The sequence below is a fragment of the Cynocephalus volans genome, chromosome 3 (assembly GCF_027409185.1).
Source record: "Cynocephalus volans isolate mCynVol1 chromosome 3, mCynVol1.pri, whole genome shotgun sequence".
NCBI classification, from domain to species: Eukaryota; Metazoa; Chordata; class Mammalia; order Dermoptera; family Cynocephalidae; genus Cynocephalus; species Cynocephalus volans.
Genome location: NC_084462.1, coordinates 123446548 through 123518636, shown reverse-complemented (window position 1 = coordinate 123518636; position 72089 = coordinate 123446548). Strand labels below are relative to the sequence as shown.

The window sequence follows — 72089 nt, the reverse complement described above, 5'->3', positions numbered from 1 at the left end:
TCAAGAAATATTGGCATAAACATATTATTTAAAATTATAGAAACACCTACAAGACAAAAAGAAATAATTAAAATTAACTTGCAGCACTCCAGATAGAGTAATTAGTATAACAGTTAAAAATATAAACTCTAGGGCAGGCCGGTTAGCTCTTTTGGTTAGAGCACAGTGTTACAACACCAGAGTCAAAGGTCTGGATTCCCATACCAGCCAGCCACCAGAAAAAAGATTTTAAAAAACATTTATATAAGCTTGGATCAAAACTTTCTGGGATGAAACCCTACTTCTCCACTTAGTATTACCAGCTCTATCAAAGAAAGTTATTCAACCTCTTTTCCTCAACTTTCTTATCTGAAAATGGCTAGAATATGCAAATGGCTATGGATGTTAAGAGGATTAAAAGGTAATACATGTAAAGCATTAGAACTGTGACAGGCCCATAGTAAGTAAGCCTTAAATAAATGTTAGCTATTAACTATGAATTAGAGGGAAGAGAAAACACACACACACACACACACACACACACACACAAGGGAAGAGAAAACACACACACACACACACACACACACACACACACACACACAGTTTACATTTAGTTCCCGACTGAGCCAGGGATCCAAAATCTCATTAGGAGTGAGGGCCACTCACAGCAGAAACAGAGGTAGCATGTCTCAGCGCAGGTTCCACTGGCCTCCAGTCACACGACTGTTCAGAGGGCAAGATAGGGTTTTCCCACATTTGATAAGCTCAATTGTTATAATGCCACTTTTCTTTTATGCTCAGGGTTTACATCACAGTTTTGGAAAGAACAAACACTAAAGTTTGCCCTTTAATGGGCATAAATTACAAACATCTGGGTTTCTGCTGGTTCTTGAGCCAAACCTGGTACCAATAAGGCCACAACTTTACTTAAGGGCAAAAAGGAGAATCAATGTCTAGACATTCCTGAACAGCTTTGCTTCCTCCAGCTTTCTAGTGTTTGCAAAGACTGTTTCACCACAGATTGCCTCTCATAAATACAATGGGGTTCTGATCACTATGGAAGACAAAGTATTAAAAATCATGGTCCCTCTCATACATCTCATTAGCTCATTAAGAAAAAAGGACATATATAAAAATATGATGAACTTTACAATACAGCAATACAGACAAGTTTAGGAGGAATGGAATAAAGATGCAGAATTTTGCAAAATGAAATAGATCAACTGGTGTTTAAAAAGAAATAGATTACTGTGTGGTGATAAGGTAAAACTGCTTGGAGAAAACTGGATTTAAATTCGGTAGAAAGCATTATAAGTAAAAGGAATAAAAATGAGCATAGGAAAGCAGCAATGTAAAAGGAAAGCTTAGGCAACATAAGTATTCCAGTTTGACTGAAGTAAGAGATCTATATGAAACTACACTATAAAAGGACATGGAAAACCTGGAGCTTTTGGAAGTATATACTAAGCAGGAATATGAAGGGGTGAAGTATTTCAGAAGTTTAATCTCCTTTCTTTCTACACTTCTTTTCTAGATGACTCAATCAGTTGCATAGTTTTAAATATTATTTCTATGCTGACAACGCCCAGACCTTCCTGAACTTCACTCTAGTACATTCACATGAACCTAGGCAGTCTCGTTCCCCGTGGATATCAAGTAGGCATGGCAACCTTAGCACATCCAAAGCTGAACTCCTAAAAACGCCCTGCCAAACATGCTCCTTTTAGAGCTATCCCATCTCAGTTAAGAGCAACGCCATTCTTCCAGCTGCTCAATCCAAAGATCTTCAATTAATCCTAGACTCTACTTTTTGCCTCATACCTCACACCCAATCCATCGAAAAATTCTGCTGGATCTACTTCAGATACATCCCAAACAAGGCCCTCTCTCACTACTCCCACTGCTATCACTGAGAGCTAAGCCACCATCACCTCTCACCTGGATTTGTGTCAAAGCTCCTAAGTGATCACCCTACCTCTTCTCTCATCACAATACAGTTATCAGAGTGATTCTGCTAACATGTAAGTCAGATCATGTCACTTGTATGTTTAAATTCCTCCAAAGGTTAGCCATCTCATTCAAAGTAAAAACCACTCTCCTAATTATGACCTTTGAAGCCCTATTCAATCTGTATCTCCCCATCTCATATCTTTCCCCCTAACATACACCCTTGCCTCCTACCACTCATCTTTCAGCTCACTCTGCTCCTCCCCAATATTCAAACCTGCCATGCAGCTTGCACCTGCTGCTCCCTTTGCCTGGAATCCTCTTCCCCCCAGATATTCATTGTCTTTCTCACTCACTCACTTTCAGTTTTTTCTCAAAAGCCACCTTTACGGAATGGCCTATCTGGCCACCTTATCCAAAATGCCAGTCTCTTCCTCAATACTCTCTATCTCCCTCCTTCATTCATTTTTCTCTCCTTTGCAGTTATCACCACCTTACACAGTATGTATTTTGCTAATTTATCATTCCTCTATTTCACTAGAATGTAAGCCACCAAAGGCCATCAGTTTTTGTTTGTTGATTACTATACCCTTAGTACCTATCCTTGGCACATAGTAAGCACTCAATAAATATGTGTTTAATGAATGAAAGAACCTGGCAATGATATACGAAATACATTAAAAGGAGAAGAGATTATAGTTAGAATAGCATATTCTCAAAAACATTCGTTGAGTATCAACTATGAAGCAAGGCTCATGGAGGATACAAAGATGAAAAAGATAATGGTGAGAGAGAGAGAGACAATTAATTATAATCTAAAACAAATATTCATAACTCTCATGTGAGAATTACAAAGAAAGAGCTATAAGTACTTGAGAGAAAACTCTACTAGTGGAGGGCTATTGCAGTAACCTAGGCATCAGGTTATCAGGCCCTACATTGGATAGAGTGCAGAAAAAATAGAAAAGATGTGATGATCATAACAATAGAAACAGTTGGTAGGACTTGGTGACTACTTGAATAGGGAAAGAAATCCACCAAGTGTCAAGCTTAGATAATGACAAGAATGGTAGTGCCATTTAAAAAAGGAGGGAGGGGGCTCAAAGTGGATAGAAAAAAGATGAGTCCAACATTAAACATGTTTTGTTTGAGGTAAGACCATATAAGAGAAAATTTCAGGTCATAGTTCTAGATTCAGAACTGTTACTCAAGGTTAAGAAATATGGACTTAGGAGGTTTTTTTCCCCACAGAGAGATAATTGAAACTGAAAAAGGTGAGATTTCCAGGCAAAAGACTAAAGAAGAAAGACATGGGAAATAGGTGAACTTACAGGTCAGGGGAAAGAAGAGGTGCAAATGAATACAACAGAGAAAAGAAGTCTGAGAGGAAAAAATAAAACCAGGACACCTCAAAATATATACAGCTATAAAAAATGCATCCAGGTTTTAAAAAATAACCAAGCTACCATCCACTTTCATATTTAATAATTTTGCAAATATGTTCTTTTAGGTAATCAAAATCTCAGATGAAATCAAAGCAATATTTCAGTTCAATCATCATTTTAAATTGTCAGATTGGTGTAATTAGTTATTTTCCTGGTAATCTCTGAAACAAAAACACAGCTTGTGTACTTTCACACATTTAATTGGACTGGAGTTTGGATGTAAGAAAAAGAATATGACTCAATAAGACTCTGTCACCCAGGAAACCACTTAATATCATGGCAAATTATGCAGTCTTCTTTATAAATGTAATTCAACCCTGCTCAGCATTTGGCCTATTTTCATATATATGGAGTATTCAATATATATATTCACTTGTAATGGCAGCAAACAGGAAAATACAGAAATAGGTAAACTTAAAATAACTAGTTCGGGAGAGAGAGGGGAACCAGGAGTTATTGTTTAATAGGTACGGAGTTTCAGTTTGGGAAGATGAAAAGTTCTAGAGCAGGATGGTAGTGATGGTTGTTTAACAATGTGAATATACTTAATGCCACTAAACCATACTCCTAAAATGGTAAATTTCATGTTATGTACATTTTATCACAATAAAAAAAAATAACTAGTTCATATATAAGCTAAATGTTAATTCTCCAGCAGCAATGATTATTTCAATATTCTTTTCCCAGGGCTCTGAATTCATGACTGTAATTCAGTAATGAGTAGGAAAAGCTTTGATCCAAGAAGAAATTGATGAAAGAAAATAGAAAACAAAATGAAAACAGGTTTTTTATTTAAAATAATTTTTACCAATTATGCCTCTTCCATCTCTGCCCCCAGCAAATATAAGAAGCCTAGTATTTACTGTCAGCCAAAAATAATAATAAAAGGAGAACCATTCTTTTGGGGCAAAGACAGCCAACTGTCAACCAAAATTCATGCATTCCTTTCCATAGTACAGAGTTGTCCTTAAGAAGTAACTGCTTAGCTAAAATCTTCATTTCTCAGACCCTTTTGTAGCTAGGCAGGACCACGTGTCTAGTTTTAATCAACATACTGTAAATAGAAGTTCCTGCCAAGGCAATTAAGAAGTGCCTTCTCCATTCTCTCTTCCCCTTCCACTAGCAGGAGAAAGAATCACAAAGATTTTTAAGGATGGCAGAACCATAAGACAGAGGAATTCAGGTCACTAAATCATCATATAAAGGAAAGCTGCCTACTGAGACAAACGCCCTTTCCAAACTGTTAAAGAAGTAAAAAAATAAACTGCTATTTTGTTAAGTAATTGAAACTTTCACGTTTACTTGTCACAGCAACTAGCATCCTCATTAACTAGACCCCTTCTCTTAAAGAAGAAAGGGAAAAAGAGAAACATATCACCAGAAAAATTAACTTTAATTTAATTTAGTGACCCAGAGACAAGCCTTCCTTTGTGGCATTTGGGAAACTAGCATCCTGATAGTCAGCTTCCTGTACACCACACTAAAGGAAAGCCTGACAGCTGGCATGTTCCATCACACATACATATTATGTTGAAGAAATAGGTAGTTGGAATAGGAGGGATATGGATAATTATGACCAAGACATCAGATGTGGTAGATTGAATTATTCTTATAGTATCATGTTATGTGCAGCTGTTATGCTTTCAAGATTCCGCCTTGAAATTTCTTTGCCCAATACTACAACAAGCTTCATTATTTACACTTTCTGTCTTCCATGTTACCACAGACACCAGTTTTATCAAACGTTTTGTTACCATATAACACATTCACCCTTTTTTTCCAACCTCCTGTAATGGTTTTCTTGCCAACCACCACTCAGTCCCAAAGCCAATGCCATGTATTTTAGGTTTTTGTTACATCAGCACCCCACTTCTAGGTACCCATTTTTATATTAGTCAACTTTTTTGGCATAGCAACCAACCACAAAATCTCAGTAGCATACAAAAATTAAACATATTTCTCACTTAGCAATAAATTCTTTAGGTCAACTGGGGCAGCTCTGCTTCAGGCTATATAGGTCAAGTTGACAACTATTTCATGTTCCTCCTTCTAGGACTGGGATGGTTGGCAACAGATGCCTGGCACATGTCTTGCTTATGAAAAGGTTGGAAGCTCCCAGAAGGGCAATGGAACCATCTGACACCTCTTCAGGCTACGCTCAAAACTGGTGTGGGCCGACCCCGTGGCTCGCTCAGGAGAGCGCTGCGCTGGGAGAGCCGAGGCCGCAGGTTCAGATCCTATATAGGGATGGCCGGTGCACTCACTGGCTGAGCGTGGTATGGGCGACACCAAGCCAAGGGTTACGATCCCCTTACCAGTCACCAAAAAAAAAAAAAAACTGGTGCACTGTTACTTCTGCCCACGTTCCTCTGGCCGAAGCAAGTCACAAGACTAAGCTCAACATCAATAATTACGGAGGAAAGGATACTCTTTCCACGGAGGTGGGTGAGAAGAGAAAAAGTGAGCATTTGCTGAACGGTTATCTAATATACTGTAACCCACTCTCTTGTAGACAAAAGATTGTGACTGCTATGCAGCAAATGCTGATTTATATAAGGACCAAGAGAAAAACTAAAAATTAGAATTAATATAAAATATTGGTAGGAAGATGGGAGACGGAAGGGGAGTAATATAATTGCATAAAATCTTCATCATTTATAAAAGGGAGTAAACAGATGTTTAATCAATCAAAAAGTATAGGTAAAATCTATAATTTAAAGTTACCTAAGAACAAAACACTAAAATGATTCAAAATATTTGTTTCTGGGTATAGGCCTAACAATTGGAAGCAAGGGATGAGAAATTGTTGTTTTTCATCAAAAGTACTTTCAGACTACATTGTTTGTGTGTGATCATGTTCATGTATTACTCTAATTAAGAAAAAATGTAATTAATTTCTACTAGAAACTTTTTGCTTAAGGGCTAGATTTTAGAGATGTGAGAATATCCCTATACAAACTGAATTCTATGGGAGAAACTCTGTAACTTTCAAGTAAATGGAACATTTGTCACTTTTTCCTTGTGGTATGAAAGTATGATTCCTCCCTTAACAGTCAATTTAAATAAAGAAATGATTCACATTCCCAGAGAATCCAGGTAAGAGCTGATAAATTTCTAAATTTAGAAATTTACTTAACATCATTGTGGCTTATAAGAATTCCTAATTTAAAAAAAATTATTTATAAAATATAATACTTAAGTGATCTGCTACTATTCACAATATAAGGAACTGGCATGAATACAATCCACTGAAGAATGTATACATACAACCAAAAGAAAGTAATATATTGTCACATTAGACAATAATTACCCCAGACTAGGGATAGAACATTCAGGTCACCAATTCTTTTTGACCATGGTAGACATCGCCAATCAAACATGATACTCTTTCCAGTACAGCAACGATACAACCTCAAGATCCTTCTCAACACAGTAAAGTCAGCCCCCAGTATCTGTGGGTTCCACATCTGTGGATTTGACCAACTGCAGATCTAATAGATTAGGGAAAAAAAGATTTAAAAAAAATACATTAAAAAAACACAAATAAAAAATAAGAAGTATAACAACTACATTGTATTAGGTATTATAAGTAATCTAGAGATGATTTTAAAGTTTATGAGAGGACAAGCAAAGGTAATATGCGCATGCCATACCATTTCTTACAAGGGACTTGAGGATCCGTAGACGTTGGCATCCTCAGGAGGTCCTGGAACCAATACCCCACAGATAACAAGGAATGACTGTACTCCTCAGCCTCCAAAACTGATTAGAGGTGGTATATCAACCCTTTGCCCTAGTGCAAAGCAACACTCCAGTTAATGTTTATTGTATGAAAATACTCACTTCATTTATTCTTTTCAGCACCTAATGTGCTAAAAAGATTTTTCCAAGGAATTAAATATTAAATTCTACAATGAGAATATTGCAGTAATTAACCATGAAGAATACATTTCTTCATGACAAAGTCTTACGGTTATTCAGCCAGTATGACCTGGAAAAGCTTAATGGATATTCCAAGAGTAAGGGAAGCCAAAGAAACTATCTGAAAACTATTCAACAACTATCTAAAAGGTCAGTTGTCAGCACAGGTCATTTTTGTTCAATATAGAGTTCTAGGCATCTCTGGATAAAAAGTAACTGACCCATGGCATCTTATGTACCAGAGAGATTTCAGAGTGGTTGCTGGCCTACACCCTGTTCTGAAGAAAGCTCCCTCTTTTCACGCTAATCCCCACACCCATCTGTCCAAAGTATTCAGCACATTACCCCATCCCTCTAAGTTAAGCTAAGTGGACAGGAACACTTGGCCTTAAAGCAACCAGTCAATAGGAATGTCATAACTAATGATTTGCAGCATACCTTCCAAAGATAAGCCAATCAGATTCTCTCAGAAATTTCAACTGGAGACAGAGCACAAATGTGCAAATAGTGGATACTGGAGCTAAAAGGTCATGTAGATAAGGAGTTCGGACCAGCAATTTGGGGCCCTACGCAAAATGAATAAGCAATGGAAGACTGTTGAGAAAAAGGAAAGAGAGACTATGGTACTCAGAGATGAAGACAGTAACCTTAGCTCCTGCTTTTAGTTTCCCACTCTGGTCCCCGTGAGGCTCAGGTATGCTTTGATGCATGTGTGTGAATGTCCTTGAAAGTCCTTATAATATCTGGGAGGGAAGAAAGGTGAGAGGGAGGGAAGGAGGGAGGAAAAGAGAAGAAAAGAAAATCCCCTCATTGCTTAAGCTAGTTAAATTAGCAACCAAAGGAACCCAATCAAAATGATTACTTAGAGACTGTGCCCCTTGAGTAATAGTCCTGTGAGCCCCATTATAGGATACTGCCTATAATGCAAGCTGTACAACTTCAACCAAGATAATTAATATCAGCCAATTACTGACTTTAACTAGAAGTCAAGGAACTCTATTGGTTGAACCAATTGCATTAAAGATAGCAATACTTAATTTTTAATATATTTTCAAGCAACAAAAGCTACCTCTAAAAACACCCATACTCAGGCCGGCCCGTGGCTCACTCGGTAGAGTGTGGTGCTGATAAAAACACCCATACTCTTGAATAAAAGGCAAGAAATCAGTAATGCTATAAAACAGGCATTCAAGTTAAATCATTTTTTTTCTTTTTTCTTTCAACTCTGAAAGGGATAGATGAAAATAAAAAAAAATTTTAAAAAGCTCTGGAATTGGATTTAAAATGAAAGGATTAGCTAGCAGCCCTAGCTATAAGAACAAAAAGTGGCCCTCACCCACAAGTGTGAGACCTCCAGTAAAGAATATGTAATCTGACTGCCCCCCCCCCAAAAAAAGAGAGAGAGAGATTTAAAAAAAAAAAAAAAAGAATTTGTAATCTGGCCGCCTGAAGACTACATCCGGTTTTTTTATGTCCACAGAATATTTTTAACGTGAGTAAGTTGGCAACCCGGAAATTTCACCTTTTAAAAAATCAGGACTTTAGCTTCTCTTGAAAAAACTCTGAAATCTGGAAACATAGAGCCCACCTTCCCACTTGGGAGAAGCATTCTCTGGTAAGTCACAGTCTTTCCCACTCCCCATCATACTGCACAGGAAGCAATTCTCTCACTGCTCCTGTCGCATTCTTTTGGGATACGAACGATCAATCCCTGCTATATCAATACAGTTTTCCCAATTTACAAACTTGCACAATCAACTTGGCAGTGGCTTGGTTAGGGTAAATTATGATATTAGCAAATGTTGCACCCAGATCAAAAAACCAATGACCTGGTTCTTTGCCCGGTATCCAGCTCACTAATGCACTTTCTCCTCCCTAAACACAAGTTCCCTTCAATCTCTCATTTCTCTTTCCTGTGATATGATCCCACTACGAACCACTCCAATCCATCAGACAAGGGTGGAGAGAAGGAAATCAGGTTCCCAGATCTACTCTCCCAGAAGGCTCCTATGCCTCTAGGCAAATTTATAGATGCATGCTAACAAAAGTTATGTCATCTCTACCTGCCAAAAGTGTCTGAAGCCCAGACCTTGCTCAGAAAAAAAACATTATTTCAAGAAATGTTTTAATTTAGGTGATTTTCATGCTTATTGGTAGCTTTAAACATCTTTTCATGATATAGCTAAAATGTGTCACTGTTTTTTTTTCTCTTATAAAACTGCAAGTGATTCAGTATAATAAAAGTTGTATTTAACCCAATGCAATTTTCCAAACTTAAGCAATAATGGAGAAAAAGCTATAGTAAAGATATATTTAATATACTAATTAACTAACTAGAAAAAGCACTAAAGTTGGCATGTTAGAAAAGGAGGACTATAAGAATACTGAATGCTTAATTTCTCTCCCAGAAAAAATACATTAACAAAAATTTTAAAAATATAAAAGAATCAATCATAATAAATACAAGAAAAATAAAACCATTGACTATCAACAGGCAGTCATATCAACCCACCAGAACACATATCCACCTTGATGTTATAGTCCTATTTACTATTCGTTGCTGGTTTTCAAATCCAAATAAGCACAGTGGTTGCTATAGTGACAATATGCCACTTTTGGAACCTAAAGCTTAGCACTGCTAAGTATTTAGGAGCTTTATAACGTCAGTACTTCCTCCCACACTCTGAATCATAGCTCAGACTTTATAACTTCGCAAAACATGATTTCATTCTGTCCTTTATAGGTCAATTTTGTTACTTTCGCAATATAATGTATAGAAATGTAAAAAGAATCTAACTCACCAAACATGCTAAATATACTCAATAAACATCTTATTAATATTAAAGATTTTGGTTTGATAAGATGGGCAAATTTTTTGCTACCAGTGGAACTTACTGTTTTATTATTGTAACTGGGCAAGACCTTATCTTATTAATTCATGTCTTAGCTCATGGTAGCAATATTCCTACCATCCTTCATTTAACAGGAAAGTAAAAAATTCAAAAATAACAGCATGAAGCAAAATTTTATTTATTTTATTATGGAAGACTGATATACTTTTATTTTCTCTAGGAACTATTCCTAATAAAGACTAATTATTAATGGTGTCCAAAGAGAAGGTAGCTTGTTGCTAATAAAATGCTAAAGAAAAAATACCAATCTCAAATCAGAGTGTATTTCCAGATCACCAAAAAGCCAGAAAAATGGAAACCCTCATGCATTGCTAGTGGGAATGAAAAATGGTGTGACCACTTTGGAAAACAATTTGGCAGTTTCTCAAAAAGATACATAGGAATGCCACACAACCTATCACTTTCATTCCTAGGTATCTACCCAAGAGAAATTAAAACATATGTCCACACAAAGACTTGCACATGAATGTTTACAGAAATATGATTCATGATAGTCCATAACAGTAAACAACCTAAATGTCTGTCACCTGGTGAACAGGTAAACCCCTCCAAAAAAAGAAAAGAAATCCATATAATGGAATACTATTCAGCAACAAAAAGGTATGAATTATTGAACATGCTATATCATTGATGAGCCTCGAAAACATTATGCTAAGTAAAAGAATCAAGACACAAGAGATCATATATTATATGATCCCATTTATATGAAATGACCGGAAAAGGTAAATTTATACAGACATAAAGTCCGTTAGTAGTTGCCAGGAGGTGGGAATGGGGATTGGCTGTAAATGAGCATGAGGAATTTTATTACAGGGATGAAAATGTTCTAAAACTGATTTATGCTAATGGTTGTATCATTTTATAAATTTACCCAAAATCACTGAATTGTATACATGAAATGGGCGAATTTTATGACATGTAAAGTATCTCTCAACAGAACAGTGAAAAAAATTTTTTAAGAGCCAAGGAACACTAGAGCTGCAGGAATCCTTTCCAAAACTCTACTTACATATAAGAAATAAGGACCAAACAGGTTAAGCAACTTGTTTAAAGATCGCCTGGCTAGATCATGACAAAACCAAAAAAGAAAAAAAGATTAAAATCCAGTCTCATTCTGCCATCCAATCCGGTGTTATTTCTACCAAAACTGCTCAAGGAGTTTTAGAAAACTATAATAATAACTACATAAGAAAGAATTATTTAAGAGGTGTTCTAGAAGCATCAAAATTTGAGAACTAAAAAGAACGACTGATTAAAATCAACATAAAATTCATGAATACATAATAGAATACAGAAAAAGTAAAAGCTAGAAAAATCTGTCACCCTCTGAGGCCATATTACTTTCAAAATCAGTAACAAAACAAAAAGAACTACGCATTTTTTTCTGCCTTTCCAATTAAGAGCTGTATTTCAGGGTAACTAAATGTCCCCAGTTTATGAAAGAAAGCATCTACTCTACAGAAGAATGCAAACTAATAAGTGTACACGGAATGAAAGAATTAGAAATTATCATTTTACAACCCTTAATAAAATTATGATTCAGGCAAGAATTACCAATTTTTGTTAAAACCATTAAGTGACTAGTTGATGGTAGGGAAGTTGGACATATGTAGGAAACCAAACTAACACCTCACAGATTACTTTGTTTTAAAGAGGAAAAACACAAAATAAAGCACAACACAGAACTTTGCATGGAGGGAAAACAAGCTGTCACCAACCTACAAGTCATTTTTTTAAAACTACTGGTGGTAGTTCAAGCAGATTTTGTGTGTAATTCAATGTAAAGTAGTCAACATCACCTACGGTAAAATCTTGTTAAAATCTTGTAACTTTAACCCAATCAATCCTTTAGCATTAATGTCCACGTTTATAAGAAACACAGGGACTAAAACTGTAAGCTAAACACAAGAGAAAAAAGTCAAACAAATATTCATGCAAAGGGTGAGATATTCTACAGAACAATTAGCTTGGTCTCTTTGGAAAATGAGAATGTAAGAAAAAATTGTGAAGAGAGTGACTATTAAAGATTAAAAGATTAGTCTTTTCAATTTTTAGATAAAGAAAGTTGAGATACAAAACCAAATATAAGTGTGGTATTTAACTTGATCCTGGTTTGGACAAAGCAGCTGTAAAGGACATTTGGGAGATAACTGGATAAATCTGAATACAGAATATAATATTCAAGGAATTATTTTGTTAGGTGTGATAATATTATTTTTGTTATGTAGGAATATGCTTTTATAGATATACCTACAAGTAGAAGATCTAGATGTCTACGGCTCACTTCAAAATATTTCAATAAGTTTAAGAAATAAAAAATTAAAATCTAAGTCTCAGTTTCCTAATTCACTGCTGTTACCACTAAATACTGATTAAATATTAATAAAATATAATAATCACACAGAACTCTTGCAAACAGGGGTTCAGAAATGTGACCTACCATGAATGACAGCCTTTTTTTTTTTTTTTTTTTTTTTTTTACAGGTACTGACCTGAAGAGAACCCAGAAGTAACAACATAATATTGTTGGCAACCTGGTCTGTGCAAGGAACCAAAAGGCATTAAAGAAACATAAACGAAGAACTTTACCCTCAAAGAACTAAAAACATCTATAACAGCTTCTTGGTGTTTACCACAAGAGAACAAGGCTATTCCAAAACCACAGTTACGGCTTTGAAGCGGCAGCCTCTCGAAAACAATCCTCTATTATCACATAAAATCACCTAATCCTTTCTGACTTCATCGTCCCTTACAACCAGAGTTTACTTCGCAGGCTGTGGTGAAGTTAAGGGACACTGTTTCGAAAATCCCTCTCAAGTTAGGGGAGCCAAACTAAAGAAAACTTCTGTCATCACCACCAGCTTCTTCTCAACGAGGGCCTTTAAATCTCGGTACCGAGAACTGAAACCCTTCCCCAAGCCTGAAGAAGAGGCTGATAAGCAACCTGCGGATCTCGGACTCGTTTGCCAATTCTTTTTCAATCCCTCTAAAATCCAAAGGGTGGCGCTGTCCTCACTCCTTCCCCAACACCAGTGTGTGTGTGCGGAAATCAATTTGCATGGTCCCACCAGGAGGACGGTCCCCGTGCAGCCTCCGACCGGCCTCTTGGCCGCCCCGCCCCACGCCTCTCTTCCCTCGACACGTCCCGTCAGGGTTAGTCCGCGAGTCCGCACGCTTCCCCGCTTAGTGGCGCAGTCTCAGAAATTGCTACCACCACTCAGAGCGGATGGGACGGCTGCGAAGGATCCTGCATGCTAGCACGTCGGCTCACAGTCTCCAGCCCAACCACTAGAAACTTTCACAGAGAAGCGTCACGACTTCTGGCACTGAGCCGGAGTTGCGCCACTTCTACCAACCGAACGCCCAAGTTGGCCGACTCACAGACCTGAGGGGACACAGCGGTGGCCGTGAGGCGTGGGGAGTCGCCCGTGGCGGGTCCCGCTCCGCCCCACCGGCCTGCATGCGTCAGGGGTCACGTGCCGCGTCTCCCTTCCCTACCGGCAACCAGGAGCTCCCCTTTTCCGGAAGTCGCGCGAATCCGCGCCGGCTCCTCCCACCCCCGATGACGTCAAAGTCAGTTCCTACCACTGCTCTGCCTCCGCCTCCAGGTGCGGGGAGGGCTGCCGTTTCCTTAAGGTAAGCGCTGCCGCTTCCGGCCCCTTAAATGGTACAAGCGAGGGTTTTGAAGTTATTGATGGTTCAGGCCTCGGACGCTCGTGAGTAGAGTTTGAGAGGCCACAGGCTGATTATATGTAGGCTGTCCCCGCAGAGGCCTTTCCCCCTCTCCGCAACTTGTGCTCCACTTGGTTCCGCCGAGACCCACGACGGTTCCGCCCACTTCTTCCTTGTCATTGATGTTGTTGTTCTTGTCAGTGCCGCAGCCCCGTCCGCCGGGAGCTCGAACCCGAGCCGGGGCCCCCCGGGTGGCGCGGTGGCGGCGGCAGCGGCTGCAGCAGCTGCGACGGCTGCGGGGGCTGCTCCGAGGACTGCGGGGGCGGCCGGCGGCCGGCAGCTGGCGGCGGGACCGGATGGCTCTGTGCGGACAGGCGGCGGGCGCCGCATCGCTGCCCAGCGAGCTGATCGTGCACATCTTCTCCTTCCTGTCCGCCCCCGACCGGCTGCGGGCCTCAGCCTCCTGCTCGCACTGGCGCGAGTGCCTCTTCTACCCGGCTCTTTGGCCCCAGCTCCGCATCTGCCTCCGCGTCTCTCCCGCGGAGCAGCCTCGGCTCGAATTCCTCATGCGCAAGTGCGGCTGGTTCGTGCGAGAGCTGCGCGTTGAGTTCGCCGCCGAGAACTACCTGAGCGGCGGCGGCGGCCCAGGCGACGGAGGCCGCGCGGACACCGGGACTGGAGGGGAAGAAGTCGAGGCCCTGCAGCTCTCAACTCGTTGGCTGGAAGTGCTGCGCACCTACTTGGAGCTGGTGCTGTGCGTGCTGGTCAGCATCCGGAACAACAGGTAGGCTTGCGTGGGCCCCGTGCTGCCTTACCCTTACTCGCAAAGAGATTCCCTGCGGACGCGCCCGGTCCACTTCTGCGTCGACTTTAGTGACTGGGGTGTCAGTTCTAACCGGGCGGTTTTCTTGAGGCGGAAGAGCACAACCGGACTCATCATGACACTTTATAAACAGTTATGGACTCGGGTGTTTATCAGTTGTCACTCCTGGCGCCTTCCAGGCACTGTCCCATTCATTCTCTCGGGTGTCCTTGGGATGGAGCTGACATGTGTCGTCATTCTTCATTTTATAACGGTAGAGTTGAGGCTTGGAGGGTAAGGCCTGTGGGTGGGTCTTGGGAGAAACAAAACATCACTCGGGTTTTCTGTCTCAGAACCTGTCCATTAGAAATATAAAATTCATGATGTGGGAAGGGGTAGGTGTGCTACTCAAGTCTCATAGTTACAAGAATCTCCCTCAGGAAGTCTTTAACAGCCATTTTCTTATCCGGAAATAGTTTTTGATTAACTGGGCCAGGCCCTAAGAGTAGGAGTGTTTGTTAAAGGGATTGAGGAAGAGGTTGATCTTCAGTTGGGAGTCCTTCTCCATGCACCTCAAGACTCCACTTGTCTCCAGTAATTCACCTAAAAGTAACACAGTACAGCTTGTGGGGAAGAAGGAGTGCTGGCCAGTGTCTGCAAAGTAACCATCCTGGTTTTGCGTCAGGACTTGAGAGTAATGCTAGAACTAATTCCCTATGTTCTGACCTAGTATCCTGATCATCATTTTTCTTTATTTCTCTATCGCCTTCTCCAAAACCCTATTAATTTAGATTTTCTGTGTCTGGATATTCTAGCTAACCTTTCAAAAAAACTCTTGAGTTGGAAGAAAGTTCAAACGTTCAAAAAAGGAGTTCCTCACAGTCATAATAGTTTAGCTGTTTTTGAGTATCTTCACATTCACTACCTTATTTGAGCTTCTCAGTGACCCTGTGAATCAGACAGGGCAGTGATTATTATTCCTATTTTATAGAAAAGAAACTGACGCCGAATAGGGTCAAGTGATACACACATTGTCATACAGCATTGTTTTTCTCCAAGAGCAGTGTCCTTACTTTTGCAGTAAATACACTGCCAACGTTATGTCGGACAAGGTTGAGATCAGGCCTTGTTCTAAAATTCTGTGTCTCAATCAAAACATCAAGATATAAGCACATAGCTCCAAGTTGTATCTGGAGCGTGGGTTTATTATTCCAGTGACCTATGTATTCACGCAGCTTTTCACATCAAACCATTCCATTTCCTTACTTTGATTTTATTTGGCAAGGGAGGCTGTTGAGGCTAAAAGTTGGTCTTGATCAGGTTGGAGACTCCCAGAGTTGAACATATAGCTACAGGACCAATTGACTCAAAAGATGAAAAGATTCAGAGTCAGTGAACACTTACTAATGAGACCAAGATTTGGGGTGAATTCAGTGAGTACCAATTAGATTTTTCTGACCTGAGATCAGATAGTACTTCTGTGCAGCTATCCAAAAAATGTGTGCCTTTGGTCCAAGTAAGAACAAACCTCAAGCAATGCCTAGTTCCTTTTAGGTATTTTAATAATGTTTGGATACATGGATGGATGGATGGATGGATGGATGGATGGATGGATGGATGGATGGATGGATGGCAGGCAGGCATTATATAGGCACTTTTATTTACCACTTTATATCTACTTATCTGTAAGATCACATGTACCTGCCCTTCTGGGTCAGCTATCATTTCTGTTACAAAAACAGCAGACTGTCATCCCTGATTTTAAGGATTGCTTGTCTTCTACTGTAGGGATGGTGTTACCTGTTGTGGTGCTTTAGTAGCACATTCATTGTATATGCCTGAAATTAAAGTGTAATTGCATGATTATTTGTACTAATGATATTTCAAAGGGTTTTTTGAAATAATATAAATTATCTTTATATGTTTGGAAATAAGTTGATCTCACCTTTACTTCTGAAAATGTTTTAAAATACTCTAGTAATATTAGAAGTATTAATATGAGTGTTAAAAATGGGACTAGTTTCTTTTAAATTTTAACAAATTTGGAAATGGTTTAAACCAAGTTGCTTATTCGGAAACTCTGATAAAGCCTATTATTTCTTTCCATAATCATTTAAACTACAGAATTCAGTTCAGTGAAGACCCAGACCGTAGTGAATAAACAACTTCATTTGTGTTTTTGGTTTGGTTTGGTTTGGTTTTTCAAACCATAACTTGTAATAACTAATGAAAAGAATGAACATTTGACATTGTTCTTTACATTTCCAAGTTAACCTAAAGTGGTATTGCTTTCTGATTTCTGCCATTCTGTAAGTAAAAAAGGGTTAGGGGGTATGAATCACATCAGATCATATACATTCTGCTTCCACGTTTTATGCTGAATTTCTTTATACAATTCATAGAATTCAGGCTGTTATTTTGCTTTATTACAGTTATTTTTATGCCCCTCAGGAAAAGAACTAAAACTATAACCTTGAATTGTGGGAGCTTTTCAAGAGTACTGATCTCAGAGAGAGGATAATTGGCATTTTGTTTTGCTTGATTCCTGGGTTATGTATGCATATGTACTCTCAGTTGATTATAGCTGCCATACTGATATCCTAGGTGTTAGGAACAACTAATGAGGATCAAGGAAGTACAGAAGTGCCTCTCGGAGGGTAAAACATAGTCCTTCAGGTTTCAGACATCCCTCTCTACAGGTGGTGAGGATACCTGCCTTCTTGATGAATAGTAAGAACAGAAATACGGTAAGTACTCATTCAACTGTATTATAGGTTCAATAGGCTGAAATTCTTCTGCAGCTGTTTTGCAAGAAATTGTACCTAGAAGCTGAAAACAAATTTAGAAATGCATTTTTAACATTTAATCTAGTGAAGTTGAGTGCTGTCTGTTGAAATGCCATATTTCAGAATACTTAGGAAAAAAGAGCTCGTAATCAATAAGATTTATTATAATAGACTCAGTTGCTAAAAATACTTATTCTTAAACAATAGCCATAGGTACACTGCCATTATCTGCTTTATGATTTTCTGGACTATATAAACACTTTACATAAGCTTTTCTTGGATGAAATGCTAAATTGGGGGCATTACCTTTTTTAAAAATGTGTATTGTGCAATTACTTGAAGTTGATACAACAAGCAAACAGAAAGGACATTGTTGGGGGGGAGGGGGGAGGGAGGAGGGAGAGAGGTTTTGGTGATGGGGAGCAATAATCAGCCACAATGTATATCGACAAAATAAAATTTTTTTAAAAAAATGAGTATTGTAAAAAAGTAGAGAGATTTTGTATAAGGTCGATTTTCTTGTTAAAATTCTGGGTTACGGCTCTAACTGCATGTATATAGATTGACCATTTAATGACTATGTTTGCTTATATACCCTCTTAGTAGTAAAGGGCCTATTAATAATTCTTAGGTTTGTTCTTGTTGATTTGATATGTACAATGAACGAAAGTCTTACCTTTATATTGACTGTCTCCTCAACATCAGTCTGCCGAGACACTATAACTAGTAAGGCCATTTAAAAATACATCTTAAATAAGATTAAAAATTCTTTTGAACATTGAACATTTCAGGTTACTATCTAAGATGGGAAGAAATGCCTTGGAGGTGTTATTGCCAACAGTCCTCAGCTTTATTTTTCTTGAAATATTTTCCCCACCATAGTGTAATAAATACATGTAATAGCATTTCATTATTGAGAGTTTATTTTGTTATTGTTATTATTATTTGCTTAAAGAAGCCCATTTACAGAAAAAATATTTTAAAATATATTGGGACTCTGACCAGTCTACAGTGCCCAAGAGGTAGTTGCCTCTAGAAAAAAGCGTGAGACAATGTATGCCCAACAGATACTTTACCTTAAAAGTAACAAATTAAAGTGGTTGCCTAGGGATATCCTCAAAGTCATTGAGAAAGGAGGCTAAAGAAATTAATCTCCTGATAGGACTGCTGTTAGAGGGATCAGGGCTCTGTCTAGACCATGGGTACATTCTTACAATTATTGAAAACTGGTAGATGGAGAACAGGAAGTAAAACTCAAAAAATAAATAAAGTAAAATATTATTTTTTCTGACTATGTTAAATGAAGCTGTTGAGCATCTTTTGAGTGAAGTGATTACATTATTTCCATTTTAATGTGTTCATTCTTGGGCAGCCTTAGAAGAGTGCATCCAACTTGACCAATTTATATAAGACCTAAGATGATAGTCACATAAAATCGGTTTCTTTCTTCCAAATATTAAGAGCCTACTGTGTGCCAAGCAGTGAAGACAAGCTCCCAGTTCTCATGGAGTCAACATTCTAGAGGTGGAAGACAGACAGAAACAAGTAAACAAATAAGAGAAAGATTATTTCAGGTTGTGAAAATAATGAAAAGAGGACTGTGTAATAAGTGACTACGTGGCAACATTAGATAGAGTGGTCAGGGAAGACCTCTTTTGAGAAGAACATCTGAGCTGTAACATGAATGACAGAAGTCGCTCATCTGAAGATGTTAGCAATTAACATTCCAAGCACAAGAAACAGTAAGCATCAAGGCCTTAAACCAGACAAATTTTTTGTCTGTTGGAGCAGTAGGAAAGAAAGTGTGACAGGACCATAGCAAGTGAGGCTAACAGTGGTGTCATGATGAGCACTGAGAGGCAAAGAGAGGAAGGAATGGGGTTGTGGGGGCTTGTGGAATGAAGGTTTAGATTATGTTCTAAGAATAGAAGAAATCATTGAAGAAATTTTAAGGACAAGAATAATGTGATCTAATTTGCATTTTGAGACTATCACTCTGCTGCTATATAATGAATGAATTATAAGAGGGAGCAAGACAGGAAGCAAAGAGACCAGTAGTGAAGCTGTTGCAGTAACCTAAGCAAGAGATGATAGTAGCTTGGACTATGGTGGAAACAGTGGAGATGGAAAAAAGTGGATGGATTTGGAATATATTTTGGAAGGAGAGTCGAGAGGACTTGCTGGCTGGATGTTGGTAGTAAGAGAAAAGGAAGAAGGAAATATTTTTTATCACTCAATTGTCTTGTCCTTACTACTGCTAAAATTATCTTTTAATAGCATGTTAAGTAGCAATTTTAAGTGTTAATTTTATTTAAATATACCTTTTGTGTATAACCTTTGGGATTTGGAGGTGATGGTAATTATTAGATGGAACTTTTAAATTCTGGGAAATAACTTCCAGTTAATGGGTCTTAATAAAGGTAATAAGGAGTACTGTTGTAGGCCAGTGACTTGTTTATGGGCTTTAATGTTGTGTTGTCCAATGTGGTAGCCACTAGCTACATACAGCTATTTAAATTTTATCTTATTTTTTTTTTCTTCTTTTTATTTATTTTTTCTTTTGGGAGAACATCTCAGATAATATTTAAATTTTAAATTAACTAAATAAAAGATTCAGTTGGTCACACTAGCTACATTTCAAGTGCTACATAGTCGTATGTGGCTAGTGGCTACTATGTTGTACAGCATAAAATAGAACATTTCCATCCATGGAAGAAAGTTCTATTGGACAGCATTTCTCTAAAGTGTTTTTGTTTGTTTGATTTGGCTGTGGCTGTTCATCACCATTTTGTAAGAAGGGGAAATAATGTTATTAAAGTGCATTATGTGGGTGTAGAAATACTTGATATTGAACATGGACTAAGAAGAATAGAACTGATCTAAGAGAATTTCCTGCAATGATGTGGAATATTTTAGCTCTTATCAATTTAAAAAAGGAAAAAATATATATATATCTTATGATCTCCTTTATGGCATTGGAACAGTTTTAACCTTTTTAAGAGCGTCTTTTTAAAGAACATAGTTATTTTGTATACCGTTTCCATAGCTGATTAGACTTAGCTGTATTAACTCTAATTTACGCTGCATTTTTTATTTTTCACTTTTCCTCTGGTCCTATTTATTACATCAAAGAAATAATTTTGGATTCTCTGGAATGAAAGGAAACTACCTTTCATCTCCCCAGATTTAATTCCCCAATTCTCATCCATTTAAGAGAGAACAAGGTCATCGTGCCTGAAATTTCAGAAGCTTTGGGTCTAAGTTGTGTTAACCAGTTCAAAGGAATCTGAGAAAAAGACTAAGCATTTTCAGCACTCTACAGTTTGACCTTGAGGGATATTTCTTGAGCTCATAGGCATTTAATACTGTTTTATAAGAATTGCCCAAACTAAGACACTGAATCTATATTTGTAGCTTCTTATAAAACTATCAAAAATTGTGGTGATTGCCTAGGTTTGAATCCTAGGTACCCACCTTACTGACTCTGTGAGGTCTGGAATTTGATTTTACCCTGCTTCCAAGCTAATAAAGTAGCTGTTACTGAGACATGAGATTCCTGGGTTAGAGACAAACATCTTTATTATTCACAGCACAGAAAGTAGCATTAGTTTCAGCATGTTTGCATTGATTCCACAGGGTAACGCAATAGACCCCACTGGATGCTACATAAGCAGCAGGTTTGTATCACAAATGAGGAACACTGAGGTTGGGGGATTCACTGCATTTATAGCAATAAGTAAGCAAGCCTGATCTTTGTCCAAGTAAGGGAAGAGATAGCACATCATCTCTCAACCCTGAGAAACATGCCTGAGAAATAGTTTTAGTTGTCAGGAACTTAAAGTCTGGCACAAGCAATATATGTAAGAGTGCAAGATACCCAAAGAATATTGTCTCTACAAACACAATCTTGCATTTTTATTAATGACTTCATTCATATTCTCTTCTTTTTAACCTGTTTTATTTTTCTCCATGGCACTTCTCAACTTTTTTTTATTGTCTTTTCCTCACACCAGAATAAGCTCTAAGAAGTCAGACTTTGTTTCATTCACTGCTACATCTGTAGAATTATAATATATATATTTATTTTGTAAAGTATATGTTTGTTTTATGAAATGATTTTGTTGCATTTAAACATTCATCAGTGTCCTCAAAGCTAGTTACTTTCCTAGATATCAAGGATTTAGCAATTAACAAGATGAAGGAAGTCTCTGCTCTAACCTTCCAAATCTATATCAGTAAAAAGTGACCTGTAATAGTGCCTACCTCATATGGTTATTGAGATAATTTAATGAATAAGACAAGTAAAATGTTTAGTAAAGTTCTTGTCATATAGTAAATGCTCATGAATTTTAGCAATTATTAATTCAAACATAGAGCTGCTGCCATGGATAGTTTTTGCATTATACACAGTTTATAGTTTGAAATGTTTTACTACATATTTAAGTTCTTTATTTTTAAAATAAAATGTTCAAACACAAAGCCTTCTATGTAAAATAATACAACCCAGGATTAACTGATGTAAATATTTTACCATTTTTTCATCAGAATATTATGAAAAAAAAAGTTACATGTACAACCAATATACAATCTATCCTTTTTCTTCTTTCCCTCTCCAGAGTTAAATAAATCATTTTCATTCATCTTTCTTGCAACCTGGAATTCTTTTTGTATTTTTACATAAAAGGCTTCTTCTGGATGTACTATTTTGCAGCTTTCAAAACCTTAAATCCAAACAGTATTTCTTTCAAGACATTTGTTAGATCTTGTTGATGCTTCCCAAATCATCCCAACAGCATATTTGTGAGAAGTGAAAGAGTGTCGAATGATACCTGAATCTGTTATAATAAAAGTACTTCATCAAATCCTGTAAAAAAAAAAAAAAAAAAAAAAAAAAAAAAAAAATTGTGGTGATTGTTTAATTCATGAAGAAATTCTTATGCTAAAAAGAAAACAATTTGTCTCTTTTCAGTGGAATTTTAATGTACATATTTAAGTTGTATGTTTTTCAATAACTGTGGTTGAAAAGATAGATGCAAATCAGAGGTTTTGAGAAAAGAATTTTGTTTTTTGAACAAGTATTGTATTCATCTGTATTCTATTACTTATAACAGAATACCTGAAACTGGGCAGTTTAAAAAGAAAAGAAATATATTTCTTACATTTTGGGAGGCTGGGAAGTCCAAGGTTCAGAGGGCACATCCAGACATCTGGTGAGGGTTTCTTTTTGGTGGGAACTCTCTGCAACGTCCTCAGACAGCACAGTAAATCACATGGCAAGAGGGCTGCGCGAGAGCTCCTACTAATGTGCATCTTCGTCTTCTTATAAAGTTGCAAGTGCTACTCCCGTGATAACCCATTCATCCGTTAACCCATTAATCCATGAATGGATTAATCAGTCCCTTCACTGAGTACAGCCCTCATGGTCTAATCTTCTCTTAAAGGCTCCACCTTTCAAATACTATATTGGGGATTAAGTTCCAACATGAGCTTAGGGGGACATTTAAACCATAGCAAATATGTTATTTTAGACAATTTCCTAGTGTATAATGTAACTGAAAACTGCTCTGCAGCCTAAATTTGTGATGTGTGAGGTATAGCTAAATAGACTTTAGTTTTTGCCATGAACTAAGGTAAATACACTGTTAAATATTTATTGATGCCAGGCGCTGTTCTAGCAGCTGGGGATACAGCAGTAATCAAAAAATCCCTGCCATCACAGAGCTTATTCTAACAGAAAAAGAAGACAAAAGCAAATAAGTAAAATATATTAGTATGGTGTCTCAGTTAGAAATACAAGTATATGCTATGAATAAAAATAAGCAGTGAAGGGAGAAGGGAGTGGTGGAGGTAGAAGGAGGATTGCTATTTAAAACAGGAAAGTTAAAGAAGGACTCAACTGCTAAAATGGTATTTGAAGGAAGGGAAAGGAGCAAGCCATATATCTCTCTGGGGGAGGTGATTCCAGACAGAAGTAGCGGTAAGTAGAGTGGCTCTGCGGTGGGAGTAAGACTGGCCTGTTTAAGAGAGATAGCACCAAAAGCAATGAGATGTAGAGGAGGAGATCACCAGGTAAGGAGGAAGGTGATGTGGAAATCTGTAAGCCTTTATTTAGCTCTTGTAAGAACTTCAACTTTTACTCTGAGATGAGGAGCAATGAAAGGGTTTTGAGCTGGAGAGTGACAATGATTTGATACTTCAAAAGTATCAGTCTGGCTGCTGTGTTGAGAATAGCTTGTAGCAGAGCAAAAGTAGAAGCAATGAGCAGAGCCAGGAGGCTTTTGCAGTACTCTAGGCAAGAGGTGATGGTGGCTTGGGATCAGAGAAAGACATGTAGTCTGATTCTGTATTTATTTTTAACTGGAGGTATTATGGAAGTGGAATATAACTATAAAAAATTAGATGCAATTGTTTGCTAACATTACAATGCCCTTTTAATTGCTCTAAATGTATCTAAAATAATTTTTTCTTTTTGGTTGTTTTTACTCATTTTATTTTTGTGGGTGCTTATTAATTTATTTATTCCTGGTCTTCCTTACTGTAGTCACTTGGAATTTTCCTTTTCCTCCTTTCTCCCGCACTTTTCTGCTTTATGTAACCTCATTACTCCTTGGAATTTGGCTAGGTCTGATAACCCTCATAGGAGCTATGGATTGAAGATGGTAGGATTAAGTGAAAAGGAAGAAGCAGGTGGTATCCTGCACAAGGATTCTTCTCTCCTCTTGCCACCTCACTGGTCTCATCACCTGAAACACTGGGCCCAGGTCAATCTGTTTTTGTACCTGAACATTCATCATTTGTACTCTTCTATTGTATCTCTTAAGTGGACCACGAAAAGGGAGGAAATGGGGGCTAGAGTTAGGCTACCTTTTCACCTATTTTGTAATTCAGATGTTTCTAGTTACTTCAAAAAAGAATCCCACTCTTAGAAACCTCAAAAGGACAATTTTAGTTCAGAGCAAAAAAGAAAGAGAGTTATCTGAGGGAAGAGTCTTTGATCTTAGTCCCATCTTCTCAAACCACACACCCTCCATACCAAAGTCCTGTTAGAATCTACACACCCATCACATGAGATACCACTGGGGTCATGGGACTGTAAGGCCCATGTACTCTGTGAGGTAGGCTCCTTTATTATTCCTATTTTACAGATGGTGAACTTGAAGCACAGAGTAGTTAAGTGAACTTGCCAACATTATACAATCAGAGAAATGACTTCCTTGTTTTCTAATTTTCCTTATGAAATTTTGAACACACACAGAAACTAGACACATGAACCCCTATTATTCCTATCACCCAGATTCTGTAATTTAAAGGTTTGCCACATTTACTTCCTTTATTTACTAAAGTATTTTAAATTAAATCCCAGATATCGGTGTCTTTTTATCCTACACACTAAAGTATGCAGCTCTGAAAATTATGGACATTTTTGTATATAACTACAATGCCATTAATACACTTAACAAGGTTATCAATAATTCCTTGGTATAACCTTACTTAAAAGAAAAAAAAAAAACTATTACTTTTAAAAACTTTATTTCCACTCCAGGAATCAAGTAAGCTCATGGACATTTGGAACTTAACCACCACAACTTTTCACATCATTGGCACAAAAATACATATCTTAGTAGATGAACAAGCAAAGAGTAGTAGAGCAGTCTGTAGACCAGTTTTCTAAGTCGTAAATGCTTAATGATGTGATTTAGCCTAGATTTGGAACTGATGACTTTTTAAAATACAGTCGAAGAAGGACGCAATTAAGTTGAAGAAATTCATTTTCTTTTGGTGACAGTGTGACCTTTTTGCATGCTTTAGAAAGAACATCAAGCACTGTTTATGATTTTGTGCTATTTCACAGCATATCTTAGGATTTACGAAGGGTCTAGTAAATAGGTTATATACTATTAATATTACCATAGGAACCAAACTACATTAATTTGAAGAATTAAGATGAAAGAAAAAACATCCTAACCATCTGTAATGTTTTCCCAATGTGTTTTTGTTACATGCTTTTTGAGCAAGTCTGTTTTGTGGACGTTCTGCAGGAAAGAACCCTGTTTACTTCCTTGGTTCACTTGCTATTCAACAATAAAAAATGAATGAATAAACTAAATAAATAAAACTCTGGTCACAGATTTCATCTTTAATTAAAAGGATTATGTGGCACAATTCCCTTGTTACTGATATAGTCTCCTGGCCTCAAAATGAGGCATCTATTTATTGCCATAGTTAATAGGTTCTATCGTAGTGTTGTTACCTAGATGTTCTTTTCAGTCCTTTTTTAACGATCTGAAAAATGAGTCAACTGGAGGCTATATGCAGTTTCCCTGGCTTTACCATATTGTCTATAATCTAATTCCAACATGATAAAAAAAAAAAAAAGCTGCCCTTCAGTTACCAATTTTTTTTGTTTTTCTAAGTTTTAAACCTAATAATTGTTTTCCATATCAATTAATAAATAAATTTTCATTTTGAATGGAAAAATAAGTACCTAAAAACTTTTTTCCACAATTGCCATCATACACTTCTCTAAAATATGCCAGTTATAATTTTTCCTATTACTTTCAATGAGACCATTGTATTCAAGCACACAGTTTAATTATAAGAAACAGCATGAACTAAGTGGAAGTCAAAACCTGGATTCTCTACCTCGCTTTGCCTTAACTACCATTGTGGTCTTAGACAAATCACTTTAATTTCTTCATCTATGAAGAGAGAAGATTGAATTGGATAATCCCACAAATCTTTCCAGCTTCAAAAGTATATCTGCCATTACATTTGTAAGGAAAGTTTGGGCATGTATTGTTGGTTCTACTGTAACAAGATTATTACCATTTTATAGCTGTATTAGAAAGAATTTTTGGTTGATTGCCCTAGAGTGGTATGTTTCTAACATTGCTAGCACATTTAAAAATATTGTATAGCTGAAACTAAAAATGGAAATCCTCCAGAGTCTTCTTATATTGTTAAATTTTACTGTGATATAGTTAAATTTTTAATGATTTTGAAGTAAATTAAGTTCTTGCAAAGGTGAAAGCTGTGTAACACTAATTTAATTTTTTTTTCTGATTTCCAAAGTAATATGTGTTTATAATAATAGGAAATTTGGAAAATGCAGGAAAAAAAAGTAAAAAATTTACTAGAGATCATTAGTAAAATGTGATGCATACTTCTGCGATATTGGTATAATAACCTATATGTAGTTTTGTACCTTTTTCCATTAATTCATCATTTGCATTTTTTCACATCATCAAAATCTTACCATGAGAGCGGGATGGTAGAATAGGAGGTACTAGTCCTTGTTCTCTCATAGAAACATCAAGATAGCAATATTCAGACAAAAATACCTTTATGAGAAATGCAGAACCCAGTTAAGCAGTTATAGCTCCCCAGACAAGCACACAGCTGAGAAAATCTGCACCATTGCAGGTAAGAAGAGCAAATTCACTTTGCCCATGTCAGCCTTTCCCCCAGCTTAGCTCAGTGCCAAGACAATCACCTGTGACTCCTCCCACAGTGGGGAATGAGAGAGTAGAGCATGTGCCTGGCCATCTGGCCTCCTGGCCTTTCAGTTTGCGCCACAAGGAGCCAATTTCTGTCTTGCCTCATACCCAGCACTGAAGACTGGTAGAGGCCAGATGCCTAGGCTAACTAAGAACAAAAGAAAAGAGGTGAAGGTTTTCCTACAGCTGGAACTTTTCTGCAAGATTAGGAAAAGGCTCAGAACTGAGGCTTTTTCTCCAGGAGGTAGGAAGAGAGATGAGGTGAGCCTTGTCCTCAGCCTTTCAGTATGGTCCCCAAGGGTCTAGCTTTCATCTCACTTCATACTAAGTACTGAAGAACTGGCAGAACCTGGATGCCTGGACTGCTAGGAACAAAGGAAAAGGGATGGGTGCCCTCTACCACTGATGTTACTTTGCAAGATTGGGGAAAAGTACTGTTTCTTCAAATGCACAGACACAAATGCAACCATATAAGGAACATGAAAAATCAAGAAAACATGACACAAAGGAAAAAAGTAATTCCCTAGTAACCAACCCAAAAGAAATGGAGATTTATGAATTGCCTGAAAATAATTCAAATTAATCATCTTAAAGAAGCTCATTAAGTTACAAGAAAACACTGATATACAACTAAATGAAATCAGGAAAACAATAAATGAACAAAGTGAGAATATTTACAAAGAGAAATGGTAGAAAAGAAACAAATACCAGAGCTGAATAATACAATAACTGAACTGAAAAATTCACTTCAAGGGGTTCAGTAACAGACTTTATCAAGCAGAAGAACCAACAAGCTTGAAGACAGGTCATTTGAAATTATCAAGTCAGAGGAGCAAGAGAAAAAAAGAATGAAAACAAGTGAAGAAAGCCTAAGAAAATTATGTGATTCAGTCAAGTGAACCAGCATAAGTGATGGAAGTCCTAGAAGAAGAGAGATAGAAAGGAATAGAAAACCTGTTTCAAGAAGTAATGGTTGAAAATTTCCCAAATCTGGAGAAGAAAATGGACATCCAGGTTCATGAAGGCTGAAGAATACCAAATAGGATGAGCCCAAAGTCTCCATCAACACGTATTATAATCAAATTGTCAAAATTCAGAGACAAAGAGAATTTTGAAAACAGCAAGAGGAAAGCAAGTTATCACATATGAAAGAGCCTCCATAAGCCTATGAACAGATTTCTCAGCAGAAACTTTGCAGGCCAAGAGAGTGGGATGATATATTCCAAATGCTGAAAGAGAAAAAAAAAATTTCAAAAACAGTTTAACAAGAATGTTATACCCAGCAAAGCTGTCCTTCAGAAATAAAGGAGAGATAAAGTCTTTCATAGATAAACAAAAGCTAAGAGAGTTCACCAACACTAGACCTTCCTTACAAGAAATGTTAAGGGGAGCTCTTTAAATGAAGACAAGAGAACAACAAATAGCAACAGAAAGCACTTGAAAGTATAAAACTCACTAGCAAAAGGGAATATATAGACAAGTGAAGAATGCTTTGCTATTGTAATAGTGGTGCATAAATAACTTTAACTCTAGTATAAATGTTAAAAGACAAAGTATTAAGAATAACTATAATTACAGTTTTGTTATTGGATATACTATAAAAATATGTAAACTAGAAAATCAGTAACAAAGTGTGTGGGAGTAAATGTGTACAGTTTTTGTATGCAAGTAAAGTTAAATTGTTATCTTCTCAAAATATGCTATTTATAACATGATTTATGTAAGCCCCATAGTAATTTAAAAGCAGAAACATGTAGTAGATACACAAAAGATAAAGAAATTAAAGCATAACATTACAAAAAATTATCAAATCACAAAGGAAGGCAGCAAGAGAAGAAAGAAATGAAAGAGCTACAGAACAGAAAACAACAAAATGGCAATAGTAAATCTTTACCTATCAATAATTACTTTAAGTGTAAATGGATTCAATTCTCCCATCAAAAGACATAGAATGACTGAATGAATTTAAAAAATCAAGATCCAATGTGTGCTGTCTACAAGAGACTCACTTTAGTTTTAAGTACACATATAGACTGAAAGTGAAGGAATGAAAAAAGATATTCTGTGCAAATGGTAATCACAAAAAGTATAGGGGTAGCTATAGTTATATCAGACAAAGTAGTCTTTAAGTCAAAAACTGACACAAGAGACAAAGAAGGTCATAGAATGATAAAGGGATCAATTGATCAGGAGGACATAACATTTATATATGCATCCACTACTGAATCACCCTTAGTATGTAAAGCAAGTATTAACATAGCTAGAGGAGGAGAAAGACAACAATACAATAATAGTAGGAGATTTCAATACCCTGCTTTAAACAATTGATAGATCATTCAGACAGAAAATCAATAAGGAAACAGTGGACTTGAACCACACTGTGGACTAAACAGACCTAACTGACATATACAGAACATTCCATCTAACAACAGCAGAATACATTCTCAAGCACATATGGAACATTCTTCAGAATAGATCACGTTAGACCACAGAACAAGTCTTAAATTTAAGAAGATTGAAATCACGTCAAATAGATTTTCTGACCACAATGATGTAAAACTAGAAATCAGTAAATTTTACAAATACATAGAAATTAAACAACACATTCTGAACAACCAGTGGGTCAACTAAGAAATCAAAAGGGAAGTCAAGTGATATCTTGAGATAAATAAAAATGAAAACACAACATACCAAAACTTACAGCAAAAATAATACAAAGAGAAAAATTTATTGTAATACCTTCATTAAGAAAGAAGAAAGATTTCAAACAACTTAACTTCATACCCCAAGGAATTACATAAAGAATAAACGAAGCACAAAGTTAGAAGAAGGAAAGAAGTAATAAATATTCAAGCAGAAATAAATAAGGACTAGGAAAAGAAAAAGATCAACAAACCTGAGTTGCTTTTTGAAAAGATTTTTTAAAAACTGACAGACTTTAGGTAGAATAATAAAAAAGATGTAAATAAAAGTAGAAATAAAAGAGACATTACAACTGAAACCACATAAAGTATCATAAGAGTCTACTATGAACATTCATACTCAAAAAAATTGGATAACCTAGAAGAAATGAGTAAATCCTAGGACCATATAACCTACCAAAACTGAATCATGAAGAAATAGAAAATATGAGAAAGTAAGGAATTGAATCAGTGAACCAAAATCTCACACCAAAGAAAAGCCCGGGACTAGCTAGCTTCTCAGGTGAATTCTACCAAACATTTAAGGAAGAATTAATGCCAATCCTTCTCAAATTCTTCCTAAAAAACTAAAGAGGAAGGAACACTTCCAAACTCATTTTAGAAGCTAGCATTACCCTTACACCAAAGCCAGACAAAAGCCAACTACAAAAAAAGAAAATTACAGCCCAATATCCCTAATTCTCAGCAAAATTCTAGCAAACCAAATTCAGTGGCACGTTAAAAGGATCATGGATCATGTCAAATGGGATTTATACCTAGGGTGCAAGGATGGTTCACCATGTGCAAATCAATAGGTATGATATACCACATTAACAGAATGAAGGATAAAAATTATATGATCACCTCAATAAATGCAGAAAAAGCATTTGACAGAATTTAACATCCTATCATAATAAGAAACACTCAAAAAATTAGGTATATAAATATTGTACCTCAACATAATAGAGACCATGTATGACTAGCCCACAGCTAACCTCATACTCAACAATGAAAAACTGAAAACTTTTTCTCTAAGATCAGGAACAAGACATGGATGTCCACTTTTGCCACTTCTGTTCAACTTAGTACTGGAAGTCCTAGCTGGAGCAGTTAGGTGATTAAAATGAATGAAAGGCATCCAAATCCAAAAGGAAGAAGTAAAATTGTCTCTGTATGCAGATGACATGATGTTATGTATAGGAAATGCTAAAGACTCTACAAAAAACTGTTAGCACTAATAAGCAAAATTAGTGGATACAAAATTAACATACAAAAATTAGTTGCTTTTCTATGTACTAACAGCAAGCTATTCAAAAAGGAAATTAAGAAAATAATCCCATTTACAGTAGCATCAAAAGGAATAAAATACCAAGGAATAAATTTAATCAAAGAGATGAAAAACATTATTATACACTGAAAACAATAAAATATTGATGAAAGAAATTAAAGCAGACGCAAGTAAATGGAAAGACAGTCCCAGTTCATGGTTGAAAGAATTGATATTGTTAAAATGTCCATACTATGCAAAGCAGTGTCTAGATTCAATACAATCTCTGTCAAAATCCTAATGGCATTTTTTACAAGAATAGGAAAACAATCTAAAATTCATGTGGAACCACAAAGGATCCTGATTTGCCAAAGCAGTCTTGAGAAAGAGCAAAGCCGGAGGCATCACACTTCCTTATTTCAAATAGATTACAAAGCTACAGTAATTAAAACAATATTGTATTAGCATAAAGACAAACATATAGACCAATGGAACATAGAGCCCAGAAATAAACCCACTCATTCATGATCAGCTGATCTTTACCAAGGGTACCAAGAACACACAATGGAGAAAGGATAATCTCTTCAACAAATGGTAATGGGAAAACTGTACATCCACATGCAAAAGATATTCAGTCCTATCTTACACCATAGAAAAAAATCAATTCAAAATGGATTAAAGACATAAATGTAAGACTTGAAACTGTAAAACTCCTCAAAGAAAATATAGGGGGAAAACTTGGCATTGGTCTTGGTAATGATTTCTTGGTTTTACACCAAAAACACGGGCAACAAAACCAAAAATAGACAAGTGGGACTACATCAAACTAAAAAGCTTCTGCACAGCAAAGAATCAGCAAGATGAAAAGGCAAGCTATGGAGATGGGAAGAGATATTTTCAAACTATTTATTAGATAAGAGGTTAATGTCCAAAATGTATAAGGAACTCATATAACTCAAAAGCAAAAAAAAAAAAAAAAATCCATTTGAAAACAGGCAAAAGGTTTGAGTAGACATTTCTCCAAAGATATACAAATGGCTGGCAAGTATATACAAAGGTGCTCAACATCACTAATCATCAGGTAAATGGAGATCAAAACCACAGTGAAATCAAAACTTCTCACCTGCTATTATGGCTGTTACCAAAACAAACAAAAGATAAGTGTTTGCAAGGACATGGAGAAATTAGAGCCCTTATAGACTGAGAGAGTTTGGATGTGTTGTCCCCACCAAAAGTCATGTGCAAATATGATCCCCAATTTGGCAGTGTTGGAAACTGATTGAGTCATGAGGACAGATCCCTCATGAATGGATTAATGCTCTCCCTAGGTGGGAGGATTAATGCTCTCCCTAGGTGGGGGGATTAATGAGTGAGTTCTCGCTCTGTTAGTTCCCATGAGAGCTGGTTATTTAAAAAATCCTGGCACCTCCTCTCTCTCTCTCTCTTGCTTCCTCTCACCATGTGATCTGCTTGTACCCACCTGCTGCTACCACTTTCCACCATGAGTAGAAGCAGTCTGAAGCCCGTGCCAGATACAGCTGTCCCAGAATCGTAAGCCAAATAAACCTCTGTTCTTTATAAATTACCCAGTCTCGGGTATTTCTGTTATAGCAACACAAATGGACTAATACATATGCTATTTGTGGGAATATAGAATGATGCAGCCACTATGGAAAGCAGTATAGAGCTTTCTCAAAAATTAAAAATGGAGCTACCAATGATCCAATAATTTTATTTCTGGATACGTATCCAAAAGAATTGCAATCAGCATCTTGAAGGGAAATCTGCACCCCCATGTTCATTGTAGCATTATTCACAATAGCCAAGATATAGAAACAAACCAAATATCTATCAAAAGATGGATAAAGAAAATATGGTATGTCTGAGGATACTTCAGAAAGTTCATGGAAAAATTGAATTAAAAGATAATACAAATCCTTCCCTGAACATTTTGAACACCCCTCACACGTACAATGGAATATTATTCACCCTTAGAAAAGAAATCGTACCATTTGTGACAGCATGAATGAACCTAGAGGACATTTTGCTAAGTGAAATAAGCCAGTCGATACTGCATGATTCCACTCATGAGATACCTAAAATAGTCAAACTCACAGCAGCAGAAAATAGAATGGTACTTGTCAAGGGCTGGGGGAAGGGAGAAATGGGGAATTGTTTAGTGGGTATAAAGTTTCTGTTCTGCAAGATGAAAAAGATCTGTTATACAGCATAGTATATATAGTTAACAATATGATATTGTGCACTTTGAATATGTTAGATCTCATGTTAATTATTCATACCACAAAAACACACACACAAAACACAAGAAAATTTTTGGAGGTAAGGCACAGTTTAGTATCTTGATTGTGGTTATGACAGCACAGGTATATACATATGTCCAAATTAATCAAGATGTATATTTTAGATGTGCACAACTTTTTTGTGTATCAATTATACCTCTATAAAGCTTTTTTAAAAGGCAGTGAACTCTTGACAAGAAGGAATCAGATGGTTATAGGATAAGTGTCTGTCAACGTACAGGAAGGTGATGCCCAGCACCACCTTCTGTGAATACAGAATCCCAACCTGTCTAGCTAAAGATGTGTGTATTAGTCTATCAGAACCTGAGGTCATTAAATGGCTGAATCAAGCCAGTAGCTTCCCTTGCATTTGATCGTATGTTGATCAAGCAACCTTAAGACAATTTGTCTTGGCTTGTATTTTTCCTTAAAAAAAAGGAAATGGGCTGATCTGATCCTTCAGTGCAAATCTCTGTTGCACAGGATGATTTTTTTTTCTCTCTCATAATATGTTAATGTCCTGTGAGTTGACTTAGCAGAATTAGTCTTCATCATTCTAAATATTTCTGTGGTCATTCTAAACATTTTTATGCTGTAAAACCAAGAAGCATAGGTCATATTGTGGTCAATGCACCAAGATAAAGACATTTCGTGACTTTTTGGAAACTGGCCAGCTAGCTTTCTGCATGGGCAATAAAATCTTTCCAACTTCTTTACTTTCAGTTTTCTAGGACAGATTCTTTGGGGGTTTTTTTTCTTAGTATGCTTTTGTTTTTCAGATCCATACAACTAATTCATAAGTATGCCTGTATAGTTATTTCTCTGGTTTTATGCCTATAATTGTGTAAAATCATCCAAGTTAGTGTATGGCACCTAATTATTTTTAGATGGAGGCTTTGGACTGATGTGCTTTGGTAAAGACTTTGTAAACTTCCAGGTTTAAGATTTATTAGTGTCTTTCTCGAAGGTTCTGGTTACCTGAGATGTTATCCTTGATACATGGTTACAGGTCCTAAAAATGGATATACAGATTGAGCATTCCTAATTCGGAATTCGAAATGCTGCAAAATCTGAAATTTTTTGAGCAGTGACTTGACGCTTAAAGGACATGCTCATTGGAGCATTTCAGATTTCAGACTTTTGGATTAGGGATGCTCAACTGGTTAACTATCTGTGCAAGTATTCCAGAATTTGAAAAATCCAAAATCTGAAAGACTTCTGGTCCCAAGCATTTTGGTTAAAGGATACTCAACCTGTAACTTTTTTGATAGATCACACCTGGTTTTCTAAACCTCCTCTAGAGGTAAGAATCAATTACAATCATGCACTGCATAATGATGTTTTGGTTAATGAGGGACTGCATATATGACAGTGGTCCCATAAGATTATAATGGAGCTGAAAAATTATTTTTGCCTAGTGATGTCATATAATCAATATGGATTAAACCTCCCTATTCTGGAAACAGATGCTTGAAAGGATTTTCATCCATAAGAAGGCCAAGTCAATACCAGTTTCAAGGATTTTAAAGACAGGATAAAAGTCTTCCTTGTGGGCATTGTTGCAGGCTACAAACTTAAACCCTTCGTGATCTGGCACAGTGAGAACCCTAGAACCTTCAAGTGTATCAATAAGCAGGTACACACTATATATTACAGGAGGAATAAGTCATGAATGACCCAGCTCCTCGTCCAAGATCCCATCCTGAATTGCTGTGCCTGCAAAATGGAGTACTATTTGGAGAATAACATACCTTTTGAAATTTTGCTTCTTGTTGGTAATGCTTCCACATGTTCTCCTTTTATTGGTGATCTTCATCCCAATATCAGAGTGGTGTCTCTCCCTCCAAACACCACTTCTTTGATTCATCCAATAGATAGGGGTGTTATTGCAGTTTTTAAGGCCTGCTATCTGAGGAGAACCTTTGCCCAAGTTATTGTTGAAACTACGGAAAACACTGAGAAGACACTGATGCAATTCTGGAGGATTACAACATCTGTGATTGCATCAACAGCCTCCAGGGATGGGAGGTACAAAAACTAATAAGGCTGTGGTTGAGAGGACAAAGAGTTTTAACCTGAGTGTGGATGAAGATGACATTGAGGTGCTCCAGAGGTGGTTCCTGAGGAATTGACTAATGAAATGTTTTTGGAATTGGAATAGGAACACATAGCTGAAGAAGAGGCAAGAGAAAAGGAAACTGCAGAAGAAGAAAAAGAAGAACCCCCAAGAAAATTCACAGTGAAGGGTTTAGCAGAAGCTTTTGCAGAACTCAGTAAGCTCCTTAAAAAGTTTGAAAACATGGACCCCAACACCAAAAGGTTTTTATTAAGAGAAAGTAATGTTCGTGGTGCATTATCTTCTTCAAGCAAATCTATGATGAAAAAAAGAAACAAACCAAGCAAACCACCGTGGACATATTTCTGAAGAATGACACTTCCTCAAAAAGAGGCTCAAGCAGGTCCTTGAGGAGGTAGGTATTTCAGAAAAAGCCATTGTTATCATAAGAGATGACAGCTCCATGCATTTTACTGCCCCTGAAGACATTCCAGTGAGACAAGATGTGGAAGTGGAAGACTGTGATATTGATGATCTTGACCCTCTGTAGGCCTAGGCTAAAATGTGTGTTTGTGTTTTCGTTTTTAACAAAAATTTTAAAAAGTAAAAAAAATTTTTTAATTTTAAAAATAGAACAAAGCTTATAGAATAAGGATATAAAGAAAATATTTTTGTACAGCTGTACAAAGTGTTTGTGTTCCAACCTAAGTGTACTACAAAAGAGTCAAAAAGTGAAAAATAATTTAAAAGTTTATAAAGTTACAGTAAGCTAAGGTCAATTTTTTTTTTTAATAACGAAACCTTTTAATTTGGAGACACATGAGATATATCCATAAAATTAACCGAATGCCAATACTAATGTATTTTAATTTTCAAGTACATATCAAAAATGAACCAGTGTAACAACAGGCAAAAATTCCTATGTACTAGGCACTGACAGATACATAAATATACATTTACACACATATATATAAATATATCACATATTTTAAGGTTAACTTATTATTGAAAAAAGAAAAATTTAAATAATTTCAGTGTAGCCTAAGTGTATAGTGTTTATATTGTCTACAGTTGTGTATAGTAATGTCCTAGGACTTCGCATTCACTCACTCCCTGACTCATTCCAGGCAACTTCCAGTCCTAGAAGCTTCATTTATGGTGAATAAATGGTATAAATAAATTTATGGTGTACCATTTTTTATCTTTTCTATGTTATTTTTGCTGTATCTTTTCTATGTTTAGATATGTTTAGATATGCAAGTACTTATATTGTGTTATAATTGCCTGTTCAGAACAGTAACATACTGTATAGGTTTGTAACCTAGGAGCTCCTTATAGCCTAGGTGTGTAGTAGGCTATACCATCTAGGTTTGTGTAAGTACACTCTGTGATGTTTGCACAATTTTGAAATCCCTAACAATGTATTTCAAGAATGTATTCCCATCGTTAAGCAACATATGACTGTAGAAGAATGAATACATTTTATCAAGACTCCCAGACTTTTTTTATAATAAACCTTGATGACTAATTTTTTTTAATTCTATCATGATAATACGTAGTGGCTATACAGTATTTGAATTGAATGTTGATTTTTTTCACACCCTTATTTTAAACAGTTATATGGAAAAATGTTAAGCCCTCTACAAATCCAATCACATGGTACTTAATTTACCCATTTTTCTGCCCATCAAGGTTAACTAAACTTAGGATTCCCAAAATAATCTTCACCACCACCACCACCACCCCCACTTCAGTCTTAAGTGTACTTAGTGTTTCATATCTATGGTCCCTCTGTGTAAGGTAGTAATCTCGATTGGGAAGCATATGCCCACCTCTCCCCATCCTTCAACCTCTGCAGAAAACCATTTGTAAGGAGAAGTGTTGCTGATAGAAATAGATTATTCATGTAAACACTGAGGAAAATTTTTAAAAGATATGTGTGTACTCTTCCAGTAATATTTCCCCAGTGACAGGTTTTCACATACCCAACCTATCATAGGATAGTTTCTGACAATAAACTGGGCTTTGCCATTGACTGTCTTTGGCCACTGGGACATTAGAAAATGTGATGCAAACATGTCTTTGAAAAGTGTTTGCTGGTGGTACTTGCCTTCTTTGACACAGTTATATTGTAAAGAAGTCTGGAGCTACCCTGTTGAAGACCTAGAACCTACCTAAGAGCCAACTCAAACCACAGGAGTGAAGTCACCGTAAACCATCCAGCCTCAGTCAAGGCACCAGGTGACTGAAGCCTCATTTGAAATCCAGGCAACACTAGTATAGAAACTGCCCAGCTAAGCACACCCTGAAATGCATATCCGTAAAATTTGTAGCAAATAAAATGATTTTTATTTTTTTTTTTAAAAAAAAAAAAGTGTGTGTACATTGTATACATACATATACAAGAGTATTTCTAGAAGTTAGTGGAAAAATCAAATTAGAAGATATTATGAATCTTTCCATGGTCCTTTTGAAAACCCTTTGTATGTGCAAATGTAACAAACTGATTTCAGAGTTTATGTGGAGAGGCAAAAAACCTAGAACAGCCAACACAATATTGAAGGAGAAAGAGTTCAATTGGAGGACTGACACTACCTGACTTCAAGACTTACTAGAAAACTACAGTTATCAAGACAGTGTGGTATTGCTTAAAAAACAGACAAAAATAGATCAATGGAACTGAATAGATGACTACAAACAGACTCACATATTTAGTCAACTAACCTTTGGCAAAGAAGCAAAGACAATGGAGAAAATATAGTTGTTTCAACAAATGGTGCTGAAACAACTGGAAATCCATATGCAAAAAAATTTACAAACAGACCTTACACCCTTCACAAAAACTAACTCAAAACACCATTGACAAAAATTAAAACAGATGTAAAATACAAAGCTATAAAACTTGTAGAAGATAACATAAATAACCTAGATAATCTTGGGTTTGGCAATGACTTTTCAGATACAACGCCAAAGACATGATCCATGAAAAAAAGAATTGATAAGCTGTACTTCATTAAAAATTTTTGCTCTGCAAATGACACTGTCTCAAGAGAATAAAAAGAGAAGCCACAGGCTGACAGAAAATATTTGGGAAAGACATATCTGAGAATAGACTCTTATGCAAAATATACAAAGAACTCTTAAAACTCAACAATCAGAAAACAACCCAATTAAAAAGTGGGACAAAGATCTGTACAGACACCTCACCAGAAAAGATATATAGATGGCAAGTAAGCATATGAAAAGATCTCCATATCATATGTCATCTTGGAATTGCAAATGAAAAGCAGATACCCCTGCACACCTATTAAAATGGTGAAAACCTGAAGTCCAAAACACTGACAACATCAAATATTCGTGAGGATGTAGAGCAACAGGATTCTTGTTCATTGCTGATGGGAATGCAACATGACACAGCCACTTTGAAATATATTTTGGCAGTTTCTTTCAAAATTAAACATACTCTTACCATACTATCCAGGAATTGTGCTCCTTGGTATTTACCCAAAGAAGTTGAAACTTATGTCCACACAAAAACCTGAACATGGAGGTTTTATTGCAGCTTTATTAATAACTGCCGAAACTTGGAAGCAACCAAGGCGTCCTTCAGTACGTGAATGGATAAACTTTGGTACATCCAAACAATGGAACACTATTCAGTACTGAGAAGAGATGCACTATCAAGTCATGAGAACACATGTAGGAAATTTACATGCGTATTACTGTGTGAATGATGCCAACCTGAAAAGGCTACATACTATGTGATTCCAACTATATGGTATTCTGGAAAAGGCAAAACTATGGAGACAGTAAAAAGATCAGTGGTTGCCAGGGGTTAGGGGGAGAGAGAAATAGATAGAACACAGAGGATTTTTATCATTGAAACTACTCTGTTATAATACTATAATGATGGATACATGTCACTGTGTATTTGTTCAAGCCCATGGAGTGTATAACACCAAGAGTGAACCCTAGTTTAGAGTCTACACTATAACTTTGGGTTGTAATGATGTGCCCATGTAGGTTCATCAATTGTAACAAATCTACCACTCTGGTAGGAGATGTTGATAATGGAGGAGGTTGATAATGAATGTGTTGAGGTAGGATATATATGAGAAATCTGCACATTCTGCTCAGTTTTTCTGTGAACCTAATACTGCTCAAAGAAAGGGAAAAAAGATATGTATATATGTTTTAAAATTCTTCTCTACAAAGTGATTACATCTGTCGGCATTTTCTGACAGTTTGCTTTCACAGAAATAAACTCATAACCAAAAGTATGATTAGCCCTGAAATTGTTTATTTTGCAGTTAACCTTGTATATTAGTTCAAGACATGAGAATTTGTTATGTTGGTTTTATTCAAAGATATAATCAGATTTTTAAATGCCAGGATTTGATTAAGCCTGCATTCTTAATAAACAAAAAAAGTTTATAAATTCCACACACTTTCCACCCATTTCGCAACTCCAATCTCAGACAAATAACAGTCAACTCCAGCTGTACTTTCTTTTGTTTACAAATATTTTCATATGCAAATGGCTACTAAACCCCAAAGCAAAGACTCTTCATTTAAAAAAAAGAAGGAAATACTTAAAACTTGCATTATTAATATTAGTTACATGCCACATTATCAGTGAAAGAACTCAACAAAGTAAATGAAATTTGCCCATTTTCTTAGAGTCTTACTAGATGTTTAAGTAGGTTTTTCAGAAAAAGCCTGAAAATTTAAAAATTATCTTTAAAAAGTCCTAAATTGAAAGCACTCTGGGAGCTGTTTTGAACAATACTGAAAGAAACAAAACAAAAAAATCTTAAAATGCCAAAACTTAAGAGGTCTGATTTGCTTTCATGGGTTAACTGAGAAGACATTAGACAGTCCTCCATTGTTGTGGCGTGGGCTGTATAGGGGGGAAATATGGAGAAAAGATTGGGCTAGAACTTTTTTGAGAATAATCAAATACTATATTTGTGACAAAGTTCTTTCAGAACTGCCAAAGTAAAGCCTTTTGATTTTTACAGAAACAGGGAATTCCTGATAACTTGTGTTGTTTGTTGTTTGGTTTTCCACAGCTGTGACTTGGGTTGATTAAAAAACGGCATTTCTAATAGAAAAATCCTCTTCTCAGAATTTGAATCTTGCCAGCAAATTGAAAAACACTAGGGGCCTAGGCCCAAAATAAATTAGATATTAGTACTTTATTTGCTTCTCTATTAACTGTTTTTGTGTTAATCTTTAATAGTTATCTCTGTCATTGGCTGCAAGCTACTTGTGCTTTCTTAACTGACGTACCAAGGGAAATAGATCTTGAATGTTGGCAGTTGTGAGTTGGAGTATTCATTAGTAAATGTGGTGAATGTTATATTTTAAATGTGCCTCGTACGTACATAGATCTAGAGTTTTTTGTTATTTTGGTTTATTAGTCTGTTCCATTTTTTAATATTCCTACAGAACTCGAGGCCTAGGTCAATGGTCCTTAATCTTCCGTGGTTAATTTTTGAAGAGCTGATAAAAGCTAGCGATCCTTCTGCCAGAAAGTGCACATATACACAATATTTGGCCAACAGTTTCTAGGATAGACCCCAGGTTAAGAAGCCATAAACTTCTATTGTACCATTTAGATATATTTATTTATATAATATTGGTTTTAATTTTTAAAAAACTATAGTTTTCGTTATTAAATATTTTGTCCTATTTTTTCATTTTGCCAATTCATTAACATTATGTTATATAATGCCTTGCAGAGCAAAATGACAAGTTTTCTTAATTTATGGGACAGAATGGTCACCACTCAGTGGTGTGAAATTATGGCTTTTTAAATTACTGTTTCCGTTTTTATTTCTGACAGCACTTTTGCCCAGTACTTTTAAATCAAAATCCAGTGACCATGAATTTACAGAATCAGAACATTTTTAAGTTGAGGATGACTTAAACAAGAAGTTTGATGACATGAGAACTTAGTCATATTATTTGTAATCTTGCTCTAAGTATTGTAATGATTATAAGGAGAAATTAGGTGTTACTAATGTGATAGGGATTTTTTTTCCCTGTTAAAATAACTTTAAGATTTCTTTATTTTACAAACAAGAAAACTGCAGTTCAGAGAATTATTGCATTTTTGACACCTAATTTCCCATTCAGTGCTCTTTCAATCTCTCCTGGGCAACCCTTTAGAAGTATGAGTAACATTATTCTTGCTGATTATAATGTGGTTTAGTTTGATTATCTCAATCAATAAGGGACACTGAATTACTTCATTCAGGCCAGTGTGGTCAGTATGGGAAAAGGAAAATAATTACAAATAAATGATTTGTGCCAAGCAAATGTAATGTTTAATTTTTTTCAACATCATTACTGATTATGTAAAGAAAAATTAACCTGTTACACTTTGAGTTTAGCAGTGAGCATAACTCAGTGAATAGATTCAAAGCTAGTGAAAGCTCTTGAATTGGGGAGGAAAAAATAAGTTTTAGAGCCGGCCCCGTGGCTCACTCGGGAGAGTGCGGTGCTGGTAGCGCCAAGGCCGCGGGTTCAGATCCTACATAGGGATGGCCGTTGCGCTCACTGGCTGAGCGTGGTGCAGACAACACTATGCTGAGGGTTGTGATCCCCTTACCAGTCACACAAAAAAAAAAAAAAATGTTTTATGTAGGGAACAAAATGAATGGACAAAATATTTCATGTACAATTTGTAGGGAATTTTGAAGTTCATTGGGTAATACTGTTTAGATTATTTGGACACACAGAAGCACTGAGTCATGGTGTGAATGATAAGGAGTTTTAGGTTGTTGAATAGTTGAGGAAATTGAGTGCTGCTTGTCAATAAAATTTAAGTGCCTAGGACAATGACACTGCACGGAGATTTTAGTCACAATTGAAAAGAGAAGTAGAGATAGAAAAACTTCTGTTTTGTTTTATTTTTTTTAAAGATGACCGGTAAGGGGATCTTAACCCTTGACTTTGTGTTGTCAGCACCACACTCTCCCAAGTGAGCGAACCGGCCATCCCTATATAGGGATCCAAACCTGTGGCCTTGGTGTTATCAGCACCACACTCTCCCGAGTGAGCCACTGGCCGGCCCCGAAAAACTTCTGTTTTAGATTCACTAAATCCAGCTACCAGCTGTGAGATTAATAAATTGGGGAAATGTTTTATGAAGCCCTACTTTTAATTTTAGTTACCAATAACCATAATAGAGATACAGTCACCATTATGCCAAAAGTATCAACACTTTTTTTAAAAGCCTTTGTTTTAGCCATATGGTAAAAGGTTATTTTCCTGCTTTTATTTTTAATTCATAAGGTCTTTGTATCCCATCACAAGGAGATAAATGCTTTTATTTATCACATATTGTACATAAAATAGTGCATATTCAAATATAAATAAAACCGAAGTACATTAAATGAGCTTCTGAGTACCTTTCTTGGACCTTGATAAGTAGAAATCTCTAATGTTATAATTAAGGGAATTTTTAAAGCAAATGTACATTGAAGTAATAGAAAAAAGGAGATTAGAGAAGTGTAGAAGAGAAATGGGTATCTTGGAAAATGTTGGGTGATCTATCTACATTGTGGGGTGAGTAGCCCCATGGAGATGGAGAAGAAATGGAATATCCAGACCTTGATGTGAATGATACGATGTAGATTGAAATGACTGGGAAAACAAAAAGAATGGAGTAAACCAGCACAGTCATCTTAAATTCTTTGATCCTATTATAGAAAATAAGTGGAGAAAATTTTCTGTTTAGAGGAGATACTCCTATAATTCATGGTTAATTTCAGTTTTCCCTTTTTATGTATCTTTCCATTCCTGTTTCTCTGAAGAGAATGAGAAAATGAGGATTCCTACCTCCTGTGCTTTTGCATCACTTAAAGCTGGCAGGCTGCATTTTTTTCAGATCCGAGGTAAAGACAGCAGTGGAGATTATATGTATCTTACAGTCAGTGGAAAGTCAGAAATGACATGACAGGTGAAGAAAGGTGAGCTTATTTGCTCCATTCATGAAGCATGGTTGTCTTCTTCCTGGGGCTTTTTGTTTGTTTTTTTAAGTTTTTAGATTTGGGTTGTATTTGAGTTAATGGAAGAGATGGAGAAAAAGTATGTGTTTTTCTTTGCGTACTTTTCCATTATCTACAACATAGTTGGCAGTATAATCAAGATGTTTTCGGGGTTGTAGGATTTTTTTTCAATTATAGATAACATATTCTCAACTACGACTTTTTTTATATAGTGAAAAACTAGCCTTAGAGTTTATAATGTTATGTTTATAATCAGAATGAAAGGTGAAAAATGGTGTGGGCTTTCTGCAAAATATGTTAGCCATAATAGAAGTTGTATTAACCATATGCCTTTAATTACATTTCTTTCAGTGACAGTGTCTGTTCAAATCTGTTGCCTGTATTTTTATTGGATTGTTTTGTCTTATTAAGTTGTAAGAGTTCTTTACATTTTTTGAATACAGGGGTTTTTTTTAATTAAATGTATACCCTAGGAGTAATTTCTATAGTCTGTAGCTCGCCTTTTTAATTGTCTTTTGAAAAGCAAAAAGTTTTAATTTTGATGAAGACCAACTTACAAGTTTTTTTTCCTTAATGGTGTATGCTTTTTGTGTTCTATCTAAAAAAAATATTTGCCAGCTTCCTTCTGCACCAGACATGGGACACACTCCTACTCGCTTTCTGCCGCCATCTTGATTCTGCATTCCCCGCACAAAATGCCCAGAGAAGCCACAGAAACCATTCCTGCTACAGAGTAGGAGTTGCCACAGCCACAGGCTGAGACAAGGTCTGGAACAGAATCTGACAGTGACGAATCAGTACCAGAGCTCGAGGAACAAGATTCCACACAGGCAACCACACAACAAGCCCAGCTGGCAGCAGCAGCTGAAATTGCTGAAGAACCTGTCAGTAAAGCAAAACAGAGTCATAGTGCAAAGAAGGCATGGAAGGCTGTGTCCAAACTGGGTCTTTGACAGGTTACAAGGGTTACTAGAGTAACTATCTGGAAATTGAGAATATCCTCTCTGTCATCACAAAACCAAATGTCTACAGGAGCCCAGCTTCAGATACTTAACATAGTTTGGGGGAACACCAAGATCAAGGATTTATCTCAGCAAGCACAGTTAGGAGCTCCTAAAAAATTCAAAGTCCAAGGTAAAGCTGTCTCAAACATTCAAGAAAACACACAGACTCCAACTGTACAAGAGGAGAGTGAAGAAGAAAAGGTTGATGAAACAGGTGTGCAAGTTAAGGACATAGAATTGGTCATGTCACTAGCAAATGAGTCCAGAGCAAAGGCAGTCCGAGCCCTGAAGAACAACAGTAATGACTTTGTAAATGCTATTATGGAATTAACAACGTACCCATCTGAAAATGAGGACTTTTTTGGTGTTTCAAAAGAGTAACTATATCTTGGTTTGAAATTTGTACTGTTTCTGTCATTAATAAAGTTATGGCGTCTTGTTAGATGAAAATAAAAAAAAAATTGCCTAACCCAAGGTCACAAAGATTTTTTCCTTTTTTTTTTTTTTTTTAAGCTGTATTACAGTTTTAGCTGTTATGTAGGAATATGATCTATTTCAGGTTAATTTTTCTGTAGGGTGCAAGACAAGGATCCAATTGTCCCAAAACCGTATGTTAAAAAGCGGTCCTTTTGCTATGGAATTGACTTTCCACCTCTGTCAAAAATGCTCATTTTTATTTTATTTCTCATATCTTAAACATTATGTGCATACAAAGACCATATATGTTTGGGTCTATTTCAGGATTCTCTGTTCTGTTTCACTGATCTGTATGTCTGTGCTTAAGCCAGTAGTACCACTGTCTTCAGTCTGTGGCTTTTTATTTTCTTGAAATCAGATAGTGAAAGTAGTCTTGAAATCAGCATAAGAAATCCAACTTTGTTCTTCTTTTCAAAATTGTTTTGGCTATTCTGGTTCATTCACTTTTTATGATAAATTTTAGAAACAGCCTGCTGGGTTTTGATTGGGATTATGTTGTGTCTGTTGGTCAGTTTGGTAAGAACTGACATATTAATAATATTTCATCTTCTAATTAACAAACATGGTATATTTCTCCACTTATTTAGGTCTTCTTTGATTTCTCCCAATTATATCTTACAGTTTTTAATGTATAGGATGTATACTTGTGTTCAGTTTATTCCAAATCCAATTGATTTTTGTATACTATGACCAATTGACCCTGTATACTATGACCTTACTAAACTCACCTAATAGTTCTAGTAACTTTTTTTAGATTGCTTAGAATTTTTTAGTAAATGATCGTGTAATTGTCAAATAAGGACCATTTTACTTCTTCCTTTCCAACCCATATGTCTTTTTATTGATGGCTAGTTTTAATAGCTGGTTTAAGTTCCTTGTCTAATTCCTTAATCTGCCAATTCTGAGTATACTTCTATTGATTCATTTTTCTCCTATTTGGGAGTCATTTTTCCTTTTTCTTCATGTCTGGTAATTTTTTATTGTATGCCAGACATTGTTCACTTTACATTGTTGGGTCCTGTTTTGTTTGTTTAGTTTTGTTTTTTGTATCTCTTTAAAGAGTATTGGATGTTGATCTGACACACAATTTATGTGAAATCAGTTTGACCTCCTCAACCTGCTTTTAAGCTGTGTTAAAGCATATACTAAGCACATCTTGGCTAACTAATTAAGCACCTAAGGCTAATAAATCTCCACTACTAAGGCATGACTTTTCTGAGAACTCTACCCAGTGTCCCTATATTGCAAGATCACTTAACTCTGGCTAGTGAAAACATAAACTCTTCTTACCACTGTGCATGCTGTACTGATTTCCCATAGCACTTTCTCCAGCCTTGTGCAGTTTTATCTCACACATGTGCAGATCATTTCTTAACCAAATATCAGGTCTTTGCAAATCTGTAGAGTTCTCTCTACAGTTCCCTTGTCTCTGGTGCTCTGCCCTGCAAATTCTAAGCTGCAAATTCCCGCAAATCTGTGTCTCCTCAACTCAGGGAGAACACTGGGCTATGTTTGGGTTCCCTCACCCTGTGTTGTAACCAGGAAACTCTCTCCAGGCCATAATCTGAGGCAATAATAGTGCATACCTCATTTTTCTCATTTTTTTCCCATCTTTTAGAGGTCACAGTCCTATACTGCTAACTGGTCAAACAGTTGTTTTGTTTGTTTTGTCCAGTTCTTTAGTTGTTTACCATGGTAGGACAGTTCTCATGACTGTTAGTTTAATCCTTTGTGGAAGAAATAAAAGTCTCTTACATATGTGGTTTAATATCACAGGACAGTGTTATAGGTATAAAAAAGTAATTAATGGAAGTTGGGTTGAAGGGAGAAAAATATTGAGATTGTCTAACTCTTCCTTCTGAATGTTATTAGAAATTGAATGTGATATCTTGTTTGTACTTTATATAAAAACTCATAGTTTCCCCAAAACAAATTCTTTTAGAAGTCTTTAAATGTTTTATTTTTCTTTTTTTAAAACTTCTTTATAATTTATGGATGTGGTGGCAACTTTAAAGAAAGGATAAAAGGGAAAATACTTTAAAGCTAACATAGTTAAATATTATAGTAATGTGTCCTTTGTAGTCTGATATGGTAGCTATCCTCTCAAGAATAGTTTTATATCCCTTTTTTTCTTAGATGGAAAAACTCGTTTTGGGTTTTGGGGGATTTTTTAAGTTTGATGTCTTCCTTTGAAATGTTTTTACGAATACAGTTTTTCTAGTCATCACATGGAAAGTTGATTCAATTTACTGGAGTGACTAATTTAAAAATCTTTAAAGGTCAAGAAGAAAATTAGATTATTTCCATTAGTAATCCCTCTAATGTTTTCCCTGATTTGCTCTGCATTGGCTGTTTTATAACTTATTTCCATTTACCAGTTGGATTTTTAATTTTTTCTTCTTGATTTATGCAGAGTTCTTTTATATATAAAACATAACCATAGCATTTGTTACACATGTTTTTCTCACTATGTTGGTTTGCCCTCTTTAGTGAGATATGCTGTTGAATATCAAGTTTTTCCTTTTTATATAGTCCAAAATTTATCTCTTCCTTACTGATTTATTCTGTTATTTCTAAGCTTAGGAAGTCTTGACTATCTTAAAGGCACCTCAAACTCAACATGTGTAAAACAGAGGTTATAATCTACCCCACCACCTCCCCTCCCCTCCCCTCCCGCCCCCCCCACCACCACCCCACCCCCGGCCTTACAAACTTCCCTGATTCATTTTTGATTGATTTCTTGTAATTCCTGTCCCAATGAAAAGCTCTACCATCTATGCAGTTTCACAAACCGGATAATTTAGGAATTATCCTTGATTACTCTCTCCCTCATCCTCTGTAGCTAATCCAGCACACATTCCTGTCCATTTTAGTTCCTAAATATAGTTTGAGGCTGTTGATTCTCTCCACCTCTACCACCAAAAACCCAATTCAAGCTACTATTATCTCTCATCTCTATTACTAAAATACTCCCTTAACTAATCTCCCCACTTTCACTCTGCCCTCTTTGCAGGCTATTCTAGTGCTACAGTATATTTTCCAGACACAAATTTAATCATGTTATTCTCTGCTTTTAAAACCATTTTGGGGCAGCTCATTGTTGTGAAGGCAGAATCTAAAATTTTTTCTCTGACATAGAACCCTGTCTATCTCTACAGCTTCATTTCATTTTATGTTCACTCACTCACTCTGTACTCCAGTCACTCTGGATTCCTTTCAGCTCACTTTGGTCCCTTCACACTTTGCAAATACTTTTTCTTTTCCCTGTAATACTCTCTTCCCACCTTATTTCTCCTGGTTAACTCCCACTTATCCTTAAGATTTTAATCAGTTTATTCAGGGAAGCCTTCTCTGACTTACACAGTATCAAATATCCCCATGAAATGTAGCACCAGTGTACTTCTCCTTCACAGCACTGGATCACTATTATGTCTCATGTATAGCACAGCACCTGGCTCTTAGTAGGACAGGAGTGGGTGCCCTCGGGGAATATTTGGTGGAATGAATAAATGAGTTAATGATTATCTCTCAAGTTGAATTTTAGCATCATGGGGCTTTTCGGTGAAATTAAGGTTACTAATTTGGGAAAATGTGACATACTATCAAGAAATGATATTTTTTATTTATTTAAATCTTCTTTTATCATTTTTGTGAATTACACATTTCTTTTTTTTTGATATTATAGGTTATTTTATCTAAAATAACTACAGTTTAGGCAAGTAAATGAATACAGTTCACTACTGAAAAAGGAAATTAAACATACACACTAATTGAGCTCTTGAGTATAGAGAACACAGGAGACTATAATATATACTCTGAGAAGTCTCATTGCCACGCAGACCATCTGTTCATCTGACTCCGCAGCAATATTGTGAAAATATGAAGGCATACTTCTTGAGTATGTAGTTTCTTCAGAACACAGTCTCCATGCAGAAATTTATATAATACTGCTTGACGCTGTGGTCTTTATAAAGAAAAAAACAGTCTAAATTACTTTTTAAAGAGGCATATTATCTTTTTGAAAAAGTGATATTGACCAAATAATAACAATAGTAATAATATTGGACTTATTAATAACTTAACAATGATTGTTCCCAAAACGAATTGCCTAAATGAGCAAAAGTACCCAAGTCTGCATAACCAGACACTGGATCAGTTCAATTAAATGACTATTTTGGAAAGTAAAATCTACTGACCATATTCCTCCAAGAAATTATTTCAATAAGCAACTTACTCATGGATACTTCTTTTTTTTTTTTTTTTTTTTGGATCACCAATCAGATATTTATTAAATATATATCATACATAAAGATTTGTGCCATCTTCACCACAGGAAATGTTAAGGAGCATAAAGTTAATTTAGTGTCATATACCAACCAGCTTTATGGTTTAATGTACTATAAGACTCAATATTAATATAATCCGTTAATTTCTTTTTTTTTTTTTAATTTTATTTTGTCGATATATATTGTGGCTGATTATTGCTCCCCATCACCAAAACCTCCCTCCCTTCTCCCTCCTCCCCTCCCCCCCAACAATGTCCTTTCTGTTTGCTTGTCGTATCAACTTCAAGTAATTGTGGTTGTTATATCTTCTTCCCCCCCCCCGGTTGTGTGTGTGTGTGTGTGTGTGTGTGTGTGTGTGTGTGTGTGTGTGTGTGTGTGAATTTATATATTAACTTTTAGCTCCCACCAATAAGTGAGAACATGTGGTGTTTCTCTTTCTGTGCCTGACTTGTTTCACTTAATATAATTCTCTCAAGGTCCATCCATGTTGTTGCAAATGGCAGTATTTCATTTGTTTTTATAGCTGAGTAGTATTCCATTGTGTAGATGTACCACATTTTCCATATCCACTCATCTGATGATGGACATTTGGGCTGGTTCCAACTCTTGGCTATTGTAAAGAGTGCTGCGATGAACATTGGGGAACAGGTATACCTTCGACTTGATGATTTCCATTCCTCTGGGTATATTCCCAACAGTGGGATAGCTGGGTCGTATGGTAGATCTATCTGCAATTGTTTGAGGAGCCTCCATACCATTTTCCATAGAGGCTGCACCATTTTGCAGTCCCACCAACAATGTATGAGAGTTCCTTTTTCTCCGCAACCTCGCCAGCATTTATCGTTCAGAGTCTTTTGGATTTTAGCCATCCTAACTGGGGTTAGATGGTATCTCAATGTGGTTTTGATTTGCATTTCCCGGATGCTGAGTGATGTTGAGCATTTTTCATATGTCTGTTGGCCATTTGTATATCTTCCTTAGAGAAATGCCTACTTAGCTCTTTTGCCCATTTTTTAATTGGGTTGCTTGTTTTCTTCTTGTAAAGTTGTTTGAGTTCCTTATATATTCTGGATATTAATCCTTTCTCAGATGTATATTTTGCAAATATTTTCTCACACTCTGTTGGTTGTCTTTTAACTCTGTTAATTGTTTCAATCTTTTGGAATAGTTTGTAAAAAATCAGTGTCAATTCCTCTCTGAATGTTTGGTAAAATTCTGCTGTGAATCCATCTGGTCCTGGACTTTTCTTTGTTGGGAGCCTTCTGATAACAGCTTCAATCTCCTTTATTGTTATTGGTCTGTTCAAATTTTCTGCGTCTTCATGGTTCAGTTTTGGGAGCTTGTGTGTGTCCAGAAATTTATCCATTTCCTCCAGATTTTCAAATTTGTTGGCGTATAGTTGTTTATAGTAGTCTCGAATGATTCCTTGTATTTCAGATGAATCAGTTGTAATATCGCCTTTTTCATTTCTAATTTTTGTTATTTGAGTCTTCTCTCTTCTTTTTTTTGTTAGCCATGCTAATGGTTTGTCAATTTTATTTATCTTTTCAAAAAACCAACTTTTTGATTCGTTGATCTTTTGAATTGTTTTTGGGGTTTCAATTTCATTCAGTTCTGCTCTGATCTTAATGATTTCTTTCCGTCTGCTAACTTTAGGTTTCGATTGTTCTTGTTTTTCTAGTTCTTTAAGGTGAAGTGTTAGGTTGTTCACTTGCCATCTTTCCATTCTTCTGAAGTGAGCGTTTAATGCAATAAATTTCCCCCTCAATACTGCTTTTGCAATATCCCACAGGTTTTGGTATGATGTATCATTGTTTTCATTAGTTTCAATAAATTTTTTGATTTCCTGCTTGATTTCTTCTTGGACCCATATGTCATTAAGTAGAATGCTATTTAATTTCCATGTGTTTGTATAGTTTCCAGAGTTTCGTTTCTTATTAATTTCTAGTTTTAATCCATTGTGGTCTGAGAAGATACATGGGATAATTCCAATTTTTTTGAATTTATTGAGACTTGATTTGTGACCTAATATGTGATCTATCCTGGAGAATGATCCATGTGCTGATGAGAAGAATGAATATTCTGAGGTTGTTGGGTGGAATGTTCTGTAGATATCTGCCAATTCCAATTGGTCTAGAGTCTTGTTTAGATCTTGTGTTTCTCTACTGATTCTTTGCCTAGATGATCTGTCTAATATTGACAGTGGGGTGTTCAGGTCCCCTGCTCTTATGGTATTAGTGTCTATTTCCTTCTTTAGGTCTAATAGAGTTTGTTTTATAAATCTGGCTGCTCCAACATTGGGTGCGTACATATTTATGATTGTTATGTCTTCTTGATGGATCAGTCCTTTTATCATTAAGTAGTGTCCCTCATTGTCTCTTTTTATGGTTTTTAGTTTAAAGTCTATTTTGTCAGATATAAGAATAGCTTACTCCAGCTCGTTTTTCTTTTCTGTTTGCATGGTAAATCTTTTTCCATCCTTTCACTCTTAGTCTGTGTGAATCTTTATGGGTGAGGTGGGTCTCTTGTAGGCAGCATATAGTTGGGTCTTCCTTTTTGATCCAGTCAGCCAGTCTGTGTCTTTTGATTGGGGAATTTAAGCCTTTTACATTAAGAGTTGTTATTGAAAGGTATTGATTTATTCCTAGCATTTTATTGGTTGTTTGGTTGTCTTAGGTGTCTTTTGTTCTTTGCTTTCTGGTTTACTGTTTGGTTTCTGTGTTTGTTGGTTCCTTAGGTTGTAGATAGCGTTTTTGTTTGCTTGTTTTCTCTTCATGAATGCCATTTTTATTATACTGGTGGGTATTGATTTTTCTTGGGTTTTTATGGCAGTGGTAGTTATTTTTCAGGATCCAAACCCAGTACTCCCTTGAGGATTTCTTGTAAGGGTGGTCGTGTGGTAGTGAACTCCCGCAGTTTTTGTTTGTCTGAGAAATATACTATTTGCCCTTCATTTTGGAAGGATAGCCTTGCAGGGTAGAGTATTCTTGGCTGGCAATCTTTGTCTTTTAGTATTTTGAAAATATCATCCCATTCCTTTCTAGCTTTTAGGGTTTGTGATGAAAAGTCTGATGTTAGCCTGATTGGGGCTCCCTTATAGGTGATTTGACGCTTCTCTCTTGCAGCTTTGAAGATTCTCTCTTTGTCTCTGAGTTTTGCCAATTTGACTATGACATGTCTTGGAGAAGGCCTTTTTGGGTTGAATACGTTTGGAGATCGTTGAGCTTCCTGGATCTGAAGATCTGTGATTTTTCCTATACCTGGGAAGTTTTCTGCCACTATTTTGTTGAATATGTTTTCAATGGAATCTCCATTTTCCTCCCCTTCTGGAATACCCATGACTCGGATATTTGAGCTCTTGTGAATTACACATTTCTTATTAAAGTTATCTCTAAGTTTTGTGTTACAAATGGACTCTCTAGTTTGCTGTTATTAGCACTTAGGAATTTTATCTTTATCCGGTTATTAGTTTTCTCCACTTTATTTATAATTTTACTATTAGAAAAGTACATGTTTTGTAGCTAAAATTGTAAAACTGAAAGATTTTTGCATAATCTTTTACCTCCCCTGATCATAAGCTATATGTTTGATTATAAAACTGGGAAGATTCTCTTTAGATTTCAATCAAAGAATATTTCTTACTGAAAAGATATCTTCAGAGCAGTGCCACAAGTTTGAGCATTTTAACACATTGACTATGTTAACAGGTTTTTAGTATGTCACTTTGTGACTTTTCCCTAAACTCTAAAAGGTAGGTATTGTAATTATTGATGAAGAATTGAGTCTCAGGCACACTAAGAGACTTTTGCTTGGTCATTAAAATATTGAGTTCTTGAACCAGTCTTTCTCTATACCCCAGTCTTTATTACCACTTTTGCCGTTTCTCCTGTATCATGTTGCTTTCAATTGTATATATAAAGTAATCTCCAAGTACTTAATTGGATTCTAAGTGAGTTATAAGAGGGAAACTTTGCTAGGATACTCCTTTTGCATGTTTTTATTTTTAATATTTCTATTTTTATGAATTAAATATTTAGAAAATCATTTTAAATAACTTTTCTTGTAGGAACCTCCAGAAGTTTAGTCTTTTTGGAGACATAAGTGTTCTACAACAACAAGGAACTTTGTCAAATACATACCTCAGCAAGGTGGACCCTGATGGCAAAAAAATTAAACAGTAAGTTACATAGTTATTAGAAAAGGGATATATTAATAATTGTTGTTTTTTCTGAGAAATTATAAAATACAATAAGAAGAGTAATTCTTTTTCTGAAAAGGACATATGTCTTGGAGATATCTTAATGATGAAATATAGTGATGAGTATATGCCATTACACATCATAAATCTGTAAGATAAATCAGAGAGCTTTTTGGATAATTACTGCTATTTTAATATTGTTATTTTGGGCCGATCCCGTGGCGCACTCGGGAGAGTGCAGCGCTGGGAGCGCAGCAGCACTCCCGCCGCGAGTTCGGATCCTACATAAGGATGGCCGGTGTGCTCACTGGCTGAGCGCGATCCCCTTACCGGTCACAAAAAAGACAAAAAATAATAATAATAATATTGTTATTTCTCTACTTGCCTTTGCTATAACATGAATTTTATGTCATCAGTCTTTTCTACCATATGGGTGTAAATGCTTTCCTTGGCTGAGGAACATATTTCTATGTGTTTAATACATCTGTATTTTTAATACATCTTACTCATTATATTTTAATGTGAATTTTAACAGTATTTATTGTGGGTTAAATAGAAATTAATTAACTAAGGAGAGAAAATGGCTCTCTGTATTGCATGCCATTCATTTCCTATTTTCAAAAGTCAGTGTTAAATGATTAGAGCTAAATATTAATGGGATCATTGTGGCATGTGTTTTTCTTATAGAATTCAGCAGCTATTTGAAGAAATACTGAGTAATAGTAGGCAACTGAAATGGCTGTCCTGTGGGTTTATGCTGGAAATAGTAACCCCAACATCACTGTCATCTCTCTCTAACTCTATTGCCAACACCATGGAGCACCTGAGTTTACTGGACAACAATATTCCTGGTAACAGCACTCTTATTACTGCAGTCGAACTGGAGCGATTTGTGAATCTGCGCTCACTTGCCTTGGATTTCTGCGACTTTACAGCTGAGATGGCAAGAGTCTTAACCGATAGCAACCATGTGCCTTTGCAGCGACTGTCTCTCCTGGTCCATAATGTTTCCGTGATGCACAAGTCTCTGGACAACATGCCAAATGATGAGCATTGGAAAGCCCTGTCACGAAAGAGCACCAGCCTTCGCGTCTATATAATGGCTTTTGATATCAAGAGTGAAGATATGTTAAAGATTCTGAAACCCAGTATACCTCTAGAGAGGATTCATTTTGACAGCTATATCACTTGTGTTTCAGGGGCTATTGTTGATCTTATATCCAGGCAGTATGACAAGTTCCTCACTCATTTTATATTAATGAATGATGTGATTGACACGTCTGGTTTTCCAGATCTTAGTGACAACCGAAATGAAGATCCACTGGTTTTATTAGCGTGGAGATGCACAAAGCTCTCTCTTCTGGCAATTCATGGTAGGTGATTTTGTTTACTATAATTTGATATTGATATTACACCTAAGAAATATTGTATTCCAGTAAAATGATAGCACTGGCCTTTATAGTATCAAGAAATCATTTTTAAAATTGATATGTAGATTTTTATGCTTTTTTTAAAAGTTTATAAGATATAGCACTTACAAGTGGAAAGTTGAAAGTCATACTCAACCCCAAGTTTTCTGCTCCGGCTTCCTTGTTACTTTTTTTGTCCACTACATGATTGGTGGTATTTCACAAAAATGGCATTTGAAATTAATTTAGCTAAGAAAATATGCGTATCTACCTGCAGTAGATACATTTCCTCTAAGTACAAGACCCCTTAAAAACATAGCATAGTAGGAAGAGAAAGTATGATTTCTTTCATGCTCATTGGCTCGTCTTTTAGATTCTAGGTATCAATATATTAATATATGACATTTTTCAAATGATGGTTCCATTGATTAGTTATATGCTTATTTCTTACTGGGGCCTATCATTTTAATGTGAACTATTCTCATTTAGAGAGAGAGTTGCTATTCTGACAAAAGAACATTTTTTACTTCCTTTTCTGATACTCAATAAGAAAGTTACAAAACAGTCTTTAAGAATGTCTTAAACTCTCTTTATTAGCTCTGTTTTGTTATTTTTGGAACTTTTTTTGTTCTGCACTTTGTGTGGGAATGTATGTGTCTTGCTTTTCAAGTTTTACTTTATAATTTGGCCAGTCATCAGAGGAAGTAGCAAAGAATAGATCAATATTGAAAGTAGTAAGTGAAATGGGAATAAAGAAATGTCAGCTTATTTAAAAGTTAATTAAAGCCAGTCTTCTTAAAGTCTTTTTCTTCTTTTAAGGAATAAGATGTTAGATACAGTTAAAGCCCCCGCCCCGTTCCCCTTTATTTCTTCCCAGGGGTAACAATTATTCTGAACTTGGTAAATATTCCCATGACTGTTTTTTGTGTGTGTTTTTTTTTTTTTTTTTTTTATTTTGTCAATATACAATGTGGTTGATTATTGTGGCCCATTACTGAAACCTCCCTCCCTCCTCCCTCTCCCCCCTCCCACCCAACAGTGTCCTTTCTGTTTGCTTGTCGTATCAACTTCAAGGAACTGTAGTTGTTATGTCTTCTTCCCCCCCTGCCCCCCGGTTTTTATTTGTGTGTGAATTATTTATTTATTTTTAGCTCCCACCAATAAGTGAGAACATGTGGTATTTCTCTTTCTGTGCCTGACTTGTTTCACTTAATATAATTCTCTCAAGGTCCATCCATGTTGTTGCAAATGGCAGTATTTCATTCGTTTTTATAGCTGAGTAGTATTCCATTGTGTAGCTATACCATATTTTCCGTATCTACTCATCCGATGATGGACATTTGGGCTGGTTCCAACTCTTGGCTATTGTAAAGAGTGCTGCGATGAACATTGGGGAACAGGTATACCTTCGACTTGATGATTTCCATTCTTCTGGGTATATTCCCAACAGTGGGATAGCTGGGTCATATGGTAGATCTATCTGCAATTGTTTGAGGAACCTCCATACCATTTTCCATAGAGGCTGCACCATTTTGCAGTCCCACCAACAATGTATGAGAGTTCCTTTTTCTCCGCAACCTCGCCAGCATTTATCATTCAGAGCCATCCTAACTGGGGTGATATGGTATCTCAGTGTAGTTTTGATTTGCATTTCCCGGATGCTGAGTGATGTTGAGCATTTTTTCATATGCCCATGACTGTTTTGTACTTTACGTATTTGATATTGGCAATAACAATTTATCTTTAAAGTGTCACTTCATAACTTGGACTGTGAAGCATCATGGGAGATGATTTTTCACAAATGAAAAATACCAGTTTATTATGTGTTGTTAATGGATACATATATATGAATTAAAAATTAATTCCATAGATATATCACTGTCCAAAGCAATAACATCTATTGATGTATACTTTAAACTTTTTTTTTTTTTTTTTTTTTTTTTTTGTCTTTTTCGTGACCTGCACTCAGCCAGTGAGTGCACCGGCTATTCCTATATAGGATCCGAACCCGCGGCGGGAGCATCGCGGCGCTCCCAGCACAGCACTCTCCCGAGTGCGCCACGGGCTCGGCCCCTAAACTTTTTTTTTTTAATTTTTATTGAATCTTACTCTGGAATGGGCTTTGTGGAAAGAGACATCCTCTTTTTTTCTTTGGTCTCTGCTGGTGATTCTCCTTGTGTCAATACACTCCAGTGGATGGCAGACCATATGCACGGTGGTTGAGGCATCTAGCCACTTTTGCAGCAGCCATGGTTACTGTGGTGGCTGTGGTGGGCCACCCACATGGAGATGATGTTTTGGCATGCTCCTTGGTGCTGGCAGTGTGCCTGGTTGTGGGGGGGGGCCAGTCCCTGGCTCCATGCCTCAGGTCCCCAGGCAGGCCCCGAGACACTGGCGGTGTGCCTGGGCCAGAACTAATTTTTTGTCCTTTACTTACTTCTAAAATGGGGGAACTTCCTGTGGGGACCAGTACTTGAGCTGTGTGGTTGAGCTAAATTGCTGCTTTGCTGCTGATTCCCTAGGGAAGGCTTTTTGTGCAGCTCCAGTTTTAATGGTTGACTTTATAGGTACTCCGGGCTCTCCAGAGGCACGGTGAACCTGGGTTGTGTAGAAACTCTGATCTGGGCCTGAGTCTTTTCATCAAACTGCACCCCATGCAATTCTATATTCCTGACCAGTCTCATCTGGGTGGTCCCTCACTGATTGGGGTGCCGGTCAGCTGTCCTTGCTGTGCCACAGTGTTCCCCTGGTGGGCCCATCTCCTCCCCCACCGCCTGTGCTGCAAACACTTCCCATGGGATGGACCATGTACCGGTCCCTTGCGATGACTCACCGACCTCTGAGTAGCTCTATCACTCCTGTATGAGTCCACAGGAACCCTGTTAGTGGTCTTGCTGGCCTGGGGGCCACCAAGGCCCTCTTCTCCCCTGCTGCCTCCAAGCAACTTCATCTGAAGGGCAAAGCTGCACCTTTTCCAACTCCTGCTCCATGCGCTCAGCAGCTCCAGCCTTAAAGTGGCCACAGCATGAAATGTTCGGAGCGGTTTTTTCTTTCTCTCATCATGGCTTCTCCCACCTTCATGCACTCTGTAGGTCTCTCCTCCTCTTCCCCTCAGCTCTAGTGGCCCCAGCTTGGCTGTTGTTGCTTTTTTATAGTTGTACATTGGTTGATTTGTGGGAGAGAGTGACACTGGGGACCGTCTATTCCGCAATCTTGACTGGAAGTCCTCCTTTAAACTTTAAATGTCTTCTGTTTTACTGAGTGAAATGATATTGGAATAGGATTAGATCTGCCAATTCACCACTCACAGTGGTGTTCTTGAAGACAGTATCAAACTTCCAACCTTTTTTTTGTTCCTGGGCTAAACAAGGAAAAACGTGAAAGTGGTAAGTGAGATACAAATTTGAAGCTTCTTAGGAAGCATTGAATGAGGAAAAGGCTAACTTATCAAAGAAAGTAAAATGCAAGGAAATAATGGTGTTGTCTTTGTCTTTTGCTTAATTTTAAGGTTACACAGTGTGGGCACACAATCTCATCGCCATTGCTCGTCTTCGTGGCTCTGATCTAAAAGTGCTTGAAGTCACTGAAGAAAGCATTGATTTTGACCAAGGTGAACTGGCTGACCAGGATGTAGATCCAGTGCATAACCTTATTGAGCAGGTATCCCTGGGCCTCGGTCAAACTTGGCATGCAGTCATGGACATCGAATCACTCAGTGTCTTCACTGAACCAAATCGTCATTTTTATAGAGAGATGCAAAGCTTCAGTGAAGACATTTAGCTTTTTTTTAATGTACAATTCCTGTGGTTACATATGCAAGTAGGGTCTTATTACGGTTTTTTTTTCAGTAGTGTGAATTAATCCTTTTGTGTGTGTTTAATCAGTATTAGCTTTATAGAATTATATTTGTATATTCTACTTCTTGATCAAAGAACGTAGTCGGGTATTGGTTTAGAAGTTCAAAGTGACAATGTATAGGGCTTTCACAGTTAATAGACTTGTTACCAAACCCTAAGGATATACAACTGAGGATTGTCTGAGGTTGCTGGCTAACTTTATTTTTCATTGAGTTACTCTGCCTTTTTGATATTTTTATTCTTTGTGTATCAGAGTTCAGAGCTCAGGAGCCAAAATATTTTTATACAATATATAGATATATATCCATAGACTGGTGGATTTGTATGCACTGCACTATACCCATGCATTCTGGTAGCATTTCATTAATTTTGACTTGAAATGGAAGAAAAGAGCATAATCTGATCTCAAATGAGTTACCTTTAACAGAAAAACCAAGACTTTAACTTTCATTACATACATAAGTTAATATCACCAATTACCATTCTGAATTTTGTATAGTACTAGGTTAGAACATTGCTTAATCCTTAAAAACATACATTTACATAAACATGAATACTCAAATCGTTGGATTTTTTTTAACTATATCTGACATAATTTTATTCATCAGTTACATTATACATTCAAGTTAGCTTTTTAACCCAGATTTCAGATAGTGGAGGAAGAAAGAAATTGTATTCCAGGGTCAAACCTCATAAAGAAAATCGAAATACAGAGTTGTAAACACACATGTTTGCAAACAAACATTGGTCGTGAAATCCCTAGCAACAAGTCACTGGATTTTTCTCTGTCAGCACGCATGTCAGCTGCCAAAGAATAGACTTAAATGAAGAAGTGCCCACATGCTGGCAGGGGCCGGCCCGCTCTGGCCAGCCAGATACTGCTAGATTGTAATATTTAAGGTCGAATTTCGACCTGTGGTACACAGCTGTGCTGTGGCTCAGTCAGCAACCTCAGAACTCTGAAAAAACAAAAGAAAAAAAAAAGAAAAAAAAACATGCACCTGTTTCACTGTGAATAGTGAATGTAAAGGAAAGAAAGGAAAAACTGAAAGCTTGTTCTATCACAGGTATGAGCTGCTATGATACATGAAGAACATTCCATGAAGTATGTTTTAAAACCTTGTTATATCTGAGAGGCTTTAAAAGCCGATTTAACTGTTTCAGGGCAACCGCGGTACAGACGTGGTCTCTGTGAGACTTCCACCTGACCCCAGTTTTAAGTGGTACGAATGTTGTGCATTTAATGTTAAAGGACAGTCTGCAATAATAAAGTAAGTAGCCAACATGGGTGCCCAGCAGTGCTGAGACCTGGCTGCTCTATTGTAAGCTTTGGAAACACAATTTATGCAACAGATGTCCAGATATGATTCTATTTATGGAAAAAGTTTATATGTGTTTTACAAATGGTTTTACCATCTTATATTAAAATGACCTTTTGACAGGTGTGCACTGTTTTGTCTCCAGTGAGCACATACCATGCGGATTTTATATGTACATCAGTAGTGTGAATCCACTGGCACAGTATGTGTAAATGCCAGATGTGGTGAGATTTTATCTTATAAGTGTGATCAGATAAAATAACTCCTGACAGAAACTGTAAGGAAACCAGCTGAATGTTTGACCTGATGACTGATGTTGTATGGTTTATGTTAAATGTATATTCTTTTAACCAATGAATAAAGCATTAAAAAGTGATCATTGTAATATATTTTATTGTATATGAAGCATGAAACTTTTAGTGTTAAATAAACTGCAATAATCCATATATTGTGTATAATCATATGTTAACTCCTATTGTATTGTGGTGCAGCAGAGCTTAAATTTGGGAATATAACATAAAAAGTCTTAGGCTGAATAGTTTGGAGGGTTTTAATTTTTTAAAAAAATTCACTTTTACAAAATGCAAGCTTAAAAGCAAACGCTACCCTGGTTAGCACAAATCTCAGTGTGTTATGCACTTAAAATACATTACTAATATGGTAAAAATGTATAGGCTATAGGCGCTTCTTTAAAAATTCCTGTGCCAGATGCAAAAATTCTTAGATATGCCTATGCCAGTATTAAATAATTCTTAAACCCCTATATTGCTTTAGTCTAATGTTGTAATCTCCATTCTTGGTTGTTGAGACAAACAGCTCTCGTTTATGGGGAAGAAAATGGCTTCTTTTCCTTATTCCATCTTTCCTTCCTTAATCATTCCAGACACTGACTTGTGGGGATTGCCTCATCTTGGAATAATCTGGTGTTCACAAAGAATTGTCCTTATGCCTACCACTTCCTTATTTTCTGGATGCATCTAACTTTCTTTGAATGAATCACCATGTTTTAAATATGTATTTAAAATGTATCCAAAATGTATTAAAAGGAAAGAGTTAATAAATATGAATCACATGTGAGTGAAGATTGAGGTAGTAAAGCACTGAACTGGGAGACTTGACATCTGTTTTCTAGTCGAAGCTCTGGTTCTAATGCTGCTTGAGCACGAATTTCTCTTTGAGCTTCAGTTTCCTCATACGTGAAATGAGGGATTTGATTGTACTTGGTTATCTACAACTCTGAATTTTCATTGAAATTTTCAACTGTTGTTAACCTACCAGCTCATAGACATACAAGAGCATCTTTAAACAAAGGTATTAAATATTTTCAAAACATACCTTACTAAAGTATGAAATTTACACATCTAAAATTACTTTTCCATTTCCCCCACCACCCTAGGAATAAAGGGGTTGGGGAGTTGGTGAGATGAGGCTTGGGAGGGACAATATGCTTACAGTTGAACACAAAGATACAGAAACTAATTTTGCTTGGAATCAGACTGGCTCTTTATAAAAAATCAGTAACATAAAAGTGCTAATGGAGTAATGCACAAGCAGGTGTGAATAATACCAGGGACCACATCACATTGTCTACAGTGCTTCCCAACCTTTTTCATGTCCTTTTTTGTAGAAAATATTGTATAGCATACTGGTATAAACTAGAAGGAACTGGAGCAAAGAAAATCATTACATATAATTGGTGAAAAAAATAAAACAGGATTTGGGCAAAAATATTGAGTTTGTATAGAACTTTCAAATAAAATCTTGTCAAATGTTTTAATTGATAACCTCTTCAAAATTTTAATACTGCCACAGTGAAACACCCACAATATTATAATTTTTGACTTTTTTTATAACTGTTCCAAAATTTATGCTCTTCCTTTCTTTGGTAAGTGTAATGTGATTTTTTTTGTAAGGTGAATTAATTTCAAATTGAACTGGATTTTTTCAGTACAACTATTTCAAAATAATGATGAAGCTCTAATTTGTAATCTTCCACACATAACCCTGCTGGTAGGTGAGACACCACAGAGAGCACTCATCAGCCACCACCAAACATAAGTATCATACATTTGAAGACAGGCTTGCAGGAAGCAGTCCTCCCACCCTCAACTCCCAACCCCCCCCAAGCCCAACTAGCCACACCTGGAGACATCACACATGGGCTTCCTACCTGCTCTTTGGGCACCTGGAGCATACTTCTCTCACAGCTTCATAGACCACCCCCCTTGTCCGTGACAGACAGTGGAGCACTCAGCTGGCTAGGGAGTAATGGGTGTCTGCATTTGGTCTTTACCCAGGGCACATTGTCAGACCCAGCTCCACTCCCGCTGCTCAGAAGAGTCTGAAAGCATCAGGAAGCAAACAGCCCAGGCTCCCAGCTGCTCTAGGACTCATTAGGTAACCTGGAAGGGCATTATTCTGGTACAAAACTAACTAATTTGAAGTGCTGATTGTGGAAAGAAAATAGAAGATGTATCGTGACTGTTTCCAAGACACCTGAATCATCATCCTTTTCTGAAAAAAAATTTTTTTAAAGGGGCAAAATATACTATGTGTTGGCAAGCGGAAAACACTGAGAGTTGGAACTTGAATTGGTATATCCACTGTAGAGAGCAAATTTGCAATATCTTGTAATGTTACCTGTGCTCTATGACCAAGCATTTTTACTTCTAGATACATTTTCTAACACCATGTCTTCTAGCTTTTTTGATTTCATGGTCCCTAGAAAATCCTAAAGGAATCTTCAAAAACCAAGTACCCCTTTGCACGTTTTTAAGTTAAACATAAAATTGATCATAATCTTAGCAGATGTAAACATTACCAGTTTTAAATAAACTGTAAATATCACTTTTAAATGTATATAGTGGAATCTAAATGCTTTTGTAATTTGGTATTACTATCATCCATCCATTTAAAAAATACAATTAGCACTTGATCATTTGGAAATTTTACATCATTTTCCTCCTTAGGCTCATATATTATATCAGTTATCATTTTATTGCCTCTTAGCTCTGAACGCGTCCTTCAATATGAGTATATGCTCTCCCATAACAGAATTCCTTTTAGTGCACTTTTAAAGTGAGCACGAAGCTAATTTCTCAGGGCGCTTGGGGACATGGCAGAAGGAAGAGGTTTTCCTGCACTTCTGGAGCAGGCCAGGGTAGGCAGTGTGAGTATGAAGACATTCTGTGGAGCCTGCCCCAGCACATCCTGTGGAGCCCAGACAAGTCCCTCTGTGACCTTGTAGCCTCAGCCTGACCTCTCCTCAGCCTCGACACAGAAACCAGAGTTGCTGTATGGCCCATGCGTTTGGAAAGCCTGCCTGCACCAGCATCTGGACTCCTGGTGCAAGCCCAGAACTGCCTGTGCAGGCCCTCGGGTGGGGGAGGGTGACACCTGCAGCATGCCCTTGCCACCACTTGCTGTTCACCCACTCCCCCACCTGCCCTCTGGACCCTCCCTGCTGCTTGCCCAACAACTCTAGACCAGCTCAGGCCTTGCAGAACTGTCCTGGGCCTGAACCACACCTGCTCCAAAAAGGTCTGAATCCTTTCCAAGTTTGTCCTTTCTGGATGCCCTCCCTCGTGGGTGCCATATAAAGTTTCCTTATATCTTACAATTACTCTTTTATCATAGTTTCTTATATCTTATAAGTACTCTTTGATATATCTATATATTAAACTTCCCCTGTTTAAACTGTGTGGTTTCTCCTGATTCAACCCAGACTGCTACATATATCCTTTCCAGCTATCTCATAATCCCTCTACATTACAGCCTTTCATTCATTACCTATATATTTTCCACAACAAAATATATATATAAATTTAAAATGTATAATTTTTTATTTCATACATTCATGTGTTAAAGTTTCATGTGTTAATTATGTATATTAAGTACATAATCAAAAATATAAATATTAATTTAGATTAGTGTAAGGAATAAACCTATTAGAACTGCTCTTCTTAATGAGATGGGTGAAACTGGGTCTTTCTCCTCTCCCCACATTAGTTCATTCATCCACTCATTCAGTTCATTCATTCATTTACTTATTCCGGAAATGATTCAGGTTCAGCATTAATTCTATTCTTACTTTTCATTTTTATAGGCATAAATGCTAAGAAATCTTTTTCACATAAGTAAATGGCTAGAGAAGTAGTTTTGTTATAGCGATATCACTCATTCCTCAAACTCCTGAGCACGTAGGATGAAAAAAGAAAAAGAAAAAAAAAATGGTCTTTCATCAAAAATTAATTTAGATAAGTCAATTGGCTGAAAGCAATCAGAGTTATTCACTTTCTCAGCACTGACCTCGATATTTCAAACAGTTCTTCCGAGGCTCCAGAAGTTTATGCACCTCTGTCTGACGCACTGTACTAGATCAGGACTGGGTGAGAGGTTTGTGCTCTTTTTGTAACACGGGAGAAGGGTGATTACAAAAGGGTGGGTAGGAAAGGAGAACCTGTGCCTTCCTAAGTTTATCCACAGGCAGAACAGCTAAGAACACTCATGTAAGGTGAAATTCTGTGAATTTTCTTTAAACCTGCATACTGCTTGGAAAGTCTTTGTATACTCTGAGGGAACGTACCCCAGTTTGAAAACTACAGATCTAGATAAACTATATGACAAAGAAACAAATACTAGCATGCTTATTTCTGCATTATTTATAATGAAAAATCAGCAGCAACCCAAATGTCCATTAATAACAGGATGAATTTATTGTGCATATTAATATAGTGAAATACTATATAGTGGTCAAAATGAACTAACTAGACCTACATTTACTTACATGGATGACTCGATGTTTACTGCAAAAAGCCTTCTAAAAGGATATATATATAATGATGCTATTTGTGTACATTTTTAAAAGGCAGAAAAAATAAGCCCACATATTGTACATAAATACATTTAACTGGAAAAACAAAAAAACATTCACACCCTCTTCACAAGAGTGCTTACCTGTGGGGCATGAGGACAAAGATTGGTATGGATAGTCATGAGGGTAATTGTATCTGTAACTTTTTTTTCTTGAAAAAAAAAAATGGCAAAACACTAAAGTTTGCTTTATCTAGGTAATAAGTAAAAGGGTATTCATTATATTAGTCTGTTCTCTGTACTAGTCCATTTTCTGTTGCTGATAACAAAATACCTGAAATTAGGTAATTTGTAAAGAAATGAAATTTATTTCTTACAGTTTTGGAGGCTGAGAAGTCCACAGTCCAGGGGGAACATCTGCTGAGGGCCTTCTGGGTGGGAACTCTCTACAGAGTCCTGTGGCAACCAGAAGATCACATGGCAACACTGGCATGTGCAAGAGAATTAACATGCTCGCTTGCTCTCCTTACAAAGTATCAGAACCACTCCCTAACAACCCATTAAACCATTAACCCATTACTCTATGAATGGATCAGTCCATTCATGAGGGCACAGTCCTCATGATCCAGTCACCTCTTAAAGGCCCCACCTTTAAAATACCATGACTGGATTTCCCACCCTCTCAACACTGTTACAAGGGGGATCAAGTTTCAAACACATGAACTTTGGGGGAACATTCAACCCATAGCATTGTTTTTCCTATATTTTAAAAATAAGTTGTAATTTAAAATGTCAGTATGATCCAAGTTACCCATAAAGGCATGTTTATGGACTGATTTGGTTCATAATCCTTGTTGGGTCTAAAATGTGACTCAGCCTATTCTGTGCTTCTCTACCTGAGACTGGGTAAGGAAATTGATTTCTCACAGTTCTGGAGGCTGGGATGCTCAAGATCAAGGTGCTGGCAGTTTTGGTGTCTGGTAAGGGCCCACTTCCAAGATAGTGCCTTGAACACTGCATCCTCTAGAGGGGAGGAACACTGTGTCCCCACATGGGAGAAGAGTAGAAGAGAGCAAACCCACTCCCACAAGCCCCTTTACAGGGGCTTTCATCCATGAGTGAGGGTGGAGCATTCATGACCTAAACACCTCCCATGAAGCCCCACCTCCCAACACTTGCACTGGGGATTAAGTTATAGCCTATGTATTTTGGAGGGGACACAAACATTCAAACCACAGCAATGACCAAGGCAGGAGGACTGAGTATTACCTTCCACACACTCATGGACGAGTGTATCATGATAGCCTAAAAGAGGCTCAAAGATCTACAGGGGGTTTATAGGAAAGTTCTAAATAGATTTTTTAAATATGCCACTAGGTGGGGAAAGGGGAGATATTGGTCAAAGAGTATAAACATTCAGTTACAAAATGAATAAATTCTGGAGATTTAATGTACAGCATTGTGACTCTAGTTAATAATAATGTATACTTGGAATTTGCTAATAAAGTAGATCTCAAGTTTTCTGACCACACACAAAAAATGGTAACTATGTGAAAGCAATGGATATATGAATAAGCTAGATTGTTGTAATCATTTTACAATGTATACACATATCAAAACATCACATTGTATACCTTAAGTATATTTTAATATATTAAGTATGTTAATATATTAAATTAATAAATTATCACACTTCAATAAAACTAAAAAAACTGCACTGTAGTTTGATGGATTTTGGACGCGACCAGCGCCATTGTGCACACAATAAGCACAAAATAGCTGCTGGCCTCATCTTCCACTCCAGCACCAAGCTCCTCCCTGCTTCCCTTTACAAGAAGCCTCCTGACCTAGAAACAACTTTCTGGCTTCCATATCAGTACAGTTCTCCACTCAGTTACATCAACCTAATGGTCCCTCCACCCCGTACATTTCACACCCAACAGCTAATATAAACACTCGCAAACCCATTGTTGCTGCTGTCCCCCATTTTCAGGGCAGTCCTGGCTGTCCTCCATTTGAGTACAGCCTGGCAGATTTCTTTCTTTAATAAAGCTTGAATGGTACCCGGCATCTCAGCTCACTTACTTTCATAGTTGACTCTATCATATTTCAATTTAAAGCACTATTGTCATTAGAGTAATACTTATTTAACATGGACATTATATAAAATAACTTCAGCTATTTGAAGTGTAGGCAAGGGTCCAAACGTACAAGGGTACTTCAAAAAGTTCATGGAAAAATAGAATTGAAATTATAATGCAAATTCTTCCATGAACTTTTTGAAGACGCCTGGTAAGCAGAAAAGACTTGTGGAGCCATATTAGTCCTTGCACTAATGTTTATAGGTGTCACATTCATAAGAGCCATTTCCACTTCCTTTTAGCTCATTTGGCTTCCTTTCAGCATAATTCTCATAACCTGTTCATCTGGTTTCTGAGGCTACAGTAGATTAGAAGGGGAGGGACTGGGGGTGCTGTGAAAGGTATAGAAACTTACACATCTGAAAGGGAGAAAATAACTCATCTGAGGCTGTATGTGAAGAGATTTGAAAAAGACTTCAACACCCCTATAAACAAGCTTTTGAAATACAGAGAAATAATAAACATTTGTAATAACCCTGAATCAATATGAAAATATTACATTATGTTCCGAATACATGTAATAAGTTAATGGAGCATTTAACACATTTTAGACATATTTCTACCCAAGATGGTTAAAATAAAAATTCGTGTTTAAAAGAAGAGGCTTTAGTTAATCAAGAAGTATTCACTTGAGTGAATTCTCTGAGAAAACACTGACATGTATTGAATACTTACTGTGTGCCAAGCACAATTTTAAGCACTTCACAAGCATTTCCTCATCTAATTCTCACAGCAACACCATAGTAGATATCATCCCCGTTTCATATAGGAGGAAATTGAGGCAGAGAAAAGGTAAGAATCTTGTCCAAGGTAATGAAGCTAGTAAGTGTTCAGGCAGAATTTAAACACAGATGATAGGACCACTGCATGGTAAGACCTCTATCCTGCCACTCTTAAACATTACAACTGCACTGCTGTGGGGCATATAATACCGTTTTCCACTTAATTTTAGAATGTATAGATATTAAAGTTACATCCATTTTCTCCATGTACAGTATTCTTGCTATATTTTTCGAAGTTCATAAACTACCCTTGGTATATTTGTGTGTGTGTATAATCAATTCTACTGAACCACAAAGCAACAGAATGATTATGAATTTAGGTATATGAATTTATGTTTAACACAAAGTATGTGTGTGTGCGTGTGTGGGGGAGAAAACATGGCGGAAATATAAACGTACTATATAATCTGTTGTATGTATATAGTTTTATTCTAATTTTAATAAGAAAAACTATATAGTTGGCATGTGATTAGCCTACATACTCTTAGGCAAGACAACTATAAAATTAAAATTGGCACTACTTTGTAGTTGTAATTATTTCTGGAAGTTAAGAACTCTACTCACCTGTGCTGATATGGTTGGAGATTTTCAAAGGATTAAAATATATATAATTTTGGTCCTTTATAAATGTTATCTGAGCTAAATATGTGAACCCCAAAAATAGAGAACATTTTTTAAGGGTTAATCAACTTGAAGTTTTGTTAACACATTAACTAACTTAATCATGTTTTCCACTAAATTAATAAAATTAATATACTATTTTGGCATTTTGAAATCCAACGAGTCATAATTTAACAGATAAAATTTTTCAGATCTAGGTAGTTACCTAACTCCTTTCTCCAAAATAAGAAAATTAAATTCTGTTTGGACAAAGTGGATTCTTTAATAATATGGTTGACCCTTGAACAACAAGGGAGTTAAGGGTGCTTTTTGCTGAGTTGTTTTTTTTTTTTTATTTTTAAAAACATTTATTTGTACATATTTGTGGGGTACAGTGTGTTGTTTCAATACATACATATACCATACATTAATTCACTTAGGGTAGATGGCATAGTTTTGTACAACTGAATCCACCACTTACCCACCTCCTTCTTCTCCCTCCCCACAAGGCCTCTCTGGTAGCCATTATTCTACTCTCTACTTCTATGAGAATCACTTTTTTTTTTTAGATTCCACATGTGCATGAGATCATATGGTATTTGCCTTTCTGTTCTGGCTTACTTCACTTAAAATGATAGTCTCTAATTCCATTCATATTCCTGCAAATGACAGGATTTCATTTTTTTTTAATAGCTCGATACTATTCGTTTGTGCATATATACCACTGTTTTTGTATTTGTTCATTGATGGGCTTTTAGCTTGATTTAATCTCTTGACTATTGTGAATAGTGTTGCAATGAACATTGGAGTGCAGGTGTTTCTTCAAATATTGATTTTATTTCCTTAGGGTACATACCCAGTAGTGGGATTGCTGGATCACAAGGTAGTTCAATTTTTAATTCTCTGGGAAACCTCCATACTGTTTTCCACAATGGTTGGACCAATTTACATTCCCATCAACAACGCAGAAGAGTTCCTTTTTCTCTGCACCCTTGTCTGCATTTATTTTCTGTCTTGTTGATAATAGCCATTTTAACTAGAATGAGATATATCATTGTGGTTTTAATTTGCATTTCCCTGAATGAGTAGTGAGGTTGAGCATTTTTTCATTTGCCTGTTGGCCATTTGTATGTATTCTTTTGAGAAATGTCTATTCAGGTCCTTTGCCCATTTTTTAACTGTGTTATTTGGGATTTTTTGCTGTAAGAGTTGTTGGAGTTCCTCATATTTCTGGATATTGTCCCCTTCTCTGATGCATAGTTTGCAAACACTTTCTCCCCTTCTGTAGATTGTCTCCTCACTTTGTTAATTGTGTCCTGTTTTGTACAGAAGCTTTTTAGTTTAACATAATCTTATTTGTCTATTTTTCTTTAGTTGCCTGTGCCTTTGTACTCTTGTTCAAAAAAGTATTGCCCATTCCCATTTTGTGTAGAATTTCACCTATGTTTTCTACTAGTAGTTTCATAGTTTCAGGTCTTAAATTAAGGTATTTGATCCATTTTGAGTTGCTTTTTTTGAATGGTGAGAGATAAGGGGCTAGTCTGAATCTTCTGCATATGGATTTCCAGCACCATTTTTTGAAGGGGCTGTCCTTTTTCCATTCTATATTTTTGGCATCTTTGTCAAAAATCAGTTGGCTATAAGCATATGAATTTATTTTGGGGCTCTCTATTCTGTTCCATTGGTCAGTTTGTCTATTTTTATTCCATGTCATGCTGTTTTGGTTACTTTAGATTTATCGTATATTTTGAAGTCAGGAAGTGTGACGCCTCCAATTTTTTCTTTTTCCATCTCCTACTTTTCAGTCGATGTGTGTCCTTACAGGTGAAGTGAGTTTCTTGTAGGCAGCATATTGTTGGTCTTTGTTTTATAATCCATTGAGCCAATCTGCATGTTTTAATTGGGGAATTTAATCCATTAACATTTAGAGTTATTATTGATATATAGGGATCTTCTTACTGCCAATTTTGTTACATTTTTCTGGTTGATTTGTATACTCTTTTCCTTTTCTCCAGTCTTACTGTCTTATTCTGTGATTCAGTGGTTTTCTCTAGTAGTTTATTTTGATTTCTTACTATTTATTTTTAGTACATAATATTTTTGTGTTATGTTTGCCATAAGGCTTACAAAAAACATGTCATTGTTAAAATGTTTTTTTAAACTAATAACAATTTAACATTGATCACTAAGAAATTCCACATTTTGACCTTATTCTTCCTCCCCCACCCCCTTTTTGACATTTTGTTGTTTCAGGTTACATCTTTTAATATTGTCTATCTCTTATATGGTTGAGTTTGTCATTATCTTGTTGAGTTTGTCCTTTAAGTCTTCGTTGTAAGAATATAAGTGGTTTATTCAACATCCTTACAATATTGGAGATTCTGAGATTGTCTGTGTACTTTACTAGTCAGTTTTGTACCTTCAAATGTTTTCTTCTAACACTTAGCCTCATATTCTTTCAGCTTGAAGAACTCCCTTTAGCATTTCTTCAAGCTGGTAAGTCTAGTGGTGATGACTTCCCTTAGCTTTTGTTTATCTGGGAAAGACTTTATTTATCCTTCAAATTGGAAGATTAATTTTTCTGGTCACAGAATTCTTGGTTGGCAGTCTTTTTCCTTTGGTACTTCGAATGTATCACCCCACCCTCTCCTATCCTGTAGAGCTTCTACTGACAAGTCCACTGAGATCCCTACTGGGGCTCTGCTGAATATTATGTTTCTCTTGCTGCTTTCAGTATTCTTTGTCTTTGGTTTTTAGTAATTTAATTATGCCTTGGGTGTTCCTCTTTGGATTTAACTTGGTGGTCTCTGAGCTTCCTGTCTCTGGATACTGTCATCAGTCTCCATACATGGGAAATTTTCAGCCATTATTTCTTTAAATATGCTTTCTATGTCTCTTCCTTTTCTCTCTCCTTCAGGTACACCAATTACGCAGAGGTTATTTCACTTCAAGGAGTCCCATAATCTCTCAATTGTTTCATTTTTTCTTATTCTTTTTTCTTTTTGCTCCTCTGATTGGATAACTTAGTATGTTCTGTCTTTGAGCTCACTGATTCTTTCCTCTGTTTGATCAAGTCTGCTGTTGGAGCTTTCTATCAAGTTTTTCAATTCAGATAATGTATTCTTTATTTCTAGCATAACTATTTGGTTTTTCAAAATTGATTCTATGTCTGTGTCAATTCTCCTGTTCTGCTCCTGACTTGATTTCCAGATATAATTCAATTTTCTATCTGCATTTTCTTTTGACTTTCTGAACATCTTTAAGATAATTATTCTGAATTCTCTGTCAGACATTTTAAAAATTTTCTGTTTTTCTGGGTCCATTTCTGGTGCTTTGTTGGTTTCCCTTGGTGGTGTCATATTTCTCTGTTGTTTTCAATCTTTGTGTCTTTACATTGACGCCTGAGCATTTGAGGAGATAGATACCTCTTCCAGGTTTTATAGATTTTCTTTGGTGGTGTTAGACCTTTCCTGCTCAGTGTCAGAACTTTGTCTCTGGGCTGTGTTTTTTTTCCCATTCTGTGTTAGATTAATAGCAACCACCACCACCTTAACACTACAATGGAACTAATTTGCTTTTCTATGGTTAATTCCTGAACTGGGGGAAACTTCCTGTGTGGACTGGAACTTGAACTTTGTGCTTGAGCTACATTGCTGTCTTACTGTTGTTTCTTAGACTAGGAAACATTTTTTGTGTTGACCAGATTTTAAATGTCAGCATTTTAGTCTCTTCCAGGACATGTGGGGTCACCATAAATGCCACTGGGCTATGTGGAAGGTCTGGCCCAGGATTGAGTGTTTCCTGCAATCTGTGCTCTCTTTAGTTCTATTGCACTCACTGGTCTCTACTATGTGGCACCTATGCAGATCAGAAAGCACCTCAGCTCCGCGTGCACCCCCGGTGGATCAGCAGCCTCCCCCA

General features: G+C 36.5%; 1 protein-coding gene and 1 pseudogene across 1 annotated transcript; both read left to right on the top strand.

Moving 5' to 3' along the window:
• The first annotated feature begins 13909 nt into the window (after nucleotides 1-13909).
• Nucleotides 13910-60234, top strand: FBXO33 (F-box protein 33). The gene is made up of 4 exons (XM_063090656.1): nucleotides 13910-14660; nucleotides 53117-53227; nucleotides 53936-54621; nucleotides 58166-60234. The coding sequence occupies exons 1-4, from the start codon at nucleotides 14059-14061 to the stop codon at nucleotides 58435-58437; spliced, it is 1671 nt and encodes a 556-aa protein (XP_062946726.1). The 5' UTR covers nucleotides 13910-14058; the 3' UTR covers nucleotides 58438-60234.
• On the top strand, nucleotides 43979-44668 carry LOC134371751 (nascent polypeptide-associated complex subunit alpha-like; annotated as a pseudogene).
• Nucleotides 60235-72089: the final 11855 nt, after the last annotated feature.

Bases quoted from the DNA above. Each gene is read 5' to 3' on its own strand.
- FBXO33 (XM_063090656.1), top strand. From the start codon at position 14,059: ATGTTGTTGTTCTTGTCAGTGCCGCAGCCCCGTCCGCCGGGAGCTCGA. The intron at 53,228-53,935 runs GTAAGTTACATA...TTTTTCTTATAG, and splicing joins GATGGCAAAAAAATTAAACA to AATTCAGCAGCTATTTGAAG. The intron at 54,622-58,165 runs GTAGGTGATTTT...CTTAATTTTAAG, and splicing joins CTCTCTTCTGGCAATTCATG to GTTACACAGTGTGGGCACAC.